Here is a 72,089-nt window from a genome sequence, read left to right as displayed (position 1 = left end):
CACTTTCCACTTGAAATGGGATCTTCTCATCCACGGCACATACCACTGCCTTCTCAATGTCCCATTTGATATTAAGGAAAGCCTCCTGAGCTTCCGCCGATAGCGGAAAAGACGTCAACTTAATAAGAGGTCGGATTTTATCTGAGTAGCTAGCCACCCACTGGGCATAGCACGAGAAGAATCCCAGACACCTTCTTAAGGCTTTTACAGTGTGAGGTAAAGGTAATTCCTTAAGTGGGCGTAATCTTTCAGGGTCTGGCCCGATTACCCCATTCTCCACAATGCAACCAAGAATACACAAACGTGTAGTATTGAAGGTACACTTGTTTTCATTGTAGGTCAGGTTTAACCTCTTTGCAGTCTCTAGGAACTTCGCAAGATTTTGATCATGCTCCCGTTGGTCACGCCCACAGATGGTAACATTGTCCAGGTACGGGAATGTTGCTTCCAATGCATATTCATCCACCATACGATCCATCTCCCGTTGGAAGACGGATACCCCATTCGTCACTCCAAAGGGCACCCGAAGGAATTGGAACAGGTGCCCATTAGCTTCGAAGGCCGTATAAGGTCGGTCTTCTATTTTGATGGGGAGTTAATGGTAGGCAGACTTTAAATCAATGGTGGAGAACACGCGGTACTGAGCTATCTGGTTCACCATCTCAGAAATACGAGGCAAAGGATAGGCATCTAATTGGGTATACAAGTTTATAGTCTGGCTATAATCAACCACAAGTCTTTTCTTCTCATTAGTTTTAACCACCACCACCTGGGCATGCCACGGGCTATTACTGTGTTCGATGATTCCCTCCTGTTGAAGCCTTTCCACTTCCTCTTTTATAAATGTTTTATCTTCTGAACTATACCGTCGACTCTTAGTCGCTATAGGTCTACAATTAGGAGCAAGGTTCGCAAACAAAGAAGGCGGGCTTACGTTTAAAGTTGAAAGGCCGCAGACTGTGAGCGGAGGCTGGGATCCACCATACTTAAGGGTAACGCTTTCATGCTGACACTGGAAGTCCAAGCCTAATATTAAGTTCACACACAACTGAGGTAATATGAGGAGTTTAAAATCCTTATACTCCGTATCCTTAACGGTCAATGTGACTTTACAATATCCAGTTACCTCCGAAGTAAGGGATTTGGACGCCATCACAATTTCACTTCGAGTAGGATACAACTTCAATGAACAGGAGTTAACAAGGTTGGGGTATATAAAACTTTCAGTACTGCCACAGTCTATCAAACACCCAGTAGGACGACCATTAATCTTAATGTCCATCATAGATTTTGACAAGGAACACGGTATGGTCTGGTCAACTGTAGCTGAGGCTAGAGTAAAACGATAGGCGGCAGCAGAGAAGACATCGGATACAGGATTACCCTTACACACTTTACTAAAATGTCCCCGTTTCTTACATTTAAAACAGGTAGCCTCTCTGGCTGGGCAACTTTGCCTGGGGTGTTTAGATTGGCCACAAAAATAACACTTAGACCCATGGGGCACAGCCGCAACAATAGGATTAAGTGGGGGCTCCAGTGGTGTTATGGATGCCTCCATACTCGGAACACACGAGGCTGAGAGAGATGCATGGGCTGATGCATACACTTCTGAATTCTTCTGGGCTACATCTAACGATCGAGCAGCAGTGACAACCGTTTTTAAAACTAACGAGTCGTTCTCGAGGAGTCTCTGTCAAATATAATTAGATCGGAGGCCAGATATGAAAGAATCGCGGATGGCTTCTTCCTGATACATTATGGCAGAGACAGCCTTGTAGTTGCAACCCTTAGCCAAAGCCTTAAGGTCCTGCAGGAAATCGTCCAGAGATTCCTCGGGTAATTGCCTGCGAGTAGACAGGAGATACCTGGCGTATACTTCGTTAACCGACTTAAGGTACTGGGCTTTAAGAGCTGCGAGGGCCTCTTCATATGTCGTAATATCTTCAATTATAGAGTAAGTTTGATGACTTACCAAGTTGGTTAGAGGACCCAACTTGTTAACCGTCGGATCGGTCGATGATGCGATGAAGTGTTCAAAACATCGGAGCCAATGCGTAAATTTCTTCAACGCATCTGCCGAATGGGGATCGATATCCAGACGCTCTGGTTTCAAAAATCGATCCATCTTCCAAAAGTTGTTATTTAATAAAATTGATGTGCCAAATAACTGCCTGAATCTGAAGTTAAAGCTTAAGACTGAAGCCTTTTATTAAATAAGAATCATGGCAGAGTTAACAGAGTCCATCATCGACCGAGCCCTTGGTAGAACATACCAGAAGAGGGGCGGGGCCAGGGAGGAGCATTAGTGGTTCCCCCTAGTGGAACATTCCAGACATTACAAGTGCAAGTACAAATATCAGAACACAGTTATTTCATCACAACCCTCATGATAGCAGGGTCCCCAGTAAAGATGGAATTGGACACAGGATCAGCTCTAACTGTCATGAATCAACGAGACTATGAGCGGCTAATCTCACACATACCCTTGAAGGACACATCCATTGTATTGAAGACATACACGGGGCAAAAAGCCTACCCCAGAGGAAAAATAAGGGTGCCAGTTGAATACAACGGCAAGGAAATGTAAAGTCTGTGGGTTGTGCAGTTAATAAATACACAGACTTCAGAAGTAACAAACAAACAGGTCTTTACTATTCGAAGGTCCGGGCGAATCTGCCCCAGCAATCATGCCACAACACTTATATACTGGTGTGGTCACTATCGGTATTACAGTATACAGAAGCCAAACAAATAGTGCCACCCGAAAGTAGTCCTCTTAAAGGTGAACGGTTACATTCAATAGTTCCCTTAAAGGTAGACGGGTACATACACTACAATCCTCCCTTTTTAGCTTATTACTTACTAAGTCCATAGTGAACATACATTCTAACATATATACAGGTTTATGTAAGACAGTTCATAGATTCAGTCTTTCCGGGGGTTTCCGGATTCTGTCAGGATAACGCCGCAGTGGTGTCGTCATTTCAGGTGGGCTAGGAGGTGCTTCTGGCAAGGTCGATTTGGCTTGAAAAGCCGTGTCAGGTTCAGCTGACTCCAGTATCACTAGATCGGAAGTAGGTGTTCTGGGTATCTCAGTTTCAACATGACCCGGATAAGGTGGTGAAGTCGGTGGCCTATTTGTGGTGGACCCTATGATTTGGTCAACATGGCGCCTTATTATATTGTCTCCAATGTCCACGGTGTACATCAATGGCCCCAGCCTTTTCCCAATAGTTCCAGGCTGCCATTTCTCAGTACGGCAGTCCCGGGCCAAAACTCGTTGACCGATCTGGAAAGATCTAGTGACCCTTTCGTTCATGCCCTGGAATTGCCGGTTCTCTACGTCTCTTCTGACGTTTGGTTTTAGTAAATCCAGCCGGCATCTTAGGCGTCTATTACAGAACATCATTGCGGGAGTTTGATTTGTGACCGCATGTGTTGCATTTCGGTATGCCAACGAAAAGCTATCCACCTTATGTTGCAGACTTATATTTTCATTACTCATGGCCTTTACGGCCTTCTTGAAGGTCTGGACAAACCTTTCAGCCAATCCATTTGAGGCGGGATGGTATGGGGCTGACGTGTAATGTTTAATCCCATTGCTCTTTAAGAATTTCTTGAATTCTTCGGACACAAATTGTGGTCCATTATCAGAACAGATCTGTTCCGGCAGGCCATTCCGAGCAAACATAGTCCTTAACACTGCGATGGTTTTTTCCGTCGTGGTGGTGGTCATCTTAATTACTTCCGGTCACTTGGAGTGGGCATCCACCGCTATTAGAAACATCGAGTCCATAAATGGACCAGCAAAGTCGATGTGTACTCTTTGCCAAGGTGATGAGGGCCACTCCCATGGATGCAGAGGAGCCTGGGGTGGCGCGTTCTGAACCCTCTGACATCCTAGGCAGTTCTTCGTGATCTCCTCTATGTCTCTATCAATGCCTGGCCACCACACAAACGCTCTTGCTAGATTTTTCATCTTTACTCCCCCCAGATGTCCTTTGTGCAGCTCCTTTAGCACCTTCTTTTGGAGTTTGGGTGGAATCACCACTCTAGATCCACACATCAGGGTTCCTCGACACACTGACAGTTGTTCTTTCCTCTGTGCAAATGCTTGCAGTGTTGGTTCGCTCTGTGCTGGCCATCCCTCCACCGTTACATCATAGACTCGTGAAAGAGTCGGGTCATTCCTTGTCTCATTCTCAATCATTGAGTTTGTTATCAGTAGACACTCCACTATGGATGAGTGGAACAACTCTACTGGATCCACTATACTCGCTTCTTCTACCATCGGCAATGGCAAGCGTGACAACCCATCAGCATTTCCATGCTGTTTAGACCTTTTGTACTCAATTTCGTATTGGTGTGCCCCAAGTAACACGGACCACCTTTGTAACCTTTGTGCTGTCATGGTGGAAACGGCCTTATTTGGGTTGAATATGGACACCAACGGCTGGTGGTCTGTCAGCAATGTGAACTTTTTACATTGTAGGTAATGGTTGAATTTCTTCACGCCCCACACAAGACTGAGGGCCTCCCTATCTATTTGGGCGTAATTTCGCTCTGCGGGTGTCAATGATCGGGACGCGAAAGCCACTGGCCTTTCCGAGCCATTTGGTAGCCTGTGCGAGAGTACTGCCCCAATTCCGTACGGGGAAGCATCGCAAGCTAGACGAAGGGGTAATGCTGGGTTGAAATGAGCCAACACTTCTTCAGAGGTAATCAACTCCTTGCTTCTGCGAAAAGCCTTTTTGCATTCCTCACTCCACTTCCATGGTGTTTCTTTCCGCAACAGGTCATTCAGCGGATGCAGTACCATGGATAAATTTGGCAGAAACTTGTGATAGTAATTAATCAACCCCAAGAATGATCTTAACTGTGATACATTTCCTGGGGCGGGGGCCTTCACAACCACTTCTATCTTTTTGGGTGACTTATGCAGTCCCTCTCGGTCAATGACATGACCGCAGTATGAGATCCGTTTTTGGAAGAACTCACACTTCTTGCGATTAACCCTAAGGCCATACTCCTTCAACCTGGTGAGTACCAGTTTCAAATTCGTGAGGTGTTCTTCCTCATCTTTTCCCGTGATTAAAATGTCATCTAAGTAGCACTGCGTGCTTGGAATTCCTTGTAACACCTGTTCCATGGCCCTCTGCCAAATTGCTGGTGCCGAAGCTACCCCAAAGACCAGTCTATTGTAGCGATACAAGCCTCTGTGAGTGTTGATGGTGAGGTACTGGCGTGACTCTTCCTCGACCTCCATCTGTAGATATGCCTGAGCCAGATCTATTTTCGTGAAATGTTTCCCTCCAGCCAACGAAGCAAAGATATCTTCAATCCGCGGAAGCGGGTATTGTACCGTGTGAAGCACCGGATTCACAGTAATCTTGAAATCTCCGCAGATACGGACCTTCCCCGGTCCCCCAGGCTTATTACTCGGTGAGGACTTCATGACGGGAACAATGGGCGTGGCCCACTCACTCCAGTCCATTTTTGACAGAACCCCTGATCGTTCAAGTTCTTCCAGTTCTGCCTCCACAGCTGGTCATATTGCGTAAGGAACTGATCTGGCCTTAAAAAACTTTGGGCTTGCATTTTCTGCAATCTTAACCTTTGCTTTAATACCTCGCAGCGTTCCCAGTCCTTGCTGGAATACCTCCTTAGCTTCGTCCAATATTCTGGACAACCGTTCAGGTTTGACATCCTCTTTTTCGGAATCCACCGTCATGGTGTTTAGGGACTGCCAGTCCAATTTTATTTTTTGGATCCACTCCCGTCCCAGAAGTGGTGGTCCTCCCTCAGGCAATACATACAGGTCCAACCGGTGATGATCTTTATCCTTGTATCTCACCTTGACTTCTATCATTCCGATGGGGAATACTTTGTGCCCCGTGTATGTCTGTAGTACTAGTTCCGTATCCCGTAGTGGAATATGCTTGAAAAATTTCTTATAGTCATGCTTATTCATGACCGTCAACGCCGATCCGGTGTCCACTTCCATTTTTACTTGGACCTTTGCAATCTGTAGCATTATCCAGATAGTTTGTCGGTCAGCTTCATTGCTCACGTTGTGAATTCTCAGACTGTCCAGTCCTTTGCATTTGGAGTGTGAGACCGACTTCTGTTCCCTCAGACTCTTCTTAGTCACCTCTTGTACCTTTCCGTACCATTTTTGTGGTGACTTCTTATTGTTGTACGTTGCTCCTGACCGGCATGCCTTAGCTATGTGCCCGATCTTGCCACATTTCCTGCATTCTTGGTTTTTACCCCAGCATTGATTCTGGTCGTGTGTTGTCTTCCCACAACGGTAGCATTTTGTTGTGCTCGAAGTAATTTGGTCCACCCCTAGTGCCGCCGCCTTTAGCTGCATTTCCGCCGTTCCTTTCGCTGCGGCTTCATGCGATGCAGCTATGAGGACAGCCCTGTCCAGTGTGAGGTCATTTTCTTCCAGTAGTCGCTTCTGCGTTCCTTCTTTGGACAATCTGCATACGAACTTGTCACGCAGTGCCTCTGTCAGATTCCCTCCAAACTGGCAGTATTTCGCTATCCTACGCAGTTCGACCAAGTATTCCGCATTGCTTTCGTCTTTCCTCTGCGTTCTTGCGTAGAATTTGAATCGTTCAGCCAGCATCAACGGTGTGGGGTTCAAGTGATCCTTCAGCGCTGCTACAATATCATCGAAAGTCTGATCTGCCGGTTTAGCTGGTGAGAGAAGATTCTTCAACACCCCGAATGTTTTCGCACCCATCATGTTAAGTAAGGTTAAAGCTTTTTCCTCCTTAGCTATTTTGTTAGCCTTACAATGTATCTCAATATGTTCTACGTACGTGGCCCAGTCTTCTATCTCCGAATTGAACTCGTTGATGTCTGCCCGCTTAGGCATCTTTCTTTCCTTGGGTACAACACAAGTATTTCTTCAAGTCTTCTTATTTATTTGTTTATTTCTAAGATGGCGGTTTTCCCGCGAAAATGGCGGTTTCCCGCTCTTTCCTTCTCGCCCCGCCCACTTCAATCATCTTCCCCGCTTAATGGCGGCTTCCCGTGTTTCTTCCCTGGTGGAAGGGGTACGCTTTCCCCACAGCGGACAGGTTCAGCTGCTGGGCTGGCTTCCGCACAGCTCCCCTTACTCGGCTCTGTCTTTTCCTCCCGCCCGCACGGCTCTACCGGCGCTGGGTACACCCCGTTAACGGAGGACAGTTCAGCCGCTGGACTGGCTCTCGCGCAGTCTCTCACCCCGTTTTCGGTTGTGTCTCTCTCACCCACACATTCGGTTTTGCCGGCTCTGAGTACCCCGTTGGTGGAGAACAGCTCAGCCGCTGGACTGGCTCCTCGCAGTCTCTCTCTCCGCACCCGGCTCTCACCCGCATGGTTCCCGTTCGCCTCCCCAGCCCTCTCGCAGACCGGTGTTTCCCTCCCCGGCTGCGGCTGGGTTTCTCTTCCCGCGCCTACTCGCAGGCTCAGCGCTTCGTGGCTGCGGTCGCTGCCCGGAGTTTTCCCGCCGATCGCGGTCCGGCTGTCACCCGACGCCGTTGGACCCGACTTTTGGTCGGCACAGCTCCCCCTCGACCGAGGTCGAGTGCTCTGCCCTTATCCTCCGGATACTTCTACACCTTCCCCTACTCACAGTTTCGTCGGCCGCCTTGTTTCTTGCTGGTCGGCTCACTCCGCACCGTGGCAGAAGGGTAGTCAGTGCCTGTTGCTGATACAGCTTTTGTTGTTAGTCTTCCTGTTTTCTGTTGTTGCAGCCTCGTGTTTTCTTTTGGTAGCACGACGAGGACGGTTGTCTCTCTTCGACGCTCTTCGTTGCTTTTGGTAGTCTTGCCGCAGGGTACGATCGGACTCGTCGCCACTGTAAAGTCTGTGGGTTGTGCAGTTAATAAATACACAGACTTCAGAAGTAACAAACAAACAGGTCTTTACTATTCGAAGGTCCGGGCGAATCTGCCCCAGCAATCATGCCACAACACTTATATACTGGTGTGGTCACTATCGGTATTACAGTATACAGAAGCCAAACAAATAGTGCCACCCGAAAGTAGTCCTCTTAAAGGTGAACGGTTACATTCAATAGTTCCCTTAAAGGTAGACGGGTACATACACTACAGGAAACACAGAAACTGTATCTATACATATTACCAGATGGAGGACCACCATTGTTGGGACATGAATGGATCCGAAAAATACAATTGGATTGGCATTCCATTCAGGCGCTAACTGTGACTGATAAAAAGGATGATGACGTCACACCTGGGCGACTGTCAAAAATTCTAACTGACGCGAAAGAGGTGTTCCAACAAGGACTTGGGACTCTAAAAGGAGTAACGGCAACGATAAAAATCGAAGATAACGCAAACCCCAAATTTTTTAAGGCCAGACCGGTACCTTACGCGATCCGCCCAGCCGTTGAAGCAGAGCTGGAGAGTCTGGAGCATTCGGGTGTGCTGTCCAAGGTGGACAGGAGCGAGTGGGCCACACCCATCGTTCCTGTAATGAAGAAATCATTGAGCAGCACGCCTGGGGAACCGAAGAAGGTTCGCATCTGTGGTGACTTCAAGGTAACTGTGAACCCAGTCCTGCACACAGTACAATATCCACTTCCACGGATAGAAGATATTTTCGCCTCACTATCTGGAGGGAAATGCTTTACAAAGATTGATCTGGTCCAAGCGTATCTACAAATGGAGGTGGAAGAAGCGTCTAGGAAATACCTCACGATAAACACTCACAAAGGCCTTTACCAGTACAATCGACTGGTATTCGGGGTAGCATCAGCCCCGGCTATTTGGCAGAGGGCGATGGAACAAATCCTGCAAGGGATCCCGGGGACCCAGTGTTATTTGGACGACGTCCTGGTTACGGGCGAAAATGACAGTGAACACCTTGCCAACCTGGAGCAGGTGCTCACGAGATTACAGGAATATGGGCTACGAGCCAACCGCCCCAAATGCGAGTTCTTCAGGAGACAAATCTCGTATTGTGGCCACATGATTGATGAGGAAGGGTTGCATAATTCGCCGGACAAGATTGAGGCTGTAATCAAGGCTCCAGCACCGGAAAATGAGTCGCAACTGAGGTCGTTCCTCGGGTTGGTGAACGACTACCATAAGTTCTTGCCGAATTTATCTACAATTCTGCACCCACTGAACGCACTACTGCAAACTGGAGTAACATGGAAATGGAGTGGTGAGTGTAAGCGTGCCTTTCAGAAATGTAAATGCCTAATCACTTCAAAAGAAGTATTGGCCCACTACAATCCAACACTACCGATTCGGTTAGCATGTGATGCGTCTCCCTTCGGCATCGGAGCGGTGCTGTCACACAAATTCCCTGATGGTTCAGAGAGGCCAATAGCCTTTGCGTCGCGCTCGTTAACCTCAGCCGAGCGTAACTACGCCCAGATTGACAGGGAGGCCCTCAGCCTGGTGTGGGGGGTGAAGAAGTTCAATCACTATCTGCACGGGCAGAAATTCACCCTACTGACTGATCCTCAGCCCCTGGTCTCCATTTTTAACCCAAAGAAAGGCGTTCCGGTGATGATGGCGCAACTGCTGCAAAGATGGCCACTTTTTCTAGGGGCACATCAGTACGACATAGAGTACAAGGGTACGAAACAGCATGGAAATGCTGATGGGCTGTCACACCTACCGTTGCCTACAGCAGAGGAAGCACCTGCAGTGGACCCTGTGGAGATATTCCATGCGACCATAGTCGAATGTCTACCTGTTACAAACTCAAGTATAGAGAAGGAAACCCGAAATGACGCGACACTCTCTCGGGTCTATGATTTGACGGTGAAGGGATGGCCAGCACATGGCGACTCGCTGTTGCCAGCATTCTCGCCAAGGAGAGAACAGCTGTCAGTGTGCCGGGGGACCTTGATGTGTGGATCCCAAGTGGTAATTCGACCCAAGTTGAGAGATAGAGTGCTCAATGAGCTTCATGAGGGTCATCTGGGAGGGGTAAAAATGAAGAGCCTAGCCAGGGCGTTTGTGTGGTGGCCGGGAATCGATAAAGAAATCGAGGATATGACCAAGAGATGCACAGGATGCCAGAAGGTCCAAAACGCTCCACCACAGGCCCCGCTACATCCATGGGAGTGGCCCTCATCTCCATGGCAACGAGTACACATTGATTTTGCTGGTCCATTTATGGACTCAATGTTCCTAATCGCTGTGGACGCCCATTCGAAATGGCCAGAGGTCATCAAAATGTCCTCCACCACCACGGAGAAAGCTATTGCAGTCCTACGGACCATCTTCGCCAGGAATGGCTTGCCAGAACAGATTTGCTCCGACAATGGGCCACAGTTTGTGTCAGAGGATTTCCGGAGGTTTCTGAGGAATAATGGGGTGAAGCATTACACATCTGCCCCATATCATGCAGCCACAAATGGATTGGCTGAGAGGTTTGTTCAGACCTTTAAAAAGGCCATAAATGCAATGCATAATGACGACATACCACTGCAACACAAGGTGGATAATTTCTTGTTTGCTTACCGGAATGCGACACATGCAGTCACCAACCAAGCTCCAGCCATAATGTTCTTCAACCGAAGGCTAAGATGTCGCCTGGATTTGCTCAAACCAAACATAAGACGAGATGTTGAGGTTAAGCAATTCCAGCACATAAATGAGAAACCAACCAGGAGCTTCAAGCTAGGGCAACCAGTCTTGGCCCGTGACTACCGAACAGAAAAATGGCAGCCAGGAACGAAATGCACACAGCAGGGACCACTAATGTACACAGTGGACGTTGGAGAGAGCATCGTGAGACGCCATGCTGACCAGATTCTAGAGTCACAGGAACAAGCCAAACCCATACCACGAGCAGGTGGACCTGGTAATCAACCCAAAGTACAGACTGCATCTACCTCAGAAGCAGTGGTATTGGAAGCTGACGAACCAACCAATGACAATGAGCCAGAATCAACTCTGCCGCAAGAACAGGATACTCGAGAAAGGCGCTATCCAGTCAGAATCAGGAAGCCTCCTCAAAGACTGAACTTATAAATGATTATTTCAGTTGATGTATATAGTACAAAGAAAATTGTAATTGTAATTAGTTATTATTTAATTGGTAAATGAATGTTATGTACTGTTTATCTAAAAGGGGAGGAATTGTTGTGTATGTGCCTTTAAGAGAAGAACTGATTCTATACTGCAGTACCGGCAGTAACCACCCCTGTATATAAAGCCATAGCAGGCTTCTGTATTCCAGTCTGACGTTACCCTCTGTTTCAGACCTCATTCTCAGCATTGCTGGCTGTGCAGCTGCCTCAGTCAGCAGGAGGAGAAGGAGCAGCCAAACCAGGAGAGTGGAGAGTGGAAAGTGGTGGTCTGCTGACCAGGGAGAGGAGGACTACGATAGACCACCACCACCTCCACCTCCACCATCATCGCAGCAACTGGGGTGGCTGGAGAGAGAGGACAGAGGAGGAGAAGGAGAAAGGAGGCCTGCAATAACATCAACCAGGGGAGAGGCCTTTCCATTACTGCCTCCCCAAATTGGCCTCCACTTCAGGAGAGGGAGAGAGCGGAGAGAAACAACCAACAACCACCAACTGTTTGGAAGGAGGGAAGAACAACATCATCTTTCAGAACATCTACAGGTGGGTGTTATTTGGTGCACTCTCCCAAAGACTTTGTATTTTAGGTGGGGGGAGAAAAGAAGAAAAAAGGGCCGGATCATCAAGGGGTGTGTGTGTGTGTGTGTGTGGCTCTTGTAAAACACTAGGCCACACACACCACTAATAAGCACCCCTTCCTATTTCCTGGCCTGGGATAGCTGGAGCTGCCTAGGTGAACAGCCCAATTAATACATCATTAAGACCTGGTACAGGACTGAGCCTGGGCATCTCCAGCTTTCCCAGGTGAAGACATCTTCTCCCCCTGCCAGAAGACCACCAACAGTGACTTTGTTTTTTTCCATCGGAGAGTGCACCCCTGCCGACACCCACCCACCCACCATCCTGAGTGGCGAGCCTGCCCTTGCGGCCTCCCTCCTTCCCACCCCCCTCTCTCTCTCTCTTTGTCTCTCTCTGCTCCCTCTCTCAAGAGGCACCTCTATTAACCTTTTTGTTGATTGCCACTTGAGCAGAGGGGAGAAGGCCCCTCTCCCAATTCCAATCAATAAGGGGAGAGGTGTGCCTTCAATTTAACAGCTCCCTCTGCTCAAGGGAGGACTTTAAAATAACCCGAGGCCATTAACACTTTCAGGCCTGTGACTTGGGGTGAGTGTAGCTCTTTTTAAAAAAAAAAAACGCCCCATAATGGCGTCTGCTTCATCGCCGGTGGCGGGGCCAGCTAGGTCATATGCGGTGGTGGCAGCCACAGCCACGGCTGCTCCCGCTGCTTCTGCTGCCCCGTCACCGTTCTCATTAATAACCAAAAAGCTTGGGGTGAAGAGCTACACCCACCCCACAATGACAATTGAGGCGTGTGTGAAGGCTATGGCTGGGGTTGTCGGCACTTCAGCCATCCTCGCCGCCTCAAAAATGTACGGGAAGGCTATGTTCTTCCTGCGGTCGGAGCGGGCGGTGTCCCTGGCCTTCGCCAAGGGGCTCACCGTGGGTGGGACCTTCCTGCCGGTGGACCCCCTCAAGGCCACCACGTAGAGGGTGGTGATTTCCAACATCCGGCCCTTTGTTCCTGGTGAGCTCCTCCTCCCCCACTTACGCCATCTTGGGGAGGTGAGGTCGGGGATCACACCTATCCCGCTCGGCTGCCGGGAAGCCAGCCTTCGGCACGTCTTCTCCTTCCGGCGCCAGCTCTTTATTCAGCTGGCGCGGGAGGAGGACACTGATGGTGCTTTCGTCATCCTCCACGAGGGGACCGCCTATCGCGCCTTTTGGACGATGGACGGTGTGCGGTGCCATGCCTGCAAGGAGGTGGGGCACATAAGGAGAAACTGCCCTGCCTCCAAGACCGCCAGGTCATTTAGTGTGGCCGAGGCTGGCGCCGCCGCTGCTCCTCCCCCCGGGTCTGGCCGCGCGTCCGATATAACCGATGCGCGGTCGACGTTGGGGGCCGATGCCACCACGGCCTCCAGTGGGGGGGAGGGAGCACGTCCGGCCGGAAAGAAGGCGCGGCGTAAAATGAAACACCTCAGGGCGGGTCCCCCCGTGGAGGGCCGGCCCTTATACCTAGAGCCCCTGACACCCGCGCTCCTCGCGGAGTTGGTCGGGGCAGACGAGGGCGGGAGGGGCCTCGTGCCCGAGCCTGTGGCCGCAACCGCCGTAGCGGAAGCACCAATACCTACGGCCGGGCTCGGGCCCGAAGAACCCGACAAACCTGCTCCGCTGGAAGGAGCGGACAAGGAGGCCCCTGCAGACATGGAGGTCCCCCTCGGTCCCACCGCGCTAAAAAGAAGGCGCGACCCCCTGGAAGAGGAGGAGGACCGGGAGGAGGAAGGTCCCTCCAGGCAGGGGGTGTCGTCGCCCGCTGCGGGTACTGCGCCCCCCCCTTGCTGTCACCATCACCAGCGATCGGCAGGGGTCGCCTGTCCCTCGGGAGGCTGAGGCAGATGAGTCTGTCCAGCACGTACCTCCCGGGGACGGGGACGAGACCCTGCCCGTGGGGGTGGTCGCGGAACAACCCGCGGCGGACATAGATATTTTATCCGTACCGTTGCCCCTCGCCGGGTCGGGCGGCGTGGGGTCTGGGTCGCGCAAGCTCGAAGAAACTGAGCTCGCCCAATGCGACCCGGACATTTCCCAGGGGCTGCTCGATCTGGTCGAAATTTTAGTCCAGGACACCCCATCCGCTGGGTTGGAGACTGGTGGCGAGGAGGAGGAAGGCCCCCTGACTGTGTCTCTGGCGCCGGACGTCTTGGAGGAATTTCAATTTGTTTTTTCCCCGATTTCTCCGGGCATTCTGGCATCTGGGGTGGAGGGCGACTCCGAACCCCCGCCGTCTCCTGGCCCGGCGCCCCCGGAGGAGCCCAGGGAGGAATCCTCTGCCACTGATCCTGGGGGTGGGATCCGAGTGGAGGCAGGGCCAGCCGGTGCGGCCGAGCCGTTCGCTGCGCACTGCGCAACGGACAGGTCAGCTGCTGGTGGCGACCCCCCGGAGGAGGACGGGGACTCGGTGATGGGCACGGAGGATGAGTTGGATTCCATCGCCGACGAGGCGATGGATGACCTCGTGCCCCTCGCCGAGTCTCACCTCATTCCCGTCAGGGAACTCCGGGATTTTGTGGCCATGTGCCAGGGTCGTCAAAACAAGACCCAGCTGGCCCTCGCCAGGTGTTCGGAGCTGGCGCTGCTCATCGGGTCGGTCTGCGCCGCCGTCAAGGTCATGGGCGCGGACGCGGAGGTGAGCCCGCTTGAGCTGCGTCAACTCAGGTCGTTCCTCACTGGGCTGCTGAGGGAGTGGCGGTCGACTAGCGGCTGCGCTCCCTCCTCCCGTTAGGCGTAGGTAGAGATTGCACTATGCTTCTGACATGAAGATAACCATAGCCAGCCTCAACATCAACGGCAGCAGGGAGGCGCGCCGCAGATTCAATAATTTCTCAGTCCTTCGGGACGGGAGGTATGCGGTGTGCTTCCTGCAAGAAACCCACACCATTCCGGGAGATGAAGCCACGTGGCTCCTGGAGTGGCAAGGAGGGGTCAGCATGAGTCACCTCTCCAACAATTCCAGCGGGGTGGCTATCTTGCTGGCCCCGCATTTTCAGCCGGAGATCTTGGGGGTCAAGGAGCACGTGCCGGGCCGTTTGCTCCAGGTCACTGTTCGCCTGGGGGGCGTGCCGCTCCATCTAGTGAACGTGTACGCCCCTCAGACCGGTGCGCAGCAAGTGCGCTTCTTCGAAGAAGTGTCCGCTCTTTTGGGCTCCGTCGACGTGGGTGAGTGCGTCATCCTCGGATGGGATTTTAACTGCACCCTCGAGGCGAGGGATCGTTTGGGTACCCCGCGAAGCCCGGCGGCGATGGAGAAGTTGAGGGACCTGGTCGGGTCCTTCGACTTGGTGGACGTCTGGCGAAATCTCCACCCCGACTCCAGCGCCTTCACTAGCGTGAGGTCTGGGGGAGGAAGGTCCCGAATCGACCGCCTCTACATTTCCCGGGCGTACGTCTCCTGCATTCCGGCGGCTTCCATGCGGCCGGTGCTGTGCACGGACCACCACCTGGTGTGGGCGGAGCTCGCTCCGCTGCGCGCGCTGCGGGGGTCCGCGTACTGGCATTTTAACAACCTGCTGCTGGAGGACGTGCGGTTCCGGGATTCGTTTCGTCGGTTCTGGGCCGACTGGAGAAGGAAGCGGGGGGGCTTCCCCTCCTTGAGGCTATGGTGGGACGTGGCCAAGGCTCACGTCCATCTCTTCTGTCAGGAGTGCGCGAAGGGGTCGACCAAGAAGCGGGAGGCCCAGGTTGGGCGGTTGGAGAAGGAGGTGCTCGACCTGGAGTCCCGTCTCGGTCAGGTCGTCGAGGACCCGGCCCTGCGGAAGGTGTACGAAGAGAAGAAGGGCGCGCTGAAGGACCTGCAGCTCGTCGGGTCCCGAGGCGCGTACGTGAGGTCGCGGATCCAGCTCCTGCGGGACCTGGACCGTGGCTCCCCCTTCCTCTACTCGCTGGAAAAAAGACGGGGGGTCGGTAAGCAGCTCTTGGGGCTGCTGGCCGACGACGGATCTCTGGTCTCGGATCCGGAGGGAATCAGCGCGGAGACCCGCGCCTATTACGGGGCTCTGTTCGCTCCGGATCCGTCCAGCGAGGATGCGCGCAGCGTTTTGTGGGAGGACCTGCCGAAGGTCAGCCCGGAGGGTGCTGAAAAATTGGACGCTCCGCTAAGCCTGGCGGAGCTGACCGGCGCCCTCCGCCAGCTCTCCAGGGGAAACTCCCCAGGGCTGGACGGGCTGACCGTGGAGTTTCACAGGGCGTTCTGGGACGTCTTGGGGGGCGACTACGCGCGGGTCCTGGGGGAAAGTTTGGCGACCGGGGAGATGCCCCTCTCTTGGCGCAGGGCGGTCACTGTCCTGCTGCTTAAGAAGGGCGATCTCCACCTCCTTAAGTACTGGCGCATGGTCTCCGTCCTCAGCACGGACTATAAAATCTTTGCCAGTGCCATGTCTGCTCGCCTTGGCACCGTGCTAGCCCACATGATCCACCCCGACCAGTCCTTCACGGTCCCAGGCCGGACCATCCACGATAACATCCATCTGGTCCGGGACCTGGTCCACCACTCCCAGAGGGCTGGTCTGTCGGTCGCCTTCCTTTCCCTGGATCAGGAGAAGGCGTTCGACAGGGCGGATCACGAGTATCTCTTCGGGACTCTGCGCGCATTCGGGTTCGGGGTGCATTTTGTCGCCCGGATTCGACTTCTGTACGCCACCGCGGAGTGTCTGAGTAAAGTTAACCGGTCCTTGACGGCGCCCCTTCGCTTCGGGAGGGGGGTGCATCAGGGATGGCCCATGTCCGGTCAGTTATACGCCGTTTGCGTGGAGCCTTTCCTGCGCCTCTTGCGGAAGAGGTTGACGGGACTGGCTCTGCAAGGGCCGGGCATGGAGGTGGTCCTCTCGGCTTACGCCGATGACATGCTCCTCACGGTCACGGATCCCACTGACTTGTGGAGGATGCGGGAATGCCAGCAGATTTACTCGGACGCATCCTCCGCCAAGATCAACTGGGAGAAATGTTCCGGACTCCTGGTGGGTCGGTGGCGGGAGGACTCCCTGCCGGAGGAGTTCAGGCCTTTCACCTGGAGCACCACGCACCTCCTCTATTTGGGTGTCTACCTTAGCCCTGCCGAGGACGCCTGGCCGGTGAACTGGCAATAGCTGGATGCCAAAGTCACCGCTCGCCTAGGGCGCTGGACAGGACTGCTCCGAGTGTTGTCCTACAGGGGTCGAGCGCTCGTCATAAACCAGCTGGTGGACTCCATGTTGTGGTACCGGTTGGTCACTTTGATCCCTCCCCCTGCGTTTGTCGCCAAGATGCAGAAGAAGCTCATCGACTTCTTCTGGGACAAAAGGAAGCACAGGGTCTCTGCCGCGGTTCTGTGTCTCCCGCTTAGGGAGGGCGGTCAGGCGCTGGTGTGCCTTCGCACCCAGGCTGCGACTTTCCGTCTTCAGATGCTGCAGAGATACCTGTACGTCGCGAATCCTCCGAGATGGTGTGCGCTGGCGACGTATTTCTTCCGCCAGCTGCACGGCCTCAATTACGACACGCAGCTCCTGTTTGTGAAAGTGGGCGGCAGGCGTGCCGGCCTGCAGGAGCTGCCTGTCTTCTACCAGGAACCACTATGGGTTTGCAACTACTTCGCTTCCAGGCAGAGCTCTCCCCCGTCAGGAGCGGCGGCTCTCCTTCGGGAGCCGCTGCTCAGGAATCCGCACCTCCACGACCGCGGGTTCGGGCGGCTGGCGGAGGGCAGGGCTGTGCCTAGCAAGGTGACCAGTGTCGGGGACCAGCTCGATGGCGGAGGAGCGGGCTGGATGGCGCCGGATAAGCTGGCGCTGCACCTGTCCTGGCCCAACGTCCGGCTCGTGGTCGAAGCCATCGAATCGGTGAAAGTGGCACTGGGCCCCGACTCCACTAGGTGTATCGAGGCGGCTCAAGCACGTGGGGCGATCCCGTCCGAGCTTACCCCCGTTCGGATGGAATTCCTCATCGGCTCCTGGCCCCGAAACTCCCCTCGGGAACCGGCGCCTCACAACTTGAGCCGTCTCGAGGAAATACCCTCCGTGCCTTTACATTCTGCGTGGAGGGATTTCCTGTATGGGCTGCTCCTGCACACTCTCCACTTTGCCATCTTCGTCTACCGTCCGGACACGCCTTGGCGTGGCGTCTTGCCGACCGGCGGAGGCGGAGGTCCCCAATTGAGGGCTCTCTACGCGGGAGTCCTCCCTTGTTCCATCGGGGATTTGGCCTGGAGGGTGTTGCATGGGGCGGTCCCGTGCAATAAGGTTTTCAGTAGGTTCACGGACTCCCAGGCCGCCTGCATTTTTTGCCACCTGGAGGAGCCTGTGTTTCACGTTTATATGCAGTGTGAGAGGTTGCAGCCCCTCTTTCACTACTTGAAGGGGCTGCTCCTCGATTTTTGGTTGCACTTCAGTCCCACGCTCTTGATCTACGGCCACCCGGTGCGGAGGGGAGCGGACAGGTTGGAGGACCTCCTTGTGGGCCTGCTCCTGGGCCTGGCTAAAAGAGCCATCAACTGGTCCAGGCAGCGGGTGGTCGAGGGGGTCGTCCAGCCGGATTGCCTGCCTCTCTTCCGCGGCCATGTTCGTGCCCGGGTGGCCCTGGAGATGGAGCACGCGGTGTCCGCCGGTGCGATTGAGTATTTCCGCGACCGGTGGGCGCCGTGGGGACTGGAGTGCATCATCAACCCGGGAAACCCAATTTTAATTTGATTTGTTAAGTTTTAGTTGAACTTTTGTTTACAGTACAATTTGGTTTTTTTTTTGGTACAAACAAAAAGAGTACCCTCTGTTAGACCTCATTCTCAGCATTGCTGGCTGTGCAGCAGCACACAAGGAGAAGGAGCAGCCAGACCAGGAGAGTGGAGAATGGACTAAAGTGGTGGTCCCTTGACCAGGAAGAGGAGGAGAACGCTGGACCACCACCACCACCAACTCCACCATCATCATAACATCAACTGAGGTGACTGGAGAGAGAGGACAGAGGATGAGAAGGCGAAAGGAGGCCAGCAACAACACCAACCAGGGGAGAGGCCTTTCCCATTACTGCCTCCCCAAACTGGCCTCCATTCCAGGAGAGAGGGGAGAGAAACAACCAACAACCAACAACTATTTGGAAGGAGGGAAGAACAACATCACCTTTCAGGTGGGTGTTATTTGGTGCACTCTCCCAAAGACTTTGTATTTAAGGTGAGGGGAGAAAAGAAGAAAAAAGGGCCGGATCATCAAGGGGTGTGTGTGTGTGTGTGTGTGTGTCTCTTGTAAAACACTAGGCCACACACACCACCAATAAGCACCCCTTCCTATTGCCTGACCTGGGATAGCTGGAGCTGCCTAGGTGAACAGCCCAATTAATACATCGTTAAGCCCTGGTGTGGGACTGAGCCTGGGGCATCTCCAGCTTTCCCAAGTGAAGACATTTTCTCCCCCTGCTAGAAGACCACCTTCAAATACTTTAATTTTTCATCGGAGAGTGCACCCCTGCCGACACCCACCCACCCACCATCCTGAGTGCTGACCCTGCCTTTGCGGCCTCCCTCCTTCCCAGCCCCCCTCTCTCTCTCTCTTTGTCTTTCTCTGCCTCTCCCTCTGAGGCACCTCATTTCATCTTTATTTATTAATTGCCTATTGAGCAGAGGGGAGAAGGCCCCTCTCCCAATTTCAATCAATAAGGGGAGAGGTGTGCCTTCAATTTAAACAGCTCCCTCTGCTCAATTGAGGACCAAAACAAACCTGAGGCCACAATTAACACCTTCAGGCCTGTGACTTGGGGTGATTGTAGCCCTTTTTAGAAAACACCACAGAATGGCGACTGCATTTTCGCCGGTGGCGGGGCCAGCCAGGACTTATGCGGGAGTGGCAGCCACAGCCACAGCTGCTCCCGCTGCTTCTGCTGCCCCGTCATCATTCAGATTGATAACAAAAAAGCTTGGGGTGAAGAGCTACACTCACCCCACTATGACCATTGAGGCCTGCGTTAAAGCCATGACTGGGGTTGTCGGCCCCTCAGCCAGCATCACGGCCTCAAAAATGTATGGGAAGGCTGTGTTCTTCCTGGGGTCAGAGCGGGCGGTGTCCCTGGCCGTCGCCAAGGGGCTCACCGTGGGCGGGACCTTCCTGCTGGTGGATCCTCTCGAGGCCACCGCGCAGAGAATTGTCATCTCAAACGTCCCGCCCTATGTCCCTGGTGAGCTCCTCCGCCCACATTTGCGCCAACTTGGGGAGGTGAGGTCGGGGATCACGCCCATCCCGCTCGGCTTCCGGGAAGCCAGCGTTCGCCACGTCTTCTCCTCCTGGCACCAGCTGTTCGTCCAGCTGGCGCGGGAGGAGGACACCGATGGGGCGTTCATCATCCACCACGGGGGGACCGCCTATCGCGACTTCTGGACGTCGGACGGTGTGCGGTGCCACGCCTGCAAGGAGGCGGGGCACATCCGGAAAAACTGCCCTGCCTCCAAGGCCGTTGGATCATCTCGTGCGGCCGAGGCTGGCGCTGCTGCCGCTCCTGCCCCCGGATCTGCCCGCGCGTCGGGAACATCTGATGCGCGGTCGACGTCGGGGGCCGATGCCACCAAGGCGTCCGGCGGGGGGGAGGGAGCACGTCTGGCCGGAAAGAAGGCGCGGTGAAAAAATGAACAACTTAGGGTGGGTCCCCCCATGGATGGCCAGCCCTTGCCCCTTGCGCCCCTTACACCCGCGCTCCTCGCGGAGTTAATCGGGGCAGACGTGAGTAGGAGGGGCCTCGTGCCTGAGCCTGTTGCCGCAACCGCCGCAGCGGTAACGCCAATACGTGTGGCCGGGCTCGTGCCCGAGGAACCCGACAAACCTGCTCCGCCGGAGGGAGCAGAGGAGGAGGCCTCTGCAGACATGGAGGTCTCCCTCGCTCCCTCCGTGCTAAAAAGAAGGCGCGACCCCCTGGAAGAGGAGGAGGACCGGGAGGAGGAAGGTCCCTCAGAGCAGGGGGAGTCGTCGCCCGCCGCGGGTACTGCGCCCCCCCCCGGTGTCTTCATCACCAGCGATCGGCAGGGGTTGCCTGTCCCTCGGGAGGCTGAGGCAGATGTGTCTGTCCGGCACATGCCTCCCGGGGATGGGGACGAGACCCTGCCTGTGGGGGGGGGGTCGCGGAACAACCCGCGGCTATTGACATTTTATCGGTGCCGTTACCCCTCGCCGGGTCGGGCGGCCTGGGGTCTGGGTCGGGCGAGCTCGAGGAAAATGAGCTCGCCCAATGCGACCCGGACATCTCCCAGGGGCTGCTTGACCTGGTAGAGGGTTTAATTCAAAACACCCCATCCGCTGGGTCAGAGGTTGGTGGCGGGGAGGAGGATGGCCCCCTGGCTGCATCTCTGGTGCCGGACGTACTGGAGGAGCTGGGAATTGTTCTCTCCCCGGTTTCTCCGGTCGTTCCGGCGTCTGGGGCGGAGGGGAGCTCTGAACCGCCGCCGTCTTCTGGCCCAGCGCCCCTAGAGGAGCCCAGGGAGGAATCCTCTGCCGCCGATCCTGGGGGTGGGAGCCGAGCGGAGGCGGGGCTGGCTGGTGCGGCTGAGCCGTTCGCTGCGCACTGCGCGATGAACGGGTCGGCCGCTGGTGACAACACCCTGGAGGAGGATGGGGACTCGGTGATGGGCACGGAGGACGATTCGGACTCCAGCGCCGACGAGGCGATTGATGACCGCGTGCCCCTTGCCGAGTCTCCCCTCATTCCAGTAAGGGAACTCCGGGATTTTATGGCCACGTGCCTGGGTCGGCGCAATAAGTTCCGGCTGGCCCTCGACATGTGGTCAGAGCTGGCGCTGCTTATCGTGTCCGTCCGCGCCGCAGTTAAGGTCATGGGCGCGGACGAGTGTGTGAACCCGCTCGGGCTGCGTCGGCTCAGAACGTTCCTCACTGGGCTGCTGAGGAAGTGCCGGCTGACCAGCGGCAACGCTTCCTCCCCCCGTTAGGTGTAGGTCGAGGTTGCACTATGCTTCTGACATGAAGATAACCATAGCCAGCCTCAACATCAACGGCAGCAGGGAGGCGCGCCGCAGATTCAATAACTTCTCGGTCCTTCGGGACGGGAAGTATGCGGTGTGCTTCTTGCAAGAAACCCACACCGTTCCGGGAGACAAAGCCACGTGGCTCCTGGAGTGGCAAGGTGGGGTCAGCATGAGTCACCTCTCCATCAATTCCAGCGGGATGGCTAACTTGCTGGCCCCGCATTTTCAGCCGGAGATCTTGGGGGTCAAGGAGCACGTGCCGGGCCGCTTGCTCCAGGTCACTGTTCGCCTGGGGGGCGTGCCGCTCCATCTAGTGAACGTGTATGCCCCTCAGACCGGTGCGCAGCAAGTGCGCTTCTTCGAAGAAGTGTCCGCTCTTTTGGGCTCCGTCGACGTGGGCGAGTGCGTCATCCTCGGGGGGGATTTTAACTGCACCCTCGAGGCGAGGGACCGTTCGGGTGCCCCGCGAAGCCCGGCGGCGATGGAGAAGTTGAGGGACCTGGTCGGGTCCTTCGACTTGGTGGACGTCTGGCGAAATCTCCACCCCGACTCCAGCGCCTTCACTAGCTTGAGGTCTGGGGGAGGAAGGTCCAGAATCGACCGCCTCTACATTTCCCGGGCGTACGTCTCCTGCGTTCCGGCGGCTTCCATGCGGCCGGTGCCATGCATGGACCACCACCTGGTGTGGGTGGAGCTCGCTCCGCTGCGCGCGAGGGGGGGTCCGCGTACTGGCATTTTAACAACCTGCTGCTGGAGGACGCGCGGTTCCGGGATTCATTTCATCGGTTCTGGGCCGACTGGAGAAGGAAGCGGGGGGTCTTCCCCTCCTTGAGGCTATGGTGGGACGTGGGCAGGGCTCACATCCGTCTCTTCTGTCAGGAGTATGCGAAGGGGTCGACCAAGAGGCGGGAGGCCCGTGTCGGGCGGTTGGAGAAGGAGGTGCTCGACCTGGAGTCCCGTCTCGGTCAGGTCGTCGAGCACCCGGCCCTGCGGAAGGTGTAGGAGGAGAAGAAGGGTGCGCTGAAGGACCTGCAGCTCATCGGGTCCCGAGGCGCGTACGTGAGGTCGCGGATCCAGCTCCTGCGGGACCTGGACCGCGGCTCCCCCTTCTACTCGCTGGAAAAAAGACGGGGGGTCCGTAAGCAGCTCTTGGGGCTGCTGGCCGATGACGGATCTCTGCTCTCGGATCCGGAGGGAATCAACGCGGAGACCCGCGCCTATTACTGGGCTCTGTTCTCTCCGGATCCGTCCAGCGAGGATGCGCGCAGTGTTTTGTGGGAGGACCTGCCGAAGGCCAGCCCGGAGGGCGCCGAATAATTGGACGCTCTGCTAAGCCTGGCAGAGCTGACTGGCGCCCTCCGCCAGCTCTCCAGGGGAAAGTCCCCGGGGCTGGACGGGCTGACCGCGGAGTTCCACAGGGCGTTCTGGGATGTCTTGGGGGGCGACTACGCTCGGGTCCTGGGGGAAAGTTTGGCGACCGGGGAGATGCCCCTCTCTTGGCGCAGGGCGGTCATTATCCTGCTGCCTAAGAAAGGCGATCTCCGCCTCCTTAAGAACTGGCGCCCGGTCTCCCTCCTCAGCACGGACTATAAAATCTTTGCCAGGGCCATGTCTGCTCGCATTGGCACCGTGCTGGCCCACATGATCCACCCCGACCAGCCCTACACGGTCCCGGGCCGGACCATCCACGATAACATCCATCTGGTCCGGGACCTGGTCCACCACTCCCAGAGGGCTGGTCTGTCGGTCGCCTTCCTTTCCCTGGGTCAAGAGCGGATCACGAGTATCTCTTCGGGACTCTGCGCGCATTCGGGTTCGGGACGCATCTCGTCGCCTGGATCCGACTTCTGTACGCCGCCGCGGAGTGTCTGATTAAAGTTAATGGGTACTTGACGGCGCCCCTTCGCTTTGGGAGGGGGTGCGTCAGGGATGCCCATGTCCTGTTAGTTAAACGCCGTTTGCGTGGAGCCATTCCTGCGCCTCTTGCGGAAGAGGTTGACGGGACTGGCTCTGCAAGGGCTGGGCGTGGAGGTCGTCCTCTCGGCTTACGCAGATGACGTGCTCCTCACGGTCACGGATCCCGCTGACTTGCGGAGGATGCGGGAATGCCAGCAGATTTACTCGGACGCACCCTCCGCCAAGATCAACTGGGAGAAATGTTCCGGAATCCTGCAGCGGGTAGTCAAAATGTTCCAGACTCCTGCAGCGGGTAGTCAAAACTGCCCAATGCATTACCGGCACCCGGCTACGGACCATAGAGCACATATACCAGAAACGCTGTCTACGGAGGTCACAGTCCATCATCAAAGACCCTACCCAACCCAGCCACAGTCTGTTCGCCCTCCTGCCATCTGGGAGATGCTACAGATGCATTCGCACCCGTACGACCAGATTTAGGAACAGCTTCTTTCCCAGGGCTGTCATCCTACTGAGCTCCACAAATAAACTCTAAAGCCTGCACATCTGCCAATGCACTTTATTATGATTATATTTATGTTAATATACTACAAGCCAAATGTATGTTGAATGTTTAAATGTCTTAATGCAAATGTACACTCTCTCGAGCCGCAAGCCTACATTTCGTTGTACTGCACTTGTGCACTAACAATGACAATAAAAGTTGATATGATTTGATTTGATTTGATTTTGATTTTGGTGGGTCAGTAGCGGGTGGACTCCCTGCCGGAGGAGTTCAGGCCTTTCGCCTGGAGCACCACGCACCTCCTCTATTTGGGAGTCTACCTTAGCCCTGCCGAGGACGCCTGGCCGACGAACTGGCAAGAGGTGGAGGCCAAAGTCACCACTCGCCTAGGACGCTGAACAGGACTGCTCCAAGTGTTGTCCAACAGGGGTCGAGCGCTGGTCATAAACCAGCTGGTGGCCGCCATGTTGTGGTACCGGTTGGTCACTTTGATCCCTCCCCCTGCGTTTGTCGCCAAGATGCAGAAGAAGCTCATCGACTTCTTCTGGGACAAAAGGAAGCACTGGGTCTCTGCCGCGGTTCTGTGTCTCCCGCTTAGGGAGGGCGGTCAGGCGCTGGTGTGCCTTCGCACCCAGGCTGCGACTTTCCATCTTCAGACGCTGCAGAGATACCTGTACGTCGAGAATCCTCCGAGATGGTGTGCGCTGGCGACGTATTTCTTCCGCCAGCTGCACGGCCTCAATTATGACACGCAGCTCCTGTTTGCGAAAGTGGGCGGCAGGCGTGCCGGCCTGCGGGAGCTGCCTGTCTTCTACCAGGAACTACTATGTGTTTGGAACTACGTCACTTCCAGGCGGAGCTCTCCCCCGTCAGGAGTGGCGGCTCTCCTTTGGGAGCCGCTGCTCAGGAATCCGCAGCTCCATGACCGCGGGTTCGGGCGGCTGGTGGAGGGCAGGACTCTGCCTGGCAAGGTGACCAGAGTCGGGGACCTGCTCAATGGCGGAGGAGCAGGCTGGATGGCACCGGAGGAGCTGGCGTGGCGCCTGTCCTGGGCGAACGTCCGGCTCGCGGTCGAAGCCATCGAATCGGTGAAAGCGGCACTGGGCCCTGACTCCACTAGGTGTATCGAGGCGGCTCAAGCATGTGGGGCGATCCCGTCCGAGCTTACCCCCGTTCGGACGGAATTCCTCACCGGCGCCCGGCCCCGAAACTCCCCTCGGGAACCGGCGCCTCACAACTTGAGCCGTCTCGAGGAAATACCCTCCGTGCCTTTTCATTCCACACGGAGGGGTTTCCTGTACGGGCTGCTCCTGCACACTCTCCACTTTGCCATCTTCATCTTCCGTCTGGACACGCCTTGGCGTGGCGTCTTGCCAACTGGTGGTGGCCCAGGTCCCCAGTGGAGGGCTCTCTACGTGGGAGTCCTCCCTTGTTCCATCGGGGACTTGGCCTGGAGGGTGTTGCACGGAGCGGTCCCGTGCAATAAGGTTTTAAGTAGGTTCACGGACTCCCAGGCCACCTGCATTTTTTGCAGCCTGGAGGGGTCCGTGTTTCATGTTTATATGGAGTGTGAGAGGTTGCAGCCCCTCTTTCACTACTTGAAGGGGCTGCTCCTCGATTTTTGCTTGCACTTCAGTCCCACGCTCTTGATCTACGGTCACCCGGTGCGGAGGGGGGCGGACAGGTTGGAGGACCTCCTTGTGGGCCTGCTCCTGGGCCTGGCTAAAAGAGCCATCAATTGGTCCAGGCAGCGGGCGGTCGAGGGGGTCGTCCAGCCGGATTGCCTGCCTCTCTTCCGCGGCCATGTTCGCGCCCGAGTGGCCCTGGAGATGGAGCACGCGGTGTCCGCCGGTGCGCTTGAGTATTTCCGCGACCAGTGGGCGCCGTGGGGACTGGAGTGCATTATCAACCCGGAAAACCAAATTTTAATTTGATTTGTTACGTTTTAGTTGAACTTTTGTTTATTTACAGTCCAATTGTTTTTTTTGGGTCCAAACAAAAAGAGTACCCTCTGTTAGACCTCATTCTCAGCATTGCTGGCTGTGCAACAGCACACAAGGAGAAGGAGCAGCCAGTCCAGGAGAGTGGAGAGTGGACTAAAGTGGTGGTCCCCTGACCAGGAAGAGGAGGTGAACACTGGACCACCACCAACTCCACCATCATCATAACATCAACTGAGGTGCCTGGAGAGAGAGAGAGACTGGGGGGAAGAGAGAGAGAGGCTGGGGGGGGAAGAGAGAGAGAGTCTGGGGGGGAAGACAGAGAGAGACTGGGGGGGAAGAGAGAGAAGAGAGAGAGAGACTGGGGGGAGAGAGAGAGAGAGACTGGGGGGAAGAGAGAGAGAGACTGGGGGGGAAGAGAGAGAGAGACTGGGGGGGAAGAGAGAGAGAGACTGGGGGGAAGAGAGAGAGAGAGACTTGTGGGGAAGAGAGAGAGACTTGTGGGGAAGAGAGAGAGAGAGACTGGGGGGGAGGAGGGGGAGAGAGAGAGAGAGACGGGGGAGGAGAGAGAGACGACCAAAAACTCCCATACCTACTAGGGGAAGAGAGAAATTGTGTAACACTAGCGGCACACTATGTTACAGCTTGCCATAAACAGAGGGACAACCACTAAATATAAGAAAAGAGTATATATAAATTATATGAAAGTATATTTATACACTCAGGGATATATCTGTTTATACACTGTATGGATAGATCTGTATTTTTGTGTACAAACATGAATGTTTTTCGATGCTTTGGCAACATAAGATGTACCTTGTCATGCCAATAAAGCGATTTGAATTGAATTGAATTGAATTGAGAGGACAGAGGAGGAGAAGGAGAAAGGAGGCCAGCAACAACACCAACCAGGGGAGAGACCTTTCCCATTACTGCCTCCCCAAATTGGCCTGCATTCCAGGAGAGAGTGGAGAGAAACAACCAACAACCACCAAACTGTTTGGAAGGAGGGAAGAACAACATCATCTTTCAGGTGGGTGTTATTTGGTGCACTCTCCCAAAGACTTTGTATTTTAGGTGGGGGGAGAAAAGAAGAAAAAAGGGCCGGATCATGTGTGTGTGTGGCTCTTGTAAAACACTAGGCCACACACACCACTAATTAAGCACCCCTTCCTATTGCCTGACCTGGGACAGCTGGAGCTGCCTAGGTGAACAGCCCAATTAATACATCGTTAAGACCTGGTGTGGGACTGAGCCTGGGGCATCTCCAGCTTTCCCAGGTGAAGACATCTTCTCCCCCTGCTAGAAGACCACCTTCAAAGATTTTAATTTTTCATCGGAGAGTGCACCCCTGCCGACACCCACCCACCCACCATCCTGAGTGGTGACCCTGCCTTTGCAGCCTCCCTCCTTCCCACACCCCCCTCTCTCTCTCTCTTTGTCTTTCTCTGCCTCTCTCTCTGAGGCACCTCAATTCATCTTTATTTATTAATTGCCTATTGAGCAGAGGGGAGAAGGCCCCTCTCCCAATTTCAATCAATAAGGGGAGAGGTGTGCCTTCAATTTAAACAGCTCCCTCTGCTCAATAGAGGACCAAAAAATACCTGAGGCCACAATTAACACCTTCAGGCCTGTGACTTGGGGTGAGTGTAGCCCTTTTTAGAAAACACCCCAGAATGGCGACTGCATCTTCGCCGGTGGCGGGGCCAGCCAGGACTTATGCAGGAGTGGCAGCCACAGCCACAGCTGCTCCCGTTGCTTCTGCTGCACCGTCACCATTCAGATTGATAACAAAAAAGCTTGGGGTGAAGTGCTACACTCACCCCACTATGACCATTGAGGCCTGCGTTAAAGCCATGGCTGGGGTTGTCGGCTCCTCAGCCATCGTCGCAGCCTCAAAAATGTATGGGAAGGCTGTGTTCTTCCTGGGGTCGGAGCGGGCGGTGTCCCTGGCCATCGCCAAGGGGCTCACCATGGGCGGGACCTTCCTGCCGGTGGATCCTCTCGAGGCCACCGCGCAGAGGATCGTCATTTCTAACATCCCGCCCTATGTTCCTGGTGAGCTCCTCCTTCCCCATTTACGCCAACTTGGGGTGGTGAGGTCGGGGATCACACCCATCCCGCTCGGCTTCCGGGAGGCCAGCTTTCGCCACGTCTTCTCCTTCCGGTGCCAGCTGTTTATCCAGCTGGCGCGGGAGGAGGACACCAACGGGGCATTCATCGTCCACCATGAGGGGACCACCTATCGCGTCTTCTGGACGTCGGATGGTGTGCGGTGCCACGCCTGCAAGGAGGTGGGGCACATCCGGAAAAACTGCCCCGCCTCTAAGGCCGCCGGATCATCTCGTACGGCCAAGGCTGGCGCCGCCGCCGCTCCTCCCACCGGATCTGCCTGCGCATCAGGAGCGTCTGATGCATGGACGACGTCGGGGGCTGATGCCACCAAGGCCTCCGGCAGGGGGGAGCGAGCGCGTCCGGCCGGAAAGAAGGTGCGGCGAAAAAATAAACACCTTAGGGCGGATCCCCCCGTGGATGGCCAGCCCTTGCCCCTTGCGCCGCTTACACCCGCGCTCCTCGCGGTGTTAATCGGGGCAGACGCGAGTGGAAGGGGCCTCATGCCCGAGCCTGTGGCCGCAACCGCTGCAGCGGTAACGCCAATATCTGCGGCCGGGCTCGGGCCCGAGGAACCCGACAAACCTGCTCCGCCGGAGGGAGCAGAGGAGGAGGCCTCTGCAGACATGGAGGTCTCCCTCGCTCCCTCCGTGCTAAAAAGAAGGCGCGACCCCCTGGAAGAGGAGGAGGACCGGGAGGAGGAAGGTCCCTCCGAGCAGGGGGAGTCGTCGCCCGCCGCGGGTACTGCGCCCCGCCACCCCACTGTCGTCATCACCAGCGATCGGCAGGGTCGCCTGTCCCTCGGGAGGCTGAGGCAGATGTGTCTGTTCGGCACGTGCCTCCCGGGGATGGGGACGAGACCCTGCCCATGGGGGGGGGGGTCGCGGAACAACCCGCGGCAATTGACATTTTATCGGTGCCGTTACCCCTCGCCGGGTCGGGCGGCCTGGGGTCTGGGTCGGGCGAGCTCGAGGAAAATGAGCTCGCCCAATGCGACCCGGACATCTCCCAGGGGCTGCTCGACCTGGTAGAGGGTTTAATTCAAAACACCCCATCCGCTGGATCGGAGGTTGGTGGCGGGGAGGAGGATGGCCCCCTGGCTGCGTCTCTGGTGCCGGACGTACTGGAGGAGCTGGGAATTGTTCTCTCCCCGGTTTCTCCAGTCGTTCCGGCATCTGGGGCGGAGGGGAGCTCTGAACCAGCGCTGTCTTCTGGCCCAGCGCCCCTAGAGGAGCCCAGGGAGGAATCCTCTGCCACCGATCCTGGGGTTGGGATCCGGGCGGAGGCGGGGCTGGCTGGTGCGGCCGAGCCGTTCGCTGCGCACTGCGCGACGGACGGGTCGGCCGCTGGTGATGACCCCCCTGGAGGAGGATGGGGACTCGGTGATGGGCACGGAGGACGATTCGGACTCCAGCGCCCACGAGGCGATGGATGACCTCGTGCCTCTTGCCGAGGCGATGGATGACCTCGTGCTCCTTGCCGAGTCTCCCCTCATTCCCGTAAGGGAACTCCGGGATTTTATGGCCACGTGCCTGGGTCGGCGCAATATGGTCCGGCTGGCCCTCGACAGGTGGTCGGAGCTGGCGCTGCTCATCGTGACCGGCGCCCTCCGCCAGCTCTGTGTGTATGCGGTGTGCTTCCTGCAGAAACCCACACCGTTCCGGGAGATGAAGCCAATGGCTCCTGGAGTGGCAAGGAGGGGTCAGCATGAGTCACCTCTCCAACAATTCCAGCGGGGTTGCTATCTTGATGGCCCCGCATTTTCAGCCGGAGATCTTGGGGGTCAAGGAGCAGGTGCAGGGTCGCTTGCTCCAGGTCACTGTTCGCCTGGGGGGCTTGTCGCTCCATCTAGTGAACGTGTACGCCTCTCAGACTGGTGCGCAGCAAGTGCGCTTCTCCGAAGAAGTGTCCGCTCTTTTGGGCTCCGTCGACGCGGGCGAGTGTGTCATCCTCTGGGGGGATTTTAACTGCACCCTCGAGGCGAGGGACTGTTCGGGTCCCCCGTGAAGCCTGGTGGCGATGGAGGAGTTGAGGGACCTGGTCAGGTCCTTCGACTTGGTGGACATCTGGTTAAATCTCCACCCCGACTCCAGCGCCTTCACTAGTGTGAGGTCTGGGGGAGGAAGGTCCAGAATCGACCGCCTCTACATTTCCCGGGCGTACGTCTCCTGCGTTCTGGCGGCTTCCATGCGGCCGGTGCCATACACGGACCACCACCTGGTGTGGGCGGAGCTCGCTCCGCAGCGCGCGTGGGGGGTGGTCCGCGTACTGGCAATTTAACAACCTGCTGCTGGAGGACGCGCGGTTCCGGGATTCGTTTCGTCGGTTCTGGGCCGACTGGAGAAGGAAGCGGGGGGGCTTCCCCTCCTTGAGGCTATGGTGGGACGTCGGCAAGGCTCACGTCCATCTCTTCTGTCAGGAGTACGCGAAGGGGTCGACCAAGAGGCGGGAGGTGGTGCTCGACCTGGAGTCCCGTCTCGGTCAGGTCATCGAGGACCCGGGCCTGCGGAAGGTGTATGAAGAGAAGAAGGGCGCGCTGAAGGACCTGCAGCTCGTCGGGTCCCGAGGCGCGTACATGAGGTTGCGGATCCAGCTCCTGCGGGACCTCTACCGTGGCTCCCCCTTCTTCTACTCGCTGGAAAAAAGACGGGGTTCCGTAAGCAGCTCTTGGGGCTGCTGGCCGACGATGGATCTCTGGTCTTGGATCCGGAGGGAATCAGCGTGGAGACCCGTGCCTATTACGGGGCTCTGTTCTCTCCGGATCCGTCCAGCGAGGATGCGCGCAGAGTTTTGTGGGAGGACCTGCCGAAGGTCAGCCCGGAGGAGGCCGAAAAATTGGACGCTCCGCTAAGCCTGGCGGAGCTGACCGGCACCCTCCGCCAGCTCTCCAGGGGAAAGTCCCCGGGGCTGGACGGGCTGACCGTGGAGTTCCACAGGGCGTTCTGGGACGTCTTGGGGGGCGACTACACGCGGGTCCTGGGGGAAAGTTTGGCGACCGGGGAGATGCCCCTCTCTTGACGCAGGGCAGTCATTGTCCTGCTGCCTAAGAAGGGTGATCTCCGCCTCCTTAAGAACTTGCGCCCGGTCTCCCTCCTCAGCACGGACTATAAAATCTTTGCCAGAGCCATGTCTGCTCGCCTTGGCACCGTGCTGGCCTACATGATCCACCCCAACCAGTCCTATACGGTCCCGGGCCGGACCATCCACAATAACATCCATCTGGTCCGGGACCTGGTCCACCACTCCCAGAGGGCTGGTCTGTCGGTCGCCTTCCTTTCCCTGGATCATGAGAAAGTGTTCGACAGGGTGGATCACGAGTATCTCTTCGGGACTTTGCGCGCATTCGGGTTCGGGACGCATTTCGTCGCCCGGATCCGACTTCTGTATGCCGCCTCGGAGTGTCTGATTAAAGTTAACGGGTCCTTGACGGCGCCCCTTCGCTTCGGGAGGTGGGTGCGTCAGGGATGCCCCATGTCCGGTCAGTTATATGCCATTTGCATGGAGCCTTTCCTGCGCCTCTTGCGGAAGAGGTTGGCGGGACTGGCTCTGCAAGGTCCGGGCGTGGAGGTGGTCCTCTCGGCTTCTGCCGATGACGTGCACCTCACGGTCATGGATCCCGCTAACTTGCGGAGGATGCGGGGATGCCAGCAGATTTACTCGGACGCATCCTCCGCCAAGATCAACTGGGAGAAATGTTCCGGACTCCTGTTGGGTCAGTGGCGGGTGGACTCCCTGCCGGAGGAGTTCAGGCCTATCGCCTGGAGCACCACGCACCTCCTCTATTTGGGAGTCTACCTTAGCCCTGCCGAGGACGCCTGGCCGGCAAACTGGCAAGAGCTGGAGGCCAAAGTCACCGCTCGCCTAGGACGCTGGACAGGACTGCTCCGAGTGTTGTCCTACAGGGGTTGAGCGCTGGTCATAAACCAGCTGGTGGCCGCTATGTTGTGGTACCGGTTGGTCACTTTGATCCCTCCCCCTGCGTTTGTCGCCAAGATGCAGAAGAAGCTCATCGAATTCTTCTGGGACAAAAGGAAGCACTGGGTCTCTGCCGCGGTTCTGAGCCTCCCGCTTCGGGAGGGCGGTCAGACGCTGGTGTGCCTTCGCACCCAGGCTGCGACTTTCCGTCTTCAGACGCTGCAGAGATACCTGTATGTCGAGAATCCTCCGAGATGGTGTGCGCTGGCGACGTATTTCTTCCGCCAGCTGCACGGCCTCAATTACGACACGCAGCTCCTGTTTGTGAAAGTGGGCTGCAGGCATTCCGGCCTGCGGGTGCTGCCTGTCTTCTCCCAGAAACTGCTATGGGTTTGGAACTACGTCGCTTCCAGGCGGAGCACACCCCCGTCAGGAGCGGCGGCTCTCCTTCGGGAGCCGCTGCTCAGGAATCCGCACCTCCACGACCACGGGTTCGGGCGGCTGGCGGAGGGCAGGGCTGTGCCTGGCAAGGTGACCAGAGTCGGGTACCTGCTCGATGGCGGAGGAGCGGGCTGGATGGTGCCGGAGGAGCTGGCGCGGCGCCTGTCCTGGGCTAATGTCCGGCTCGCGGTCGAAGCCATCGTGTCGGTGAAAGTGGCTCTGGGCCCCGACTCCACTAGGTGTATCAAGGCAGCTCAAGCACGTGGGGCGCTCCCGTCCGAGCTTACCCCCGTTCGGACGGAATTCCTCATCGGTGCCCGGCCCCGAAACTCCCCTCGGGAACCGGCGCCTCACAACTTGAGCCGTCTCGAGGAAATACCCTCCGTGCCTTTTCATTCCGCATGGAGGGGTTTCCTGTACGGGCTGCTCCTGCACACTCTCCACTTTGCCATCTTCGTCTGCTGTCCGGACACGCCTTGGCGTGGCGTCTTGCCAAACGGCGGAGGCAGAGGTCCCCAATGGAGGGCTCTCTACGCGGGAGTCCTCCCTTGTTCCATCGGGGACTTGGCCTGGAGGGTGTTGCATGGAGCGGTCCCGTGCAACATGGTTTTAAGTAGGTTCACGGACTCCCAGGCCGCTTGCATTTTTTGCGGCCTGGAGGATTCGGTGTTTCACGTTTATGTCGAGTGTGAGAGGTTGCAGCCCCACTTTAACGACTTGAAGGGGCTGCTCCTCGATTTTTGGTTGCACTTCAGTCCCACGCTCTTGATCTACGGTCACCCGGTGCGGAGGGGAGCAGGCAGGTTGGAGGATCTCCTTGTAGGCCTGCTCCTGGACCTGGCTAAAAGAGCCATCAATTGGTCCAGGCAGCGGGTGTAGTGTATGTAACCTGTACCACCTTAAGAGACTACCTTAAGGTGATGAACTACTTTCTGATGGCTCCTGTATATTGTAGTACCGGTGGTGACCACACCGGTATATAAACCCTGTGGAGCAGTTTGTATTTCAGTTCAGCCCTGACCCTCAATTACTAAAGACCTGTTTAAGTATTCTGTTGTCTGTGTCCAGTTATTCAGCATAACTACATTTGGGAAATCACACACTCAACAGTGGCAACGAGTCTGATCGTACCTAGCGGCAGCTTTGCATCCAAGGAAGCTTCATCCTCAGAACGGGCGTCGAAAGGGGGCATCCGCCCTCTTCATCCTGCTGAGCACCGCATCGCACGGGAGGCATCGAGAACCCAGTTTGGATTTGCTGGCCACGAAGTCCACCATCAGCAACAGGCAGTGATCATCCCTTCTACGACAGCGGCGGGTAAGCCCGATCTAGCGACACGGAGAGAAAGTCGGCCGAGTTGTCAGTGGGAGAAGGGGAGGAAACCGAAGAAAAGGGCGGAGAACACGACCGCAGCTGGTGAAAAGGGCCGGACTGCAATCGGGCAGAGACGCGCAGCAGCCAGAAAAGCGTTAATGTCCACGAGGACCGCGGGAGCGGCGGGGAACAAGAGCAGCAGCGTTGGGGGAAATAAGGACCGCTGGGAGGCGAGAACGGCAACAGCGCGGTAATCGCCATTATAGTCGGCGGGGGAAGAAGATAAGCGCGGGAAAAGCCGCCAAGCGCGGGAAGCCGCCATTTTGGAAAAATAAATAAAATAAAGGAAACTCAACAAGATGCCAAAAACGGGTAACATCACTGCTTTTGATAGCGATGTAGAAGATTGGGCCACTTATGTGGAACGCGTTGAAATTTACTGTACAGCGAATGAGGTACCGGTGGATAAGAAAGCACTAACCATATTAAACTCGATGGGTGCGAAGACGTACGGGTTATTAAGGCACCTTGTAACACCAGATAAACCGGCAGGAAAGAGTTTCATTGAGATTGTTACTATCCTGCAAGAGCATTTAAACCCCACGCCACTGCTGATAGCGGAACGATTTAAATTTTACAAAAGAATTCAGCTTAAAGAGGAAAGCAACGCTGAATTCTTAATCGAACTGTGCAAGTTATCAAAGTACTGTCAGTTCGGTACAGGACTAGCAGACGCTCTGAGAGATAAGTTCGTGTGTGGGCTACTCAAGGAAGGAACCCAAAAGCGACTGCTAGAGGAAAAGGATCTTACGCTGGACAAAGCTTTCAGCATTGCAGCATCGCATGAGGCAGCAGCACGAGGCACTGTGAAAATGCAGCAAAGGCCATCGGAATTCAGCACCAATGAAATGGCATTGGGTGCAGCAAAGTGTTATCGTTGCGGAAGGACAACGCATGATCAGAACCAGTGCTGGTTCAAAGATAAAGAATGCAGGAAATGTGGCAGACTTGGTCACATAGCGAAAGTATGCCGGTCAGGAAAGAAGACCAGCAACAAAAAGTCGCCGCAGGAGAAGTACAAGAAAGTACACAAGGTGACAGAGAACAGTTCGGATGAACAAAAGACGGATTCAGACTCCAGCAGTAAGGAACTGGGTTGTCTAAAAATACATAATGTGGGTAACACAGCAGACCACCAAACTATCTGGGTCATGCTTCGGATAGCAGGAGTCCAAGTGAAGATGGAATTGGACACTGGATCGGCATTGACGGTCATGAATAAGCAAGAGTACAAAAGGTTATTCTCACACATTCCCCTGAGGGATACGGAGATTGTATTGAAAACATACACGGGGCAAAGAGTATACCCCATCGGAAAGATAAAGGTAAAGGTGGTCTACAATGGTAAAGAAAGTCAGGGAATGGACTTGTATGTGTTACCTGAGGGAGGTCCACCACTACTGGGACGGGAATGGATCCGGAGAATAAATATGGACTGGCATTCCTTACAAGCACTAACTGTAGATTCCTGTAAAGAGGACGATGTCAAACCTAAACGACTGTCCAAAATATTGGACGATGCTAAGGAGGTGTTCCAACAGGGACTGGGAACACTGAAAGGAATTACGGCAAACATCAAGGTTGAAGAACATGCAAACCCAAAATTTTTCAAAGCCAGACCGGTACTTTATGCGATACGACCTGCTGTGGAAGCAGAGCTGGAAGGGTTAGAACATTCAGGAGTACTGTCAAAGGTGGACTGGAGCGAATGGGCCACGCCCATTGTTCCTGTCATGAAGCGTTCGTTGAGCAACAAGCCGGGGGAACCTGGGAAGGTTCGCATCTGTGGCGATTTCAAGATCACTGTTAATCCGGTTCTTCACACGGTGCAATATCCGCTTCCACGGATTGAGGATATCTTTGCTTCGCTGTCTGGCGGGAAACACTTCACCAAGATAGACCTGGTGCAGGCGTACTTACAGATGGAAGTTGATGAAGCATCACGCCAGTATCTCACGATCAACACACATAAGGGCTTATATCGGTATAATAGACTGGTTTTTGGAGTGGCATCGGCTCCAGCAATTTGGCAAAGGGCCATGGAGCAGGTATTACAGGGAATTCCAGGCACACAATGCTACCTGGACGACATTCTGATTACAGGAGATGATGATAAGGAACACCTCGCGAATTTGGAGCAGGTGCTCACCAGATTGAAAGAATATGGACTCAGAGTTAATCTCCAGAAATGTGAGTTCTTTCAGAAGCGAATCTCATACTGCGGTCACGTCATTGACCAGGAGGGGCTTCATAAGTCACCTGACAAGATCGAAGCTGTTGTGAAAGCTCCCGCTCCGGAAAATGTATCCCAGTTGAGGTCGTTCCTTGGGTTGATTAACTATTACCACAAGTTTCTTCCAAATTTATCCACGGTGTTACACCCGCTGAACACTCTTTTGCAAATGGGAGTACCATGGAAGTGGAGCGAGGACTGTAAGCGGGCTTTTCAAAAAAGCAAGGCACTGATCACCTCTAATGAAGTGTTGGCTCACTTTAACCCAACGCTGCCTATTCGTTTAGCTTGTGATGCTTCTCCATATGGTATCGGGGCAGTGCTCTCACATAAGTTGCCAAATGGCTTGGAAAGGCCAGTCGCGTTCGCATCCAGATCATTGACCTCCGCTGAGCGCAACTATGCTCAGATAGATAGGGAGGCTCTCAGCCTCGTGTGGGGAGTTAAGAAATTTAACCATTACCTGCAAGCCCAAAGGTTTACGCTGCTGACAGATCACCAGCCGTTGGTTTCCATCTTTAACCCTAAGAAGGGTGTTCCGGTTATGACGGCGCAGAGGCTTCAGAGGTGGTCCCTTTTCCTAGGGGCACATCAATATGATATCGAATTCAAAGGTACAAAGCAACATGGTAATGCTGATGGGCTGTCGCGCCTGCCACTACCTACAGCAGAAGAGGCACCGGCAGTTGACCCTGTCGAGATATTTCACTCGACCATCATCGAATGCTTACCAGTCACCAATGCGAGTATTGAGAGAGAGACCAGAAATGACCTGACACTGTCTCGGGTCTACGATTTGACAGTGAAGGGATGGCCAACACATGGCGAACCACTGTTACCGGCATTCTCAGCCAGACGAGAGCAGCTGTCCGTCTGTCAAGGAACATTGATGTATGGAACAAGGGTGATTATTCCTCCTAAATTAAGGGAGAGAGTTCTGAAGGAACTGCATGAAGGTCATCTGGGGGGAGTCAAGATGAAAGGCCTTGCTAGGGCTTATGTGTGGTGGCCAGGTATCGACAAACAAATAGAGGATCTGACTAAAAGCTGCTCAGGGTGCCAAAAAGTTCAAAATGCACCTCCAATTGCACCGCTGCATCCGTGGGAATGGCCTTCAACCCCATGGCAACGTGTGCATATCAACTTTGCAGGTCCATTCATGGATTCCATGTTTTTGATAGCGGTAGACGCACATTCTAAATGGCCAGAAGTGATTAAGATGTCGACCACTACCTCTGAAAAGACGATCGCAGTTCTAAGAACCATATTTGCAAGGAATGGGCTGCCGGAACAAATATGTTCAGACAACGGACCACAGTTCGTGTCAGAAGAATTCCAGAAATTCATGAAGAAGAATGGGGTGAAACACTATACATCTGCCCCATATCATCCGGCTACAAATGGGTTGGCCGAGAGATTTGTACAAACGTTTAAAAAGGCGATAAAGGCCATGAGCGAAGACCATATTCCACTACAACACAAGGTGGACAATTTCCTGATGGCATATCGAAACGCCACGCATGCAGTGACAAATCAAAGCCCTGCCATAATGTTCTATAACAGGAGGTTGCGGTCCCGATTGGATTTGTTAAAACCCAATGTGCGTAGGGAAGTCGAAAACAAACAATTCCAGCACGTAAATAACAAGGGCACTCGGAGTTTCGAAATAGGACAACCAGTGTTGGCCAGGGACTATAGGAATGATAAATGGCAATCCGGAACAATTCATGCCCGACAAGGACCCTTGATGTACACGGTAGACATTGGTGAGAACGTAATACGACGTCATGCTGACCAACTTGTGGAATCGAGAACAAGGGTCGACCCCATGTCTACGGCAGAGACACCAGTTGAAGAAGTTATTGAGCCTGTAGCATCTACCTCAGACTCGAACGTGCATGATGATGTTCAATCCATAAGAGATCAAATGGATGAGTCACCCCAGCAACGAGAACCAGAGACCCCTGAAAGGCGTTATCCGGCCTGGATCAGGAGGCCTCCTCAGAGACTGAATCTTTGAACAGTTTTGTATGAAAGTTGTATATATGTTATCCATGTTATGTTTAAATTGGGGTGTACACTGTTAAGCTAAAAGGGGAGGAATTGTAGTGTATGTAACCTGTACCACCTTAAGAGACTACCTTAAGGTGATGAACTACTTTCTGATGGCTCCTGTATATTGTAGTACCGGTGGTGACCACACCGGTATATAAACCCTGTGGAGCAGTTTGTATTTCAGTTCAGCCCTGACCCTCAATTACTAAAGACCTGTTTAAGTATTCTGTTGTCTGTGTCCAGTTATTCAGCATAACTACATTTGGGAAATCACAGACTCAACAGCGGGCTGTCGAGGGGGTCGTCTGGCCGGATTGCCTGCCTCTCTTCTGCGGCCATGTTCGCGCCCGGGTGGCCCTGGAGATGGAGCACGCGGTGTCCGCCGGCACGCTTGAGTATTTCCGCGACCGGTGGGTGCCGCGGGGACTGGAGTGCATCATCAACCTGGAAAACCAATTTTAATTTGATTTGTTAAGTTTTAGTTGAACTTTTGTTAATTTACAGTCCAATTTGTTTTGGTTTTTTTTTTTGGGTCCAAACAAAAGAGTACCCTCTGTTCAGTAAAATACCTGTTTAATTGTTCGCCCGCAGTCCATGTATTATTGAGGCATGGACTTTATAAAGGTAAACCCCAAGAAAGCGCTGATCGGCCTGCAGGAGGTGAAATTCCTAGGCCTGACCGTACACGCTGGAGAAAGGGCCATAGATAAGGCTAGGAGAGAAGCGGTGCAAGAGTTACCAGTCCCCAACACAATGACGGGTGTGAGGTCGTTTCTAGGGCTAACCGGGTACTGTAGAGACTTTATTGAGGACTATGCAGCCACAGCGGCCCCTCTGCTCCGACTCCTACACAAGGGAGTGGAGTGGCTTTGGGATGATGGTTGCCAGGTAGCATTTGTCAGGCTCAAGAAGGACTTGCAGACCGCGCCAGCTCTAGGGGCCATAATTGGGGGGAAAGAGTTTTTCCTGGAGGTAGCAGCCAGCAGGGACAGCCTGAGTGCTGTGCTGCTCCAAGAGCGGCACGGCCGGCTGAGGCCGGTGGTCTACTCTTCCAGGATACTCACGGATGTAGAGTGGAGCTACTCCAATAGTGAGCGGCACCTCTTGGCCACACATTGGGCTGTGAAAAGATCGCTGATCTTCACAGGCACCTCTCCCATCACCCTCCTCACCCATCACACACCCACCCAGATGCTTCTGGATGGGAGGATCAAGAATGGAACAGTGAGCAGTGCCCGCATTGTAGTGTATGTACCTTTAAGAGGAGAACTACTTTTTGCAGCTCCTGTGTACTGTAGTGCCGGCAGTGACCACACCTGTATGTAAGCCCTGAGTAGGGATCTGTACTGTTAGTTTTAGAGTAACCCTCATCCAGTAATCACCTGTTGATTGTTCCTCTGCAGTCTCTGTCGATTTATTGAAGGATACCATACATCAAGATTCACGGATTTAACATTGGCGACGAGTGGATTCAAACCTACCTGCAACTCTGCATCACCTCCCAGGGATTCGCTCCTGGAGAGCAGTGAAAGGGGAAGGCCGAGTCCAGAAGTGCGGGCGTCGACCATCCAGAGAGGACTTGAGCATCGCAGAGGAGGCTGTGGAGAGCTGGGCTTGGTTCTCCAGTCGCGACGATCCAGCGCAGCGGGCTGGCAGCAGGTATGGTGCAGACCCTTCCTGGACAGTGGCGCTGGAGCCGACCGACGGCACAGGAAAAGGCCGAGCAACATCGACGGGGTAAGAGAGAGGGTAAAGCGCACAGGGCGCAGCCAGGGTTCTGGACCAAGCGGCGTCAATGAGAGAGGCGTGCAGGAAAATGCACAGAACGCGGCCGGTGTTCAAGGGCTGAGCAGCGTCCGCGAGGGAAGAAAGGAAAGCGCGGGAGATGCCATTTGGGCCGCAGCGGTGAAGAAGGGAGAGTGCAGGAGACGCCATTTTGAGCCACAGTGGAGAAGAAGGGAGAGCGCGGGAAGAAAGGAAAGCGCGGGAGACGCCATTTTGAGCCAGCGCAGAAGAAGGGAGAGCACGGGAGACGCCATTTTTAGCCAGTCTAACCACACCCAGGGATGCCGAAGAGTGGCAGTGTCACAGCGTTCGACAATGAAGTCGAAGATTGGGCGACATATGTAGAACGCATAGAAGTGTGCTGCAAGGCGAATGAAGTGCCAGATGCCAGGAAAGCACTGGTATTGTTGAATTCCATGGGTGCAAAAACGTATGGCTTACTGCGAAACCCAGTAACCCCAGAGAAGCCAGTGGAAAAGGATTTTGAAAGCATAGTGGCAATCCTACAGGACCACTTAAACCCCACACCGCTGCTGATAGCAGAAAGATTTAAGTTTCACAAAAGGAACCAGCATAAAGACGAAAGTAATGCTGAGTATTTAATGGAACTGCGCAAGCTATCGAAACACTGCTAGTTTGGAACGGGACTAGCAGATACTTTAAGGGACAAGTTTGTGTGTGGGCTTCAAAGTGAAGGAACCCAGAAACGGCTTCTATCAGAAAAGGATCTTACGCTGGACAAGGCTTTCAGCACGGCAGCATCACATGAAGCAGCCGCACGGGGCGCTGCAGAGATACAACGGAGACCGCAAGAATATGGCACAAATGAAATGTCATATGGAGCAGTGAAGTGTTATCGCTGCGGCAGAACAACACGCGACCATAAGGATTGTTGGTTCAAGGACCAAGTGTGCAGACAGTGTGGAAAAGTAGGACACATAGCAAGGGTCTGCAGGTCGGGAAAGAAAACCAGCAGCAAGAAATCTCCACAGGAGAAGTACAAAAAGGTACATAAGGTGACGGAGAGTAGTTCAGACGAACAGAAAAGTGATACAGACTCCGGAAGCAAGGAGCTGGGTTGTCTGAAACTACATAATGTAATCAAAATGGAGGATCACCAAACTATCTGGGTCACGCTCAAGATAGATGGAGTCCAAGTGAAAATGGAATTGGATACAGGATCAGCCCTAACAGTCATAAACCGAAGGGACTACAAGCGGCTATTCTCACATATACCCTTCAGAGATACAGAGATTGTCTTGAAGACGTACACGGGGCAAAATGTCTACCCCAAAGGAAAAATAAGGGTGAACGTGATATACAACGGCAAGGAAACTCCAAAAATGGACCTATATGTATTGCCAGATGGAGGACCACCACTACTAGGACGTGAATTGTTCCGGAAGATACAGTTAGATTGGCATGCCATACAAGCACTGACGGTAGATGCCAAAAAGGATGATGACGTCACACCTGGACGACTGTCAAAAATGCTAACTGATGCACAAGAAGTACTCCAGGAGGGACTCGGAACACTAAAAGGCATAACAGCGACGATCAAAATAGAGCAAAATGCAAGCCCAAAGTTTTTTAATGCCAGACCGGTGCCTTATGCGATCCGCCCAGCCGTCGAAGCAGAGCTGGAAGGTTTGGAACGTTCTGGAGTACTGTCCAAAGTGGACTGGAGCGAGTGGGCTACACCCATCATTCCTGTAATGAAGAGGTCGTTGAGTAATACGCCTGGGGAACCAAAGAAGGTTCGCATCTGTGGGGACTTTAAGGTGATAGTGAACCCAGTCCTTCACATGGTACAATATCTGCTTCCGCGGATTGAAGATATTTTCGCCTCGCTATCTGGAGGAAAACGCTTCACTAAGATTGATCTGGCCCAGGCGTACCTGCAAATGGAGGTAGAAGAAGCCTCGAAACAGTACCTCACGATCAACACTCACAAAGGTCTCTACCAATAAAACCGGCTGGTGTTCGGGGTAGCATCAGCTCCGGCTATTTGGCAAAGGGCAATGGATCAAGTCCTGCAAGGGATTCCAGGGACCCAGTGTTATTTGGACGACATCCTGGTCACGGGCGAAAATGACAGTGATCACCTCGCCAACCTGGAGCAGGTGCTCACGAGATTGAAGGAATATGGGCTCCGAGCTAATCGCCACAAATGCGAGTTTTTCCAGAAGCAGATCTCGTATCGTGGCCACGTTATTGATGAAGAGGGGTTACATAAGTCCCCTGAAAAGATTGAGGCAGTAGTCAAGGCTCCAGCACCGGAAAATGTGTCACAACTGAGGTCGTTCCTCGGGCTGGTGAACTACTACCATAAGTTCTTGCCGAATTTGTCTACAGTACTACACCCACTGAACACCCTACTGCAAACGGGGGTACCATGGAAGTGGAATGACGAATGTAAACGAGCTTTCCAGAAGTGCAAATAATTGATCACATCAAAAGAGGTGTTGGCTCATTTCAACCCAGCATTACCAATTCGGTTGGCGTGTGATGCATCACCCTATGGTATTGGAGCGGTGCTGTCGCACAAATTCCCAGACGGCTCGGAGAGGCCAGTGGCCTTTGCGTCTCGGTCACTAACCTCAGCTGAAGCGTAACTATGCCCAGATTGACAGGGAGGCCCTCAGCCTAGTGTGGGGAGTGAAAAAGTTCAATCTCTATCTGCACGGGCAGAAGTTCACCTTGCTAACTGACAACCAACCACTTGTCTCCATCTTTAATCCAAAGAAGGGCGTTCCGGTGATGACTGCGCAACGGCTACAAAGATGGTCCATTTTCTAGGGGCGAACCAATATGAAATAGAGTATGGGGGCACGAAACAGCATGGAAACACTGATGGGCTATCACGCCTGCCACTGCCTACTGTGGAGGAAGCACTAGCAGTGGACCCTGTCGAAATATTTTATTCGACTATAATTGAACGCTTGCCAGTAACTAACGCGGATATCGAGAAGGGGACCCGAAATGACCCGACACTGTCTCGGGTATATGATTTGACGGTGAAGGGATGGCCAACACATGGCGACTCACTGTTGCCAGCATTCTCATCCAGAAGAGAACAGCTGTCAGTATGCCAGGGGCCCTTGATGTGTGGATCCCAAGTGGTAATTCCACCCAAGTTAAGGGAGAGAGTGCTCAATGAGCTTCACGAAGGCCATCTGGGAGGGGTGAAAATGAAAAGCCTTGCTTGGGCTTATGTGTGGTGGCCGGGGATCGATCAGCAAATCGAGGACCTGACAAAGAGCTGCTCAGGATGCCAGAAGGTCCAAAATGCACCACCACATGCCCCTCTACACCCATGGGAGTGGCCCTCCTCTCCATGGCAACGGGTGCATATTGATTTTGCTGGTCCATTCATGGACTCAATGTTCTTAATAGCCATGGATGCACACTCGAAATGGCCTGAGGTGATCAAAATGTCCTCCACCACCACGGAGAAAACGATTGCAGTCCTACGGACCATATTTGCCAGGAACGGCTTGCCAGAACAGATTTACTCTGATAACGGACCACAATTTGTGTTCGAAGAGTTTCGGAAATTTATGAGAAGGAATGGGGTAAGGCATTACACATCCGCCCCGTATCATCCAGCCACAAATGGATTGGCTGAGAGGTTCGTACAAACCTTTAAAAAGGCAGTAAGGGCCATGTGCGATGACGACATTCCACAGCAGCATAAGGTGGACAATTTCCTGTTAGCCTACAGAAATGCGACACATGCAGTTACCAACCAGACCCCGGCCATGATGTTCTTTAACCGAAGGTTGAGATCTCGTATGGATTTGCTCAGACCAAATGTACGAAGAAATGTTGAGAATAAGCAATTCCAGCACATCAATGAGAAGCCGACAAGGAGCTTCAATGTAGGGCAACCAGTCTTTGCCCGCGACTACCGAACAGAGGAATGGCAACCAGGAACGATATGCACACGGCAGGGGCCACTAATGTACACATTGGATGTTGGGGAGAACATTGTGAGACGCCACGTCGATCAGATCTTAGCGTCACAGGAACGAGTCAACCCCATGTCTCGCGTACCTGGTGATGAACCCGACATACAGGTAGCATCTACCCCAGAAACAGGAGCATCGGAAGCTGATGAACCAACCGACGACAGAGGGGCAGAATCGCCTCCGCACCAAGAGCAAGACACTCAGGAAAGGCGCTATCCAGAAAGGATCAGGAAGCTGCCCCAAAGACTGAATTTATAAATGGACTATTTTCAGTTAATGTTGCATGTTAAAAGTGTTAATTGTTAAATGAATGATATGGTACTGTTAATCTAAAAGGGGAGGAATTGTAGTGTATGTACCTTTAAGGGGAGAACTACTTTTTGCAGCTCCTGTGTACTGTAGTGCCGGCAGTGACCACACCTGTATGTAAGCCCTGAGTAGGGATCTGTAATGTTAGTTTTAGAGTAACCCTCATCCAGTAAACACCTGTTGATTGTTCCTCTGCAGTCTCTGTCGATTTATTGAAGGACACCATACATCAAGATTCATGGATTTAACACGCATTGCCCACTGGAACTTGCTCCTCTCACAGATGGATCTTAAGGTGAAGGGTCTCTGTGAGCCAAAGCTCGCAGCCAACCTGGTATATCCTGGAACCGGCCACCGGTGTTCCATAGAAGGGGTTTGGGAAGTGAACATAGGTTTACGGGCCGGGATACATCCCACAGGCCGCGAGATCTATGTAGACGGTTCCAGCACAGTATCTGCTGGCGAGCGTCTCACGGGGTGTGGAGTTTATGACCCAGCGGCAGACATTGCCCTGTCGATTAAGCTCCCCAGCACCATGAGCGCCCAGCAGGCTGAACTGTCCGCGGTAGTGTACGTCGTTACACATCCCGAAAACTTCCCCACCCCATACACGATTTGCTCGGACAGCATGTTTACGTGCAATTCGTGTATGGAGTACCTGAACATCTGGTCCCGCCACGGATACACCTCCGCCGACGGGAGACCCCTCACAGTGAAACCCCTGCTGGAAAAGTTCCTAGCAGCAGTGGGGGAGGAAGGGGAGGTTTTCAGCCACAAGGTGAAAGCCCATTCCTCCACAAAACCCCGCAGTCGAAGCAACCAGCAGGCTGAGTTGCTCGCCAGGGAGGGTGCCCGCATAGTCACTTTCTGGGACCCGTATGGGTCCTGACCCATGGTGGCAGTCAGAGGTAGGGACGGGACACAAGTGAGTGCAGGGGTAGCTTTAGCCCCGGACCTTAAGACGGTCCAAGCCCAAGACCCCGTCCTCAAAGCAGTCCTCAGCGCAGTGACTGAGGGAAAAGGGGTAGAGGGTCCTTACGGCACAGCAACCCTCTCCGTGAAAGAGGGCATGCTGTTCCGGGGGGGGAACAGTGGGTTGTGCCGTAGCAGCACTTGAGGGAATTCCTTCAACTGGCCCATGAGTGTCCAGGAGCGGGGCATCCCGGGCCTGAGACCACCTGGCAATGGGTGGAACAGGCAGGATGGTGGCCGGGACTCAGGGAAGATATCCGCGAGTTCTGTGCCGGCTGTCTTGTGTGCGCTGCTAATAACCCTGACCCCCACAAAAGGAAGGTACCTATGAGACACATCAGGAGGGTAGAGGGACCATGGCAGTCGATACAGGTCGACTACATCGGGTCCCTGCCCACCGCCAAGGGAGGCTATAAGTACTGCCTAGTCCTGGTGGATGTGTTCACGAAATGGGTAGAGGCCTTCCCCTGCAGAACAGCCACAGCTCTGGGTACTGCCAGGACCCTGGTCCGGGAAGTGTTCTCGCGGTGGGGACTACCACAGTATATGGAGTCCGACCAGGGGAGCCATTTCACCGGGCAGGTGATGCAGAATACCCTTATGCTGCTAGGCATCGAGGGGAAGTGGCACGTGGCCCACAACCCACAGTCATCAGGGATTGTGGAAAGAATGAATAGGATCTTAAAAGAAAGGTTGAGGAAGCAGATGGTGGACTTGCCCAGTAAATGGGCTGAGGTCCTCCCGTTGGTTCTGATGGGGATCAGGGCCAGCCAGTCTAAAAGCACGGGATACTCACCATTCGAGCTGATGACTGGCAGGGTTCTACGGACCCCCACCCATGTACTAGCCCCGGTGCTCACGGAGGGTCAGCTCAGAGAGGTAGACCGGGACAGGTTTGCCCGAAACCTCTTTGAGCACCTTAAACAGGTCCACAAGCAGACGGCTTGGAACATGAGAAAGCAGCATTGGAGTAACCGACTGCTGCTCGAACCCCGAAAACACCACGAGTGGGAGGTAGGAGATCAGGTCATGGTGAGGAATTATGCCTGAGTAGGGAGTTTGGAACCATTATACATGGGGCCCTACTGCATTGTAGACAAAGCCAGCCCCATGGTATACGCCATTAAGATGCCTCGGCGCACAAAATGGTTTCACATTAATCAGTGCAAACTATTTAAACCCGAAAGGAGAAAACAGCCAGTTGGGGTAAGGTCTGAGGATAGAGATCCTCAGCCTGCAGCAGGAGCGAGTTCACAGACTGCACAGGCAGGCGCTGTAGCTTGCTTAAGGGGAGGGGCCATCCGGTCCACCAATTGGGACACTCCCCCACTCTTCTGGGATCCAGATGAGGAGGGACCCGAGGGCAAAAACCCCGCCCCTAACCCAGGTGTAGAGGAGGAGGGACCTGAGGTCGAAGACCCCGCCCCGGACCCAGTTTTGGGACCTGCGGGCAGAGACTCTCAGCCTGCAGCAACAGGCTGCAAAGAGTTACCTGCCCCTAGCCCAGATTCGGGAGAGGTCAAGCCTGAGGGGACAGCGGTTCGGGTTAAAGGCCCACCAGCCAAGAAAGCCCCACCCGCCAAGATCCCTAGAAGGTCCCCGCGGACGCCCCAGCCAAAGAAACCGTGGTCACCAGCTCCCCAGTTTAAAGGGACAGGCTCCCGAGTCAGGGGAAAGTCCAAGGATGGAGGTCCCCAGCCAGCAGCCATGGGCGGCGAGGGGCCAACAGTGCAGGACGGTGCGGCCATGCCGGAGGGAGCTGTGTGCCGCAGTCCAACCAGGAACTAGCCTGGCCGCCCGGAGACGGGCGGCGGATGTATATAGTTTAGGTAATGTAAGTTTATATTTAAGTTTAGGTATTTAGCTTAAGTTTGCGTGTTTTAGCTTAAGTTAAGTAAGGTGATGGGTAGTTTTAATTAAGTAGTAATCTGCTAAGAGTGTGTGTATTTGAGTCGAGGTCGCGGGACCCGACTATGCTTCACCCAAGCCAGAGAATCTCTTGGGGACCTGGCTGCATGTTTTGTATCTGTTGCAGAAAGACTTTCAGGATGAAGTGGAGCGTAATCCTACTCGCCCTGCTAGGGATGAGCGTCGGAAAGTGAGGCGATGTGGAGGACTCTCACATCTACGGGTGCTCAGGAGAAAAGGCTCCAGTGGTGACTGCCGGGAGCAGCGAAAAAGGCGCGGAAGGACCTGCCATCTACGCCCACGAGGGAAGATGGCCCGGGTGGTTGGGATCCAACTCCACCTGGTACTCCAGCCAGACCGGATTCACCTACGGGAAGGCCTCCCTCCCCTGCCCCAGAGTACAGGTTGTGGCCTCACGGATCCGGGTCACTGAAGGAAAACGCGTGTGCCTGACTTGCACAGGACAGATTCCCCTGGGAAGATGGTGGTGGCTCAGGAAGCTGAGCACGGACATGGGGGATCATACAGATGACTGGGAACGGATGGGAAATGACACCCACCGGACGGTCACCGGGACCCAAGAAGGGACTAGTGTATGTTGGGATAAGTGGTGGGAGTCGGAACAGGGAATCTATGTCTGTATGTGGGGGTTGAAAAGGGCCTGCCCTACAGACATATCTATCATCTTCTCCGCATCATGGCAGGATAAGGGGAAGGGGGTGGAATGGGATTCCCACCTGCACACATGCATAGTCCCACGGTACCCAGCCCCAGTTAAAGCCACTGAGCTAATGGCGCGTGCCCTGAAGCCCTTGCCCACGACTCAGACAGCAAGGACACACAGGGAGGGGTGCCCCACCACCACCAGGGGACCAGGGAATGGGCTGGTATTGGTGCCTACGGATCAGGTACTGTACCGGGGGTACACTACGTGGTAGCCTCCGTGATTTTAAATCTCACCGAGGTACACTTGCCGGAGTGGTGTCTCAAAGAAACAGAGCAGCTATACCAGGCCCTGTTAAAGGACATGTTTAAGAAGTTTTATGAGTTTGATTTCACCAATGTTGACAAAACCGAACTGTACACCACACACCGCGTGTTTTTGGGTAATGCAGGGAGGCAAAGAAGGGGAGCATGGAATGATGTTTTTTACTGCATTTAACACTGGGTCCTCTGTCATCAACAGTTTGGATGACATAGAGCTGCAGACCCAGATAAACGGTTTAAAAGCACAGTTAAGGAAGAAATTAATGGATGAGAACAAGGTAGTGGGCTCAGAGTTACATGAGGACCAGGCCATGACGGTCCATTTAAAGGAGATTATAATGGAGTTGGAGAAGCACGCAAAGACTGTAAATGCCCTCAAAAGGAAGGACAGAAACACTTCTGACCAGGCTGCGCAGAACGAGGTGTGCGTGCTGTATGGGGCGCGGTTGCTGGGCGAGGGCCGCAGTAATCTGGTGGATTTAAAACAGGGTTTAGTCCCCTCCAGGATCAGCAACAAACACCTCGCAGCCCTCCACCCTTTTGAGAATGCATTAAGCCCGTGCCAACTCCGGCTAGCTTCCGAGGCCTACCCAGTCCCAGTGGATTGTGGGCGGCCTAACCACACGATCATGGGAATAGTAGTTAGGATGCCGGTCATGGGTAGGACAGCCCGACCCACACCAGTATACAGGGTTAAGAACATTGTGTCATTCAAGGGGGTGCACACATTAGTTTCACAGCAGTCCCACCTTACGTCATAAAATGGGAGCATGCTATGACAGACCTCTCGGGGTGCCGGAGCCGGGGAGCACACATAATCCTGTGTCCCCAGCACTTGAACAACTATTCAAAACCACAGTGCGGGTTTAAAGCTGTTGGCGCAAAACCTATAAATTGCACCATGGAGGCAATGGCACAAGGCCATATTCCCCCACAGGTAGCATATATAGGAGGTGGGACATATTGTGTCACCACAGGTGTGCCCCACTACCAGCATGGACAGCATAGCTGGTGTCCGGTAAGTGACAGCAGTTTCTGCTTTAAACCTGAGGCAGAAGTTCAAGTGGCCCAGGAACGAATTGTTCCCATTCCTGAACCCTCCACTGTTCACCTCACTGTGAAGGAGAATTTTACCAATTTGCAGAAGTATGTAGCGCATTTCGGCTATGAAATTCCCCCTCTCCCAGAACACCTTACCAAGATACTCAAACCATTGTAGTTTCACAGAAACATTTTTACACTCTGGAGCAGAAAACAGTAGAGATAGAGGCTAAGATATTGGACATTGTGACTCCACCCCGGTGGGACATTTTCAACAATGTAGAGGGCCCTTCGTGGATCAGGCTGGCATCCCACATTCTCGTGCTGTGCCAGCTGGGGATAGTATTGTACCTAGTCTGGACTCAGTGCAAGGGAAAAGGTCAGATACTAGAGTTCCAAAACCAGAGGATCAGGAAGGAACATTATGTGAAGGTTGAGGGAGATACACCTGTTTGAGTTTTTTAAATTTCTGATTAAAGATTTTTTTTTGTGTTTGTTGTTTCAATAAAGAGTGTTCGATGCGTTGTGAATAAAGATGTATGTGTACCAAGTGGTGCAAGGGTGTTGTACCCCCTCCATGCTTGAATGTGTGTAAACGACTGTAATTATTCTATGTATACCTATGTACACTACATTTTCACAGAATGGGAAGTGCATGTGTCGTGGGTATCTTAGATAGGTAATTATAGGGGAAGGTTGACTATGGAGGGTCGGAAATTTTGCTCACCTCATCAGGATGATACTTAAAGCAAGTTTAGTATGAACAGGAGGGAGTGTAAGCTGCCGGGTTCTCAAAATTCCCGCACTGCCCAAGTTACGGATCAAGCAATCCTGTTTTGGACAAGTTATTGAAAAACAGGGTACCCAAAATGGCTTCTGTAAACCTTGTGACCAACATTGACAGGATTCATAAAAGCAAGGCTCTGCCAACAAGCAGGCCTGGAGATAAAACATTAAAATGCAGGAATCTGTGGTCAGAGACTCTTTGGAGCCTAGCCAGACAAAGTAAACACAAAATATGCATTTATTTGACTCGAATCGAATCAATTTAGAATGGACCCATAATTGTGGCCATTAGCTTTCTGCATGTTTAGTCGATAACAGCTCACAGTAGCCATCGAGGTAGGATGGAGACAATCAAGTCTTATCCATGACAAAGCAACCAGGACATCGGGGCCATTAGACCCGGAGATAACAACTCCTAAAGGAGTTAAAATAAGTGGTTGTAATCATTTAAAACAGCCCGCCAAAAGTTAAGCAATGGACTGGCCTGATTTGGCGCGCAGATAAGGAGTTGGAGAAACGGGTATAATTGGAGGCCCATCAGTAGCAATCGCTCTGTTACTCTTGCTCGTGAGTTTGACTCTTGTCGGTGGCCTTGGGCTGCTGCCGCTCGTACTCGCGCCCTGGCCTCATGGCGGGCTCTCTTCTCGCTCCCCGCACCGCTCAACAACCGAGGACACCCATTACACCGGGGCCAAATGTGGGAGGAGAACGAGACCCGAGTTCAATACTACACCGGACACACAGGTCACAAAGGGGCGAGACGAGACGAGACGAAGAAGAAGGTAACTGATAAAAGCAGAGAAGGTCAGCGAAAGACGCATTGGTAAAAACCAAATGCCTAGTTACAAGCTGGCGTTTGGGGAAGAAATTAGCAGTGTTTGTATGGACAGTTAGAATAAGTTGGCATTTGAACACTGCGAATAAGCTGGCCTTCGACGTGGGTGTCCACGCCGCAATGAATATACGGGCGTTCAAAGCTTGGGTAGTAAAATCAAGTAAGCAGTGAAGACCGCCAACTGACCCCCAACCGCAATATTACCACCGGCGACCGTCCGAGGGAGAAGAAGAAGAAAAACGACGGTAGCTGAGGAGAGGAAATGGTGTGTCGCAGTAACAACTTCAGTGCCGTGCCCTGAGACCACGTGGTGACGGGGTACCCCAAAGGGCAGCAGAAACAGACCTCAAAACTCACAACCATTAAAGCAACAGGTTTTGGATTGGTGAGCATGAATTCCTGGCCCCTCATAGCTTAATCTAGTTAGGTATAGGAGGTGGGATAAGGATAAGAGGATTGTTAATGTAGTTGTTTTTCCCTCGGTGTGCCGTGTGTTCCCCATTCCCATATAAGTATAATTATTGTATATGCCTGTATTTCCATACCAGTAATTTTTCATAAGATTGTTGTATTCTGCTTTTAATAAAATCTTGGTTTTCTTGTACCAAACCACTTGTCTACTCGATTTTCTGCATCGCCGCCTGTACCTAAGTCCGGTGTCTAGAACCCAGGGGTGTGGGAGCAATTTGAACTGCTCAAGGGACTGGGTGCATGCACCACACGCCACCCCCTACAATAGATTTTTGAATATTAAGGGAATCAAGGGATATGGGGATAGTTCAGGAAATTGGAGATGAGGTAGAAGGTCAGCCATGATCTTATTGAATGGCGGAGCAGGCTCGAAGAGCCAAATAGCCTACTCCTGTTCCTATTTCTTATGTTCTTATTATGTTCTTATGAAGCACAGCCACCTGATGCACTGCTCCTCAGAAAAGTGGAGGTAACTCACTCTGTGCCACTAGACCGTTGTGGTCTGGGTAAGGATGTCTGCGAGCATCCCTCCTCAAGTGTGATCTCTTGAGAGGACCAACCTCAGCTCCTTCAGATTTTCCACTCTACTGCTGCTCATGTTTCTCCTCTTCCTTCTCTTCATCCAATCACAATAGAATGCCCAGGATGACTCCTGACTTGAGTCCTGGGCTTCTTGAAGCAGAATAATAATGAAATACAGCAAATTCCAATGCAAAGCTCTCGAAGAATCACAGTCAACACAACTGCATACAGATGCCTGTAAAGTCCACGCCTCAATAATACATGGACTTCGGGAGAACAGTTTAACAGGTACTTTACTGAACAAGAGGCAGCTTGAAACTGAAACTACAGAAGCCTGCTAGGGCTTTTTATACAGGGGTGGTCACTGCCGGTACTGCAGTCTAAGACCAGTTATTCCCTTAAAGGTACATACATAACAATTCCTCCCCTTTTAGATAAACAGTACATAACATTCATTTAACAACTAAATAATAACTAATTACAATTACAATTTTCTCAGTAATATATACATCAAATGAAATAGTCATTTATAAGTTCAGTCTTTGAGGAGGCTTCCTGATCCGGACTGGATAGCGCCTTTCTCAAGTGTCCTGTTCTGGCGGTGGAGTCAATTCTGGCTCATTGTCATTGGTTGTTTCGTCAGCTTCCAATATCCCTGCTTCTGAGGTGGCATAGTGGTTAGCACTGTTGCCTCACAGCGCCAGGGACCCGGGTTCGAATCCGGCCTCGGGTGACTGTCTGTGTGGAGTTTGCACATTCTCCCCGTGTTTGCGTGGGTTTTCTCCGGGTGCTCCGGTTTCCTCCCACAGTCCAAAGATGTGCAGGTTAGGATGATTGGCTATGATAAATTGACCCTTAGTGTTAGGGGGATTAAATACGTGGGGTTACGGGGATCGGGTGGGATATGTGTCGGTGCAGGCTCGATGGGCCGAAATGGCCTCTATCTGCACTGTGGGGATTCTGTGATTCTGTGAATCTGTACTTCGGACTCATTACCAGGTGCACATGCTTGTGGTACAGGTTTGGCTTGTTCCTGTGACTCTAGAATCTGGTCAGCATGGCATCTCACGATGCTCTCTCCAACGTCCACTGTGTACATTAGTGGTCCCTGCTGTGTGCAGATCGTGCCTGGCTGCCATTTTTCTGTTCGGTATTCGCGGGCCAAGACTGGTTGCCCTATCTTGAAGCTCCTGGTTGGCTTCTCATTTATGTGCTGGAACTGCTTATCCTCAACATCTCGTCTTATGTTTGGTTTGAGCAAATCCAGGCGACATCTTAGTCTCCGGTTGAAAAACAGTACGGCTGGAGTTTTGTTGGTTACTGCATGTGTCGCATTCCGGTAAGCAAACAGGAAGTTATCCACCTTGTGTTGCAGTGGTATGTTGTCATTATACATTGCCTTTATGGTCTTTTTAAAGGTTTGAACAAACCTCTCAGCCAATCCATTTGTGGCTGGATGATATGGGGCAGATGTGTAATGTTTCACCCCATTATTCTTCAGGAACCTCCGGAAATCCTCACACAAACTGTGGGCCATTGTTGGAACAGATCTGTTCTGGCAACCCATTCCTGGCGAAGATGGTCCTTAGGACTGCATTAGTTTTCTCCGTGGTGGTGGAGGATATTTTAATGACCTCTGGCCATTTCGAATGGGCGTCCACAGTGGTTAGAAACATTGAGTTCATAAATGGACCAGCGAAATCAATGTGTACCCATTGCCATGGAGATGAGGGCCACTCCCATGGATGTAGTGGGGCCTGTGGTGGAGCGTTTTGGACCTTCTGGCATCCTGTGCATCTCTTGGTCATATCCTCGATTTCTTTATCAATTCCCGGCCAGCACACAAACGCCCTGGCTAGGCTCTTCATTTTTACCCCTCCCAGATGACCCTCGTGAAGCTCATTGAGTACTCTATCTCTCAACTTGGGTGGAATTACCACTCGGGATCCACACATCAAGGTTCCCCGGCACACTGACAGCTGTTCCCTCCTTGGCGAGAATGCTGGCAACAGTGAGTCGCCATATGCTGGCCATCCCTTCACCGTCAAATCATAGACCCGAGAGAGTGTCGGGTCATTTCGGGTTTCCTTCTCAATACTTGCGTTTGTAACAGGCAAACATTCGACTATGGTCGCATGGAATATCTCCACAGGGTCCACTGCAGGTGCTTCTTCCACCGTAGGCAACGGTAGGCGCGACAGCCCATCAGCGTTTCCATGTTGTTTTGTACCTTTGTACTCTATGTCATACTGATGTGCCCCTCGAAACAGTGACCATCTTTGCAGCCGTTGCGCCGTCATCACCGGAACGCCCTTCTTTGGGTTAAAAATTAAGACCAGGGGTTGATGATCAGTCAGTAGGGTGAATTTCTGCCCGTGCAGATAGTGATTGAACTTCTTCACCCCCCACACCAGGCTGAGGGCCTCCCTGTCAATCTGGGCATAGTTACGCTCGGCTGAGGTTAGCGAGCGCAATGCAAAGGCTTTTGGCCTCTCTGAACCGTCACAGAATTTGTGTGACAGCACCGCTCCAATGCCGTAAGGTGATGCATCACATGCCAACCGAATCGGTAGTGTTGGGTTGTAGTGGGCCAATACTTCTTTTGAAGTGATTTGGCATTTACATTCCTGAAAGGCATGCTTACACTCATCACTCCATTTCCATGTTACACCAGTTTGAAGGAGGGCATTCAGTGGGTGCAGAATTGTAGACAAATTCGGCAAGAACTTATGATAATAGTTCACCAACCCGAGGAACGACCTCAGTTGCGATACATTTTCTGGTGCTGGAGCCTTGACTACAGCCTCAATCTTGTCCGGCGACTTATGCAACCCTTCCTCATCAATCATGTGGCCACAATATGAGATTTGTCTCCTGAAGAACTCGCATTTGGGACGGTTGGCTCGTAGCCCATATTCCTGCAATCTCGCGAGCACCTGTTCCAGGTTGGCAAGGTGTTCATTGTCATTTTCGCCCGTAACCAGGATGTCGTCCAAATAACACTGGGTCCCCGGGATCCCTTGCAGGACTTGTTCCATTGCCCTCTGCCACATAGCCGGGGCCGATGCTACCCCAAATACCAGTCGATTGTACTGGTAAAGGCCTTTGTGAGTGTTTATCGTGAGGTTTTTCCTAGATGCTTCTTCCACCTCCATTTGTAGATATGCTTGAGCCAGGTCAATCTTTGTAAAACGTTTCCCTCCAGATAGTGAGGCGAAAATATCTTCTATCCGCGGAAGCGGATAATGTACTGCGTGCAGGACTGGGTTCACAGTCACCTTGAAGTCCCCACAGATGCGAACCTTCCTTGGCTCCCCAGGCGTGCTGCTCAATGCTTTCTTCATTACAGGAATGATGGGTGTGGCCCACTCACTCCAGTCCACCTTAGACAGCACCCCCGAACGCTCCAGACTCTCCAGTTCAGCTTTCACAGCTGGGCGTATCGCGTATGGCACCGGTCTGGCCTTGAAAAATTTTGGGGTTGCGTTATCCTCAATCTTTATGGTTGCCTTTACTCCTTTTAGAGTCCCAAGTCCTTGTTGGAACACCTCTTCCACGTCAGATAGAATTTGTGACAGACGCCCAGGTGCGACATCATCATCTTTTTTGTCAGTCACCGTTAGTGCCAGAATGGAATGCCAATCCAATTGTAGTCTTTGGATCCATTCACGTCCCAATAATTGTGGTCCTCCATCTCGTAGTATATACATGTATAGTTTCTGTGTTTCCTCTCCGTTATATTCAACTGGCACCCTTATTTTTCCTCTGGGGTAGACCTTTTGCCCCGTGTATGTCTTCAATACAATGGACGTGTCCTTTAAGGGTATGTGTGAGAATAGCCGCTCATAGTCTCGTCGATTCATGACAGTTAGGGCTGATCCTGTGTCCAATTCCATCTTCACTGGGGACCCTGCTATCATGAGGGTGACCCAAATGGTTCGGTGATCTTCTTTTGGATCACATTGTGTAACTTTAAACAACTTAGTTGCCTGCTCCCAGAGTCCTTATCACTCTCCTGATCTTCTGAACTACTATCTGTCAGTTTCTTTACTTTCCTGTACTCTTCCTTAGTAGTTCTTGTCGTGTTGGTCTTCTTTCCCGACCTGCAGACTCTTGCTATATGTCCCATTTTCCCGCATTGCCTGCATATTTTGTCTTTAAACCAGCAGTCCTTCCTGCTCATGGGTTGTTCTGCCGCAGCGATAGCACTTTTCGGCTCCATACGCCATTTCGTTAGCGCTGTATTCTTGTGGTTTCTGTTGTATTTCCGCAGCTCCCCGTGCTGCTGCTTCGTAGGATACTGCCATGCTGAAAGCCTGTTCTAGCGTCAGGTCCTTTTTTTGAAAGTAGTCGTTTCTGGGTTCCTTCACTCTGGAGCCCACAGACAAACTTATCCCGTAAGGTGTCTGCCAGTCCTGCTCCGAACTGGCAGTGCTTCGATAACTTGCGTAGTTCCGTAAGATAGTCAGCATTGCTCTCATCTTTGTGCTGGTTTCTTTTATGGAACTTGAATCTTTCTGCTATCAGCAGTGGTGTAGGGCTTAGGTGTTCCTGTAAGATATGAACAATCTCCTCAAAAGTTTTCTCCATTGGTTTAGCTGGGGTAATTAAATTCCGCAATAGGCCGTACGTACTCGCACCCATCAGATTTAATAATACCGACGCCCTCTTTCCATCAGCCACCTCATTTGCCTTGCAGTACACTTCAATTCTTTCCACATATGTGGTCCAGTCATAGAGTCTTCTACCTCGTTGTCGAAAGCAGTGATACTGCCACTTTTTGGCATCTTGGGCGATTTAAAATGGCGCCTCCCACGCTTTTGCTTCTTCCCCAACGGGATAAAATGGCGCCTCCCGTGCTTTTGCTTCTTCCCCTTACTGCCACGCTGCTCCTAGCGTTCTACGGGGTAATGGCGGCGACCCGCAGCTTCGGCGTGTCTCGCTTTCCTTCCCCCCCGTTTAGTTTCTCTCCGCTGTCCTGTTCTCGAGCACCGACCGCGCCCTATGCGCTCCACCCTCTCTCTCTTGTTTTCTTTTCCCGGCGATGCTGCGCGGCCTGATTTGTAGAGCCGCTCGATCGAGCTTGAGCCCGCCGCAGTCCGGAAGGGTCAGCGTGCTACCTGCTACCAGCACGATTCGCTGGAACCACAGTCTCTCCCGCAATTCTCCAAACACCGATGGATTCTTTGGGCGGTTGCCCTCGGTCGACGCCCATTGCTCAGACTACGACCTTCCAGGACCTCCCTTTCAGGCGAGATCCCCGTGAGATGATGCCACACTGCAGGTGAGTTCAAACTTACTCATCGCCACTGTAAAGTCCGCGCCTCAATAATACACGGACTTCGGGAGAACAGTTTAACAGGTACTTTACTGAACAAGAGGCAGCTTGAAACTGAAACTACAGAAGCCTGCTAGGGCCTTTTATACAGGGGTGGTTACTGCCGGTACTGCAGTCTAAGACCAGTTATTCCCTTAAAGGTACATACACAACAATACCAATAACCTGAGTGCTTGCAGGTGAGTGCCCCTTTAAATACTGCTTCCAATAAAGAAATACTTGTTGGTAATGCATCGCAATTAGATGAATAAATCTGTGCATCTCATATGCTTCTGGTTGTAATTGTATAACAAATGGAAATGGAGTGGATGAGCAAGCATGACAAATTTAGAATATAATGCTACCTATAAATAGAAATAGGGATCGGTAGTAAATGCTGGCCTTGATAACTACCCCACATGCTGAATAAAAAATAGAATATCTTTATTTGATATGTAAAATAGAAATATATGTAATAATGATAACACATTCATATATTAAATGTAAAAATATACATAATTATAAATACATCCAAATATAAATACAGACACATTTTTTATAATGATAAATATTTCTATTATATATGTTCACTACATGGGGCAGGTGTTTCATGGAAATAGTACCTGCAGTACTGGTTAGGCCTGTAGGTGGCACTGTGAGAGGTATTTTCAATGTTAACGGTATCAGGCTGTGACACAGTTGCTGCCATTTCATAGTGAGAATGTATTATCCACTGATTGTGCAATCTAGTATTGTGTCTCCATGAATCTCTCAAAAAGTATCTGAATTTTTCTTTCATCCACCATTTCTTTCTCAGTAACTGAAATATCTAATATCCAAAATAAGGATTTTAAAATTAAAAGGTACATACTTCAGAATAACATTCAAATTTATCCATTGCCTTTTCTTTCGCGTCTTTTAGTAACTGCATTGCATTTTTTACTCAAAGGCCTCAACCCTTTACAAACGCCTTTGTGTGATATTTTTTGCCAGACTACGATGCTGAATTTGGATTGTGCCATCTGAGCATGTGCATTTTACCTAACTTCCCAGGACACATCTGTTCTACTCAGTTAGCTATATCACTGGGATATTTCCTTTAGCTTCTGGCACTTGCTGTGCAGGATATCTACCCCGAGAGGTGCCGGGGGAAGGCCCTGAGAATCATTAAAGACGCGAGTCACCCCAGCCACAACCTCTTCGCCCTGCTCCCGTCCGGTAAGAGATACCGAAGCATACGGTCTCGTACCAACAGGTTTCGAAACAACTTCTACCCCCAGGCAATAAGACTCATGAACGATTAATTTATTATTATTTATTACTGTTGTTTTATTTATTATTACTGTCTTTCTATTACAGGTAGACTATCCTTTATCCGAAAACCTCGGGACCAGCCGAGTTTCGGATAAAGGAGAATTTCGGATTTCGGAAGGTGGGTCGGCGGGGGTCCGCGGGGGGGTCGTGCGCACGACTTACGCTGACGCTCAGCGTAAGTCAGTCGGGGTCGGCGGGGGTCGGGGCCGGCGGGGTCCACGGGGGGGTCGGCGGTTGTCGGGGCTGGCGGGGTCCGCGGGGGGGTCAGCGGTTGTCGGGGCTGGCGGGGTCCGCGGGGGGGTCGGCGGTTGTCGGGGCCGGCGGGGTCCGCGGGGGGGTCGGCGGCTGGCGGGGTCGGCGGTTGTCGGGGCTGGCGGGGTCCGCGGGGGGGTCGGCGGTTGTCGGGGCTGGCGGGGTCGGCGGTTGTCGGGGCTGGCGGGGTCCGCGGGGGGGTCGGCGGCTGGCGGGTTCGGCGGTTGTCGGGGCTGGCGGGGTCGGCGGTTGTCGGGGCTGGTGGGGTCCCGCGGGGGGGTCGGCGGTTGTCGGGGCTGGCGGGGTCCGCGGGGGGGTCGGCGGTTGTCGGGGCTGGCGGGGTCGGCGGTTGTCGGGGTCCGCGGGGGGGTCGGCGGTTGTCGGGGCTGGCGGGGGGTCGTGCGCACGACTTACCCTTTATCCGAACTTCCGCAACCGGAACCCTCTAAAAACCGAAGGTTTTTTCGTTCAGCTTAAGTCATACGCACGACTTACGCTGAACGAAAAAACCTTCGGTTTTTAGAGGGTTTCGGTTTTCGGAAGTCCGGATAAAGGGTAGTCTACCTGTAGTATTTCTATTAGTATTTTTATCATTGTTATGCCATATTTATTCCAATGTTGGGAGGACTCGTAAAAATCAACATTCTCATTGTGCAGTACACACGTCTGCTGCATATATGACAAATAAAATTGAATTGAATTCAATTGAATTTCTACTCCGACGATCTGCTTCAAATATTTTTTGAAAACAAGAGGACACATTTCAAAAACTTTACTGAGGTATAATTTATAATGAACGTTTTTAAATTAATAATGTGTGTGTGCATGAGAGAAAATGAAAGTGTTCTGATGACACACTTTTTAAAATTTGTTTATGAGATGTGGGCATTGCTGGCAAGGCCAGGATTTATTGCCCATCCCTAATTGCCCTTGAGAAGGTGGTGGTGAGCCGCCTTCTTGAACCGCTGCAGTCCATGTGGTGACGGTCCTCCCACAGTGCTGTTAGGTAGGGAGTTCCAGGATTTTGACACAGTGACAATGAAAGATCGGTGATATACTTCTAAGTCAGGATGGTGTGTGACTTGGAGGGGAACTTGGAGGTGGTGGTGTTCCCATGCGCCTGCTGCCCTTGTCCTTCTAGGTGGAAGAGGTGAAGAGATCGCAAAGTCTCTGTTTGAAGAATGGACTCAGTCAAGAATATTTTTGTGGACTTTATGGGCTGAGGGTGTTTTCCCTGTGGTGGGATCGCCCTGTGCAGATGCGTGGGGGACTGGTTTGTTAAAACTCCAGAGAACGCATGGCAGTTGGCTGTGACAAAAGAACTGTCAGTCATCCAGAATGTATGGGTTCGCCCGACAGTCCTGGAAAAAGGAAGGGGGCCATTGAACTTGAACTTATTAGAAAGCCACTCTAATATGCAAAAGCACTTCTCACCTCCATCTCAGAAGAGAAGCAGAACAATGAACCCACTGGCCTCAGCCAGCCGAAGAGGAGCTAGTTTTTCCCAACACAAAGACCAAAGATATGTCCCAGACTTAGGGGCAATAATCCAATCACGGAATACTCATGGGTCCGATGATGACCCATCACTGATTAAGCACCGGAGTGCTTAGAAACAAAAGGATTTTAAAGGTTGGCAGGAAAGATAGGGGTAGCCAGACTCCTGAAAAGATAAACCCTTTCCCACCATTCTCTCTCTCTTGCTCCTGCTCCAACAGGATCGACCTAACAAGAAGTACCAAAGAAGCCGCCGAGCGGAGCGATCGAAACCAACCGCGTGTGGGGGTAAGCATAGTCTCGAGTGTCCCGAGCCGGTAACCCGATATCCCACGTGAGCTGGGTGAGCTATAAGGGCCTTCAGAAGTGAAGTTTTTGGGCTATTCCGAGGGTGGGAGCTTTGTTTGGTTCAGCCAGGCGAAGGGGTTTATGTGACTGGGTAATTCATTGGTAGGGGTGGAATTAGAATCCACCATAGCAACAAGGGAATTACTGCTTGTTATAGTCCCCAGTTTTGTACTGTATGCATGTTGTTTGTAACCTGGATTTTATTCTCCACAGAGACAGTGATTTCGCTTAGTAGTGCATGTTTTAGCTAGTGTATGTTAGACCAAATAAATATTAGTTTGATTTTTTCACCGAAGCAGTTCCTGTCCGTGACTTATTTCATTTACACTCTGAATAATAATTCCCGGGTATAGAACTTTCATAAGGCGGGGGCGATTTGAACCGTCCGTCTAGCAATTGGGCTAGGATCAAAAACCGCTTACATCTCTTGGTGACCAACGGCAGAACCTGGGTTAAAGGAGTGTAAATCAGTCATGGACAGCGCTTCTGGCGAAAGATCCCAAATGGAGGAAAGGATTTCTTCATATGTGTTTAAGAAGGTTAACATCACTAAGAAGTGGGTGCTAGGCTTGTTGCGTGCTGAGTGTCCGGTGGACACAGCGGCAGAATGGACGGAGGGCAAGGAGCATAGGCACAGCATTGAAAAGGCGATATGATTCGTCTGTCTACAAAGACAAGTCCAACTGCTAGATAAGCAGGTTGCTAAGTTAGAGGCAGAGCTCAGGGAGTCCGAGGCACAGTCAGACACAAGGGCTGTAGTAGGGAGCAGGTTATGCATGGAGCTAAGGGATGAGAAGCAGGGAAGAATAAGCCAGGAGGAAACCTTCCGTAACCATATGGAGTTCCTGCAATGCCAGGTAACTGAGGCAAAGGGGAACGAGAGGGTGGTTAGGGAGGAGAACGCTCACTTGTCAAGTGAGGTAAAGGTGCTGGGAGAGCAGTTGAAGGATATTCAGGTGGCATACAGAGTCGCCAGTGCTGGAGGGTTTGATAAGGTTAATCATGGTCCTTGCCAGGAGCAGATCCAGAATTTGACCGATGCTCTATCTAAGGCCAAAGGGATGGTCTGCTTGGTAGCTCTGGGAATGGCCCGGGTGGATGAGGAAGAGCAGGAGGGAGATAAGGAGGATTGTGAGGCAGAGGAGGGTGCTCGACCACTGGCCGAAGTGCCGGGACCAGGACCCATGTGCCCTGTCCGGCAGCAGAAATACGGTGCGCCCGTAGACGGTCAAGAGCAAGGAGCAATGCAGAGTGACTTTGTGGTCCCGTATACGACCCTCCAGCTGCAGGCAATGGTCTCTAACCTGACCAAACTGACCTGCACAGGGGATCCATCTGTCCATTTTATGGATGTGGAGCAGGTGGGGGGGATCAATAATTGTAATGAAGCTGAGACGGCCAAATTACTTTTATTTTCCCTGGATAGTAGGTTGTACCAGTCGCTCTCAGCGGGTAGTAAGAGGGGGCAGGATACGTTAGAGGGGATAAAGGATGACATCCTAGAGGCTATGGGCCTCAATGATGGAAGTTCCTTCTCCCGAGTGGAAAGGACACTGCAGTCAGCTAGGGAGGCGCCGCAAGCTTTCTCGGACAGGCTTTGGCCCATCTAACATAGAAACATAGAAATATAGAAGATAGGAGCAGGAGTAGGCCATTCGGCCCCTCGAGCCTGCTCCGCCATTTAATGTGATCATGGCTGATCATCCAAATTCAGTACCCTGTCCCTGCTTTCTCCTCATATCCCTTGATCCCTTTAGCCTTAAGAAATATATCTAACTCCTTCTTGAATATATTTAATGAATTGGCCTCAACTGCCTTCTGTAGTAGAGAATTCCACAGGTTCACCACTCCCTGGGTGAAGAAATTCCTCCTCATCTCTGTCCTAAATGGCTTACCCCTTATCCTTAGACTGTGATCCCTGGTTCTGGACTCCCCCGCCATCGGGAACATCCTTCCTGCATCCAGTCTGTCTAGTCCTGTTAGAATGTTATAAGTTTCAATGAGATCCCCTCTCATTCTTCTAAACTCTACCGGAGTGCCTGTGTGGGGGTGCCCGACCGCGTGCAGCTGCAGGGGGAGCCTAGGGCTCATTGGCTGAGGACCCTGGTGGCGAACAGCCTGCCCAGAATCAAGGCCAAAGCAGAGGGGTGGCTCGAGTCCAGGGATCCCCAGACCACAGAAGAGAGTGTGATCCGACAGTTAACTCTCTCTTTTAATGGTAGGGGTGAGGATGACAAACCAAAGGGCAGAGTACACAAGTTAAAGCCTAGTGGAGGCAAAATTAGAAGAGAGAGGCGCCAGGAAGGGGGTAGCTCAGTGAAGAAGCAGGGTTGTTATAGGTGCGGGAGTAAAGGGCACTGGAGGAAAGACTGCCCAGTCTCTGACAAAAGGAGCGGGAAAGGGGATCCTCCAGCACCAGTGCAGAAAGCTGCAGCTGTGGCAGGAAGCAGCACTGATCCGTTCACGGTATTAGTGGCTGCTCTCCACGCAGTCTTTCTGGCAGGGCAGGGTAGAGTGGACGCGGCAGCGGGCAGCATACTCCCATCTGCCCCGAACAATCCCGACCCATGATTAGGGGTTTCTCAGCCCGTTTACCTGTGCCCACTAAGTTATGATGCTTGGAAGAGACCGTGTGTGAAGATGGGGGTGGAGAAGGTGCAAGGGACCTATCTGCTGGACACTGGAGCTTCAAGCACCATTGTCTATGCGGATAACCTGACCACATCACCTCTATCGAGCGGGGTCCCATATAACTTAGTAGGGTTCACCGGGAACGAACAGGCTGGGTCTTTTTCCATCCCGCTAACCATCAATCTGGGCACACTCCATACGGAGTGGAAATGTGTCCTGATGTGGTGGGAGCGGGAGGGAATACGCATTTTGGGGGCAGACTTCATACTGGCCCACAAGATATTGGTGGATTTCCGGAATCACTGTCTTTGGGGGGCAGTATGCACGGGAAAGGAAAAGGAGGTGGTAGTCATACCAGGGAAGCAAGGCAAGGGAACCGTGTGTACGATGAAGCCCAAGGGTAGTTATGACCTTGAACTTTCAGTCACTTCTACCCCAGCGGAGTACATAGCGGATGTGCGCGCCAATCCTCGCGGCATTCACTACACACAAGCACGACTGTGGGAGGGTAATAGGGGTGGGGTCAGAGTAGAAGGAGGTCCCATGGCTCGACCACAGAAACAGTACAACTTCCACAGAGAGGCAGGGGTGGATTTAGAGACGGCGTTGGGATCACTGGTTAAGCAGGGTGTGTTGAGACTCATAGCGACCCATGTCAACTCTCCAATTTGGCCGGTTAGGAACCTTGTTTGTAACCTGGATTTTATTCTCCGCAGAGACAGTGATTTTCTTCAGTAGTGCATGTTTTAGCCAGTGTATGTTAGACCAAATAAATATAAGTTTGATTTTTCACTGAAGCATTCCTGTCCGTGACTTATTTCATTTACACTCTGAATAATAATTCCCGGGTATAGAACTTTCATAAGGCGGGGGCGATTCGAACTGTCCGTCTAGCAATTGGGCTAGGATCAAAAACCGCTTACAGAGGTCGCAGGTTTGGGAGCTGCTGTCAAAGAAGCCTTGGCAAGCTGCTGCAGTGCATTTTGTAGATGGTACACACTGCAGCCACGGTATGATGGTGGTGGAGGGAGTGAAAGTTTAAGGTGGTGAATGGGGTGCCAATAAAGCGGGCTGCTTTGTCCTGGATGGTGTCGAGCTTTTTGAGTGTTGTTGGAGCTGCACTCATCCAGGCAAGTGGAGAATATTCCAAGAAACTCCTTACTTGTGCCTTGTAGATGGTGGAAAGGCTTTGGGGAGTAAGCTTAAACTAGGGAGAGAGGGGCTGGATTCAGAGAGAGAGTGAGAGAGAGAGAGAGAGAGACTGGCTTCAGAGTGAGGAAGGGAGACTGGATTCAGAGAGAGAGAGAGACTGGACTCAGAGAGAGAGAGAGAGAGACTGGATTCAGAGTGAGAGAGAGACAGAGAGAGACTGTTCAACATATACATAAATGAATTAGCAGACATGCTGGAGCAAAGCGAGTCACCAGGTCTCCGTCTCCTGGATGGAGAAGTGAAGTCCCTGTTCTATGCAGACGACCTGGTTCTGCTGTCTCCCACAGAACAGGGATTACAGCAACAACTAGACCTACTCGACAAATACTGCCAAAATTGGGCTCTAACAGTAAATCTAAAGAAAACCAACATCATGATTTTTCAGAAAAGACCCAGATGTCAGGAAAACAAATACCAGTTTACCCTCAGTGATACCACTATAGGACACACTATGAGCCACACCTACCTTGGTCCAACTATTACAGCATCAGGGAGCTTCAGCATAGCAGTGAATGCACTAAAAGAAAAAGCCCGAAGAGCCCTATATGCAATAAAAAGAAAATTCTACAACATCCAAATCCCAATCAAAATCTGGCTCAAAATATTTGACAGCATAATCCTGCCCATTGCACTGTACGGTAGTGAAGTATGGGGCCCGCTAAATCACCAAAGCTACACTAAATGGGAAAAACACACAATAGAAGCCCTACATGCAGAATTCTGCCGAAGCATCCTTCGCACCCAAAGAAAAACGCCAACAAATGCATGCAGAGCCGAACTAGGCAGATACTCACTGATAATAAACATCCAAAAACGAGCACTAAACTTCCTAAATCACCTCAAATCTAGCTCCCCAGACACCCTTCATTTCAAAGCCTTTCAGACCCAAGAGCTAAACCCAGAAAAGAGTCCCCTGAGTCAGCTGCTACTGAAACTAAGTACTCAGCCGGACCCTGACCAGCCCCAGACCAACACAGCCGTCCAAACATCAATCCGAGTGAACCAAATCATTAAAAAATGCAAAGAAACCTACCTGGAACATTGGAACAAAATAACCGAAAGCCAAAGCAGATTAGAATGTTACCGGGCCCTAAAAAGAGAATATAAACTGGCAGACTACCTCACGACCATCAGAGACACAAAACAGAGACAGACCCTCACCAGGTACAGACTAAGCGACCACCAACTGGAAATTGAAAAAGGCAGATACAAGAAATCCTGGCAGCCTAGAGAGAATAGAATATGCGATCAATGTCTGGCTGGCGAGGTTGAAACAGAAATGCATTTCCTCCTAAAATGCGAAAAATTCAACACATCAAGAAACATATTATTCAACAAGCTAAGCCAAACAACCCCAGATTTCAAGGAATTGGATGATCTGTCAAAATTGAGATTAGTCCTAGGAGAAGGAGACAGACCATACCTTGGGGCCAAATATGTAACAACATGTCACAACCTGAGGACTGTTTAAAAGTAAGACTGTTTAAAATTAATATTGAACGTACCAAATGAAGTAGAAAGACTGTTTAAAATTAATATTGTTTAAAAGTAATATTGTATGTACCCAACAAATGTCAAATCGATTGACACCTACAGAATGTTGGAAAACTGTACCTTTTTGCTATGTAAGCTTTGGCAATATGGTTCTCTGTAAACTTTCATGCCAATAAAGCATTTGAACTGAACTGAACTGAACTGACTGGATTCAGAGAGAGAGAGAGACTGGATTCAGAGAGAGCGAGACTGGACTCAGAGAGAGAGAGGGAGAGACCAACACAGCCGTCCAAACACCAATCCGAGTGAACCAAATCATTAAAAAATGCAAAGAAACCTACCTGGAACATTGGAACAAAATAACCGAAAGCCAAAGCAGATTAGAATGTTACCGGGCCCTAAAAAGAGAATATAAACTGGCAGACTACCTCACGACCATCAGAGACACAAAACAGAGACAGACCCTCACCAGGTACAGACTAAGCGACCACCAACTGGAAATTGAAAAAGGCAGATACAAGAAATCCTGGCAGCCTAGAGAGAATAGAATATGCGATCAATGTCTGGCTGGCGAGGTTGAAACAGAAATGCATTTCCTCCTAAAATGCGAAAAATTCAACACATCAAGAAACATATTATTCAACAAGCTAAGCCAATCAACCCCAGATTTCAAGGAATTGGATGATCTGTCAAAATTGAGATTAGTCCTAGGAGAAGGAGACAGACCATACCTTGGGGCTAAATATGTAACAACATGTCACAACCTGAGGACTGTTTAAAAGTAAGACTGTTTAAAATTAATATTGAACGTACCAAATGAAGTAGAAAGACTGTTTAAAATTAATATTGTTTAAAAGTAATATTGTATATACCCAACAAATGTCAAATCGATTGACACCTACAGAATGTTGGAAAACTGTACCTTTTTGCTATGTAAGCTTTGGCAATATGGTTCTCTGTAAACTTTCATGCCAATAAAGCATTTGAACTGAATTGAACTGAACTGAGAGAGAGAGACTGGATTCAGAGAGAGAGAGACTGGATTCAGAGAGAGAGTGAGACAGAGAGAGACTGGATTCAGAGAGAGAGACTGGATTCAGAGAGAGAGAGACTGGATTCAGAGAGAGAGAGAGACAGAGAGAGACTGGATTCAGAGAGAGCGACTGGATTCAGAGAGAGAGAGACTGGATTCAGAGAGAGAGAGAGAGTGACTGGATACAGAGAGAGAGAGAGTGAGACTGGATTCAGAGAGAGAGAGAGAGATAGACTGGATTCAGAGAGAGAGAGACTGGATTCAGGAAGAGAGAGATTGGATTCAGAGAGACAGAGTGACTGGATTCAGATAGGGAGAGAGACTGGATTCAGAGGGAGAGAGACTGGATTCAGATAGAGAGAGAGAAAGACTGGATTCAGAGAGAGCAACTGGATTCAGCGAGAGAGAGAGACTGGATATTGAGAGAGAGAGAGACTGGAGTCAGGGAGAGAGAGAGAGAGACTGGATTCAGAGAGAGAGAGAGACTGGAGTCAGAGAGAGAAAGAGAGAGAGAGACTGGAGTCAGAGAGAGAGAGAGACTGGATTCAGAGAGAGAAAGAGAGAGAGAGACTGGAGTCAGAGAGAGAAAGAGAGAGAGAGACTGGATTCAGAGAGAGAGAGAGAGACTGGATTCAGAGAGAGAGAGGGACTGGATTCAGGGAGAGAGAGAGAGAGACTGGATTCAGAGAGAGAGAGACTGGAGTCAGAGAGAGAAAGAGAGAGAGAGACTGGATTCAGAGAGAGAGAGAGAGACTGGATTCAGAGAGACATTGATATAATTGTGTTAACAGGAACATGGTGCCAAAAGAACGTGCCCACCCACTGTCCTCCAATGTACCATGAAATCATTGTGCCCTCAGTAAAGAACACTAAGACACGCAAGGGCAGAACCTCTGGGGGAATCTTGGTGTGGTATAAAGGAGAACTGGACAAACACATCTCACCGATAAAACAGGGAAAATCACACGTATGGCTAAAATTAGATAAAAATATAGGAATAGCAAAAAAAGATGTTTACTTATGTGCGATCTACATACCTCCAATAGAATCGCCATATTTTGAAGAGGAGTTATTTGATACTCTCCACATGGAAATCAGCCATTTCCAGGCCCAAGGAACGGTGCTACTATGTGGGGACCTAAATGCAAGGACCGGATGTGAACCTGACTTCATAGACCCACAGGGCAACAACCATGTGTTTGGCCAGACCCCTTTATATGTCACACCAGCCATCGCAAATCGGAACAACCTTGATTGTGAAATAAATAAAAGCGGTAGGGAGGTAGTGCAACTCTGCCGAGCCTTAGGCCTGTACATAGTTAACGGTAGGTTCAGAGGGGACTCCTTAGGGAGACTCACATATTCCTCAACTCTTGGGTCTAGTGTGGTGGATTATACAATCACTGACCTGGACCCCTGCGATATCAACGCATTCACTGTCAGGCAGCAATCCCCCCTCTCAGACCATAACCAAATAAATGCGTACCTTAAACTTTCTGCCCAAACTACAGACACAAAAAAGGAACCCAGTAAGCTCCATAAAATAAACCAGACATACAGATGGGCCCCAGACAGTGGAGATAAATTCATCACAGCACTAAATTCACCTGATCTCTCAAGTAAAATATCAAAATTTAAAGAAAATCTATATGAGATCACCAGAGATGGTGTAAACATGGCCATAGATGATATAAATATGACCTTCCATGAGGCAGCTGTAAAAGCCGACCTTGTGAAACAGAAGAGGAAACGTTACAAAGGACAAAATAAAAATGAGAAATGGTTTGACCACGAATGCAAAAATGCCAGAAAAGACCTGAGAAAAATATCAAACCAAAAGCATCGCCAACCAAACAATCCAGACCTACGTATTAGATACAATGAGACCCTCAAAAGATATAAACACACCATTAGGAACAAAACACAAAATTATACCCACAAAATACTCGAAGAAATTGAAAACTCCATTAATCCAAATCAATTCTGGGATATGTGGAATAACCTGAGTACAACACAATTGCAAGCATTACCAATCCAAGATGGCGACATCTGGAGAACACATTTTGAAAACCTCTACAAAGACATCCCAATAAACGAAACAAACCCAAGTCAACATCATGTCACAGAAAAACTCCACACACTAGAAGCAACAATTAAAGACAACCAAAACCCTCTAGACTCCCCAATCACATGGAAAGAACTGGCCACAAAAACAAAATCCCTCCACCTAAAGAAAGCCTGTGGTCCAGACAACATCAAAAATGAAATGCTCAAGTTCAGCAATATGGAGATGCAGGGTGCGGTACTCAAGTTATTCAACATCATATTACGTTCAGGCTGTTTTCCCGATATCTGGTGCCAAGGACTCATCTCTCCCATATATAAAAGTGGAAACAAATCAGACCCAAATAACTACCGCGGCATCTGTGTCAACAGTTGTCTAGGGAAGTTATTCTGCAGTATTCTAAATAGTAGATTACTGGATTTTCTTAACAAACATAATATCCTTAGAAAAAATCAAATAGGCTTTCTTCCAAAACACCGCACCACCGACCATATCTATACCCTTCACACTCTCATTGAAAAACATATACACCAAACAAAAAATGGGAAAATATTCGCTTGTTTCATTGACTTCAAGAAAGTCTTTGACTCTATCTGGCACGAAGGGCTCTATTATAAACTTCTTCAGTGTGGAATAGGGGGCAAAGTCTATGACCTTATTAAATCGATGTATCTGAAAAATAAATGCGGTGTCAAAATTGGAGACAAACGCACCGGTTTCTTCACCCAGAGAAGAGGCGTCCAGCAGGGCTGCAATTTGAGCCTGACCCTGTTCAACATATACATAAATGAATTAGCAGACATGCTGGAGCAAAGCGAGTCATCGGGTCTCTGTCTCCTGGATGGAGAAGTGAAATCCCTGTTCTATGCGGACGACCTGGTTTTGCTGTCTCCCACAGAACAGGGATTACAGCAACAACTAGGCCTACTCGACAAATACTGCCAAAATTGGGCCCTAACAGTAAATCTAAAGAAAACCAACATCATGATTTTTCAAAAAAGGGCCAGGTGTCAGGAAAACAAATACCAGTTTACTCTCAGTGATACCATCATAGGACACACTATGAGCTACACTTACCTTGGTCTAACCATTACAGCATCAGGGAGCTTCAGCATAGCAGTGAATGCACTAAAAGAAAAAGCCCGATGAGCCCTATATGCAATAAAAAGAAAATTCTACAACATCCAAATCCCAATCAAAATCTGGCTCAAAATATTTGACAGCATAATCCTGCCCATTGCGCTGTATGGTAGTGAAGTATGGGGCCCGCTCAATCACCATAGCTACACTAAATGGGAAAAACACACAATAGAAGCCCTACATGCAGAATTTTGCCGAAGCATCCTTCGCACCCAAAGGAAAACACCAACAAATGCTTGCAGAGCGGAACTAGGCAGATACCCACTGATAATAAACATCCAAAAACGAGCACTAAACTTCCTAAATCACCTCAAATCTAGCTCCCCAGACACCCTTCATTTTAAAGCCTTCCAGACCCAAGAGCTAAACCCAGAAAAGAGTCCCCTGAGTCAGCTGCTACTGAAACTAAGTACTCCTACTCAGCCGGACCCTGACCAGTCCCAGACCAACACTGCCGTCCAAACACCAATCCGAGTGAACCAAATCATTAAACAATGCAAAGAAACCTACCTGGAACATTGGAACAAAATAACCAAAAGCCAAAGCAGATTAGAATGTTACCGGGCCCTAAAAAGAGAATATAAACTGGCAGACTATCTCTCGACCATCAGAGACACAAAACAGAGACAGACCCTCACCAGGTACAGACTAAGCGACCACCAACTGGCAATTGAAAAAGGAAGATACAAGAAATCCTGGCAGCCTAGAGAGAATAGAATATGTGATCAATGTCTGGCGGGCGAGGTTGAGACAGAGATGCATTTCCTCCTAAAATGCGAAAAATTCAACACATCAAGAAACATATTATTTGACAAGCTCAGCCAAACAACCCCAGATTTCAAGGAATTGGATGACCTGTCAAAATTAAGATTAGTCCTGGGAGAAGGAGACAGACCATACCTTGGTGCCAAATATGTAACAACATGTCACAACCTGAGGACTGTTTAAAATTAATACTGAATGCACCCAATGATATGCAAAGACTGTTTAAATTAATATTGTTTAAAGTAATATTGTATGTATCTAACGAAGGTCAAAATTGTTTGACACCTACAGAATGTTGGAAAACTGTACTTTTTGTTATGTAAGCTTTGGCAATATGGTTCCCTGTAAACTTTCATGCCGATAAAGCATTTGAATTGAATTGAATTGACTGGATTCAGAGAGAGAGAGAGAGAGCGAGACTGGATTCAGAGAGAGAGGGACTGGATTCAGAGAGAGAGAGACTGGATTCAGAGAGAGAAAGACTGGATTCATAGAGAGAGAGACTGGATTCAGAGAGAGAGAGACTGGATTCAGAGAGAGTGAGACTGTAATGTTATCTTAATAACGTAATTACGAGTCTCCCAAGCAGTTGTAGTGGAGTGCCATTTATTCAGTCCTGACTCTGTGTCTCCTAGTACAGTACCTCAAGCATGGCCAAGATGGCGTCGGATCCCACCCCCGGATATGACGTCAGCCGTCAACCAGCTGTCAATCAAACCCCGCTGTCTTTACGACAGCTACAATTATCCGTACATCTTCCCCCTTCAATGAAGACATAACACAGTAACAACATAACATAACATAACACATAGAACACTTGTTAACATCATATAGAAACAGTCAGTGTAACTACACCATTGAACTAATTGCAGGTAGGTATAAACCTTACCCACACCCAGGAGTCCATTAACTGTTTACAGTCTTATCAATCCCTGTCTACAGGTCATGTTTAACTACGGCTTTCTGGTGCGCTGTGACCTGCGTGGCTGAACGGGTGCTTGCTGAACCACCCCAGTTGTATCCCTTAAGTTCATGTCTGTACCACACAGGTCCCTTGTCACATTATCACTACTGTGTCCTTCGTCACTTTGTGGCATTTCCCTCATCTCGTCTCTTTGTGGCATTTCCCTCATCTCGTCATCCTCTCTGTCCTCCTGAAGCTGAAAGGTCTCTGTGGTTTTCAGTAGGTGCCTCCTGTTTCTGTGAAACACATTGCCGTTCTCTGTCATGACACTGTATGACCTGGGGGTGACCTGTTGTAGAACGGTGGCTCTTTTAGGCCATGACTCAGGCCCTTCAGTGCGAACTATATCCTTCTCCTGTAGAGGCAC

The sequence above is a fragment of the Somniosus microcephalus genome, chromosome 8, assembly GCF_052327205.1.
Source record: "Somniosus microcephalus isolate GS21.2 chromosome 8, FLI_Smic_1.0, whole genome shotgun sequence".
Taxonomy (NCBI): Eukaryota; Metazoa; Chordata; class Chondrichthyes; order Squaliformes; family Somniosidae; genus Somniosus; species Somniosus microcephalus.
This window is presented reverse-complemented; position numbering follows the sequence as displayed.